Below are 72,089 nucleotides of genomic sequence, written 5' to 3'. Positions count from 1 at the left end.
TGCCATATCCAAGAAATACACATTTCTTTGACTTAGCTTCCAACTTGGTTCTATTTTCAAAATCTATATGAGGAAAAGCTTCACAACCGAAGGTCTTGAGAAAAGAATAACTCACCTTCTTACTAGTCCATGCTTCCTTTGGAATACCACAACCCAAAGGAGTAGAGGGACCTCTATTAATCAAATATATAGTAGTATTGATAGTCTCCACCCACATGTATAAGGGCAACCCATCATGCAACCTCATGCTCCTTGCATGCTCCATTATAGTCTTGTTCATGCATTTAGCCACTCCATTTTCCTGTGGATTCCTTAGAACAATTTTCTATCTATGAACACCATTAGTGGAGCAATAATCTTCAAATTCATGACTACAATACTCACCACCATTATTAGATCTGAGACATTTTAATTTCTTACCAGTCTCATTTTCAACCAAGCATTTCCATTTCTTAAAAGTTTGAAATACATCATATTTCTATCTAAGGAAATAAAATCATACTTTTATAGTTGTGTCATCAATAAATGTAACATAATAATGAGAGCCACCATGGGAAGATACTTGAGCCGGTCCCCATACATTGGTATGCACAAGCTCTAATTTCTACTTTTTGTTTTCCTTCCTAGTCTTCACAAAACTCACTCTCTTTTGTTTTCCATACACACAACTTTCACAAAAATCCATATTAACACATTTTAGACCTAGTAAAACTTTATTTGAGTGAATTACATTCATACCTTTCTCACTCATGTGCCCAAGTTTGTTGTGCCACAGTGTTGTATTAGAATTTACAACAACTATTTGTTCTCCTTGCTCAATTGCAGCAATTGTTCCTGAACATTCATTTTTCTTTGAAATAATTAAAGTAGAAGGAACAATATGACCTATACAAAGATATAAGGTGCCTACTTTCACACCTTTTGCTAGTACAAGGGAACCTTTTGAAACCTTCTAATTTTTATCATTAAAAGTAACTACACAACCCTCATCATCGAGTTGCCCTACTGAAATGAAGTTCCTACTTGACATTGGAACATGTCTTACCTCATGTAGTACCCAATGATTCCCATTATGCAACTTAATCTTAACTTTTCCCTTTCCAACAATCTGACAGGGTTCATTAACTCCCAAGTAAACATGTCTAAAATCCCCTTGGACATAATCAATGAAATAACCTCTGTGAGGTGTAGCATGAAATGGAGCACCAGAATCTATGTAATAACCCTCCTCAAATCTGCTCTCAAAGATGCTGATTGAAGGCTCAAAGAATTTTGTCAAACAATTCACATGCAAGGGACATATGACTGATATAGTATTTCAGCTTGCTTAAAATGACGTTTTTCAATTTGCATCAATGAGAATCTTGTGCTAGAAGACTCAAAATGGACTACACAATGACCTAACATGAGTGTGCTCCTAATTTTGACAATATTCAGTGCATATATATAATCTAAGCATGAGAAAAGAACACCTACAACCAACTGGCATTTTTGCAAACAGTTGGTATGCAAACTATCTAGCTGATAAATAATGAGATTGAATTGCTTAAGTGACACCAGAAACTATTATCTTCTTAATTGCAATCAAATTTCTAATACAATGCTCATGAAATATAGCCAAGACTTTGGCATTTACATGGATTACAAAATGACAATGCTGGTATAATGCACACTTACAGTTGAAACTTATAATACCCTAAAAAAAACAATACTAACAAAGGAACCTGGTTGTAGATGGCTGTAATAATTTTCCTTCAATGCTGCCCCTTCTGCTTTGCTTTTTTCGAACTGCTTTTTCGGCCTACTTTTTCGGTTTCACTTTTTCGGACTGCTTTTTTGTACCCACTTTTTTAGCCTGCTTTTTTGATTCTGCCTTTTTTGGACTGCTTTTTCGTATCTACTTTTTCAGCCTGCTACAATGTTGAATCTCAAGACCATATCTTTCAATGGTGTCAATATTTCCAGCTTGAAGGGATTTCGTCCTTCAAACTATTGAGACATAATCTCTAGAAAATTTTCCAATTTTTTTGATATTTCCAAGCATGCATAAATAAGAGCTATCCTCTTTCTTTTAATCCCTTCCTCACTTGCTCCACGCTTCTGTCTTGCCAATGTGGGATAATACATGAGTTTTAATATTACTTCTTTTTTTCTTTTTAAAAAGTCCATGTATGTACTCAAAGGGGGACTCTTGATTTTTTATAAAGTGACTTTATAAAACATTATAATATTTAATTTAAATAGTCACTTTACCGTTGTAACTTCAAACATTAAAATAATATACCAAATAAACTCGAAATTCCACATATAACAGCTAATCAGAAAGAGCCCAACAAAGCACATTTCATCCTGTCACTGAAAATTGAAGGCACTGCATCCCCTTATTGGCTTACTAAAAATAGTAAGTCTTTCCAAAAACCCAACAAATGAACTCTATTTGGCCTGTAATTAAATTTGACTAGGCCAAATAACCGTAGGATCCCTTTAAGAAGTCCTAGTTAGCCCTCGGGACCATACAAAAATGGGCTAATGACAACATACCTCCAAACTGGCTAAGTGGGGGACATTACAGTCCGCCCCTCTTGAAATTGCTTGTCCCCAAGCAATCTCAACTCAGGATGCTGAATAATCTCCTCTGCCTCCCATGTCGCATCCTCAACTGGTAGGTTCCTCCACTTTACTAGGTACTCCCTGATAGTCCGCCTACGAAGCACCCTCTCCCTGGAGTCAAGTGTAGCCTCGGGAATCAAGATAAGCTTTCCCTCATCATTGAGAGGTGGCAATACTACTGAAGGCATCACATTATGCCCCAATGCCTTCTTAAGGCGTGACACATGGAACACGTTATGCACTTTACTATCTACAAGTAGTTCCAACTCATAAGCTACCTCACCCACTCTCCTGATTACTTTGAATGGTCCATAGTAGTGTGGTTTCAATTTCCCTGCTCCACTCCTCTTGAGAGAGGACTGTCTATACAGCTGTAACATGAGGTACACGATGTCTCCTACCTCGAAAGATCTCTCAACCCTGTGTTGATCAGCATATTGCTTCTGCTGATTTTGTGCCATTTGCAAATTTTCCTTCAAGGATCGCATAATGTCCTAACACTTCTGCAATATATCCTTGGCCTTAGGCACCCTACTATCCCCAAATAACAAATCCAAAAAATTAGGAGCATCATACCCGTACAGTGCCATGAAAGGGGACATTTGAATAGACATATGGAAAGAGGTATTATAGCAGTACTCCCCTAGATGTAGCCACTTCACCCAAGCCTTTTTCTCTCCTGCAATGTAGTTTCGAAGGTACCCCTCAATCCATTTATTCACTATCTCTGTTCGCCCATCAGTTTGGGGGTGGTAACTGGTACTCGAAGTTAGCTCTGTTCCACACAACCTGAACAACTCTTGCCAAAACTAGCTCATAAACCTACTATCCCTTTCGTTGACTATGTTTCGTGACATCCCATGTAATCTAAATACCTCTCAAAAGAATAGCTCTGCTGTCTGTACTACTGAATATGTGGATGAAATTGCAAAGAAATGTGCAAATTTCGTCAATCTGTCTACCACAACAAAAATACAATCCCGACCTTGTACCTTGGGGAGGCCTATGATGAAATCCATGGAAATGCTATCCCACTTCTTCTTTGGTATGGGTAGGGGTTGTAGTAAACCACCTGTAAAGGAATGTTCATGTTTGTTCTGTTGACATACTGGGCACTCCCTAACAAACTGAAGCACCTCTATTTTGAGTCCTTTCCAAGTGAAGTGCTCTCTCACCTATCGATATGTCTTAAAGAATCTGGGATGTCCTGCCAATGGCGAATCATGAAATGCCCTCAAAATCTTCTGCTTCATAGCAGACCAGGGTATTAAATAAATCCTTTCCTTGTAGATGATCAAACCATTTACAACAGTGTATCGACTATCCTGAATAGTTCCTTCAATAACACTAGATGCCCAACTATCCTTGGCATACTCTGCCAAGATCAACTCTCTCCAATCATCCATGACTATCCCAACAGCAAGAAAATGAGGCCTTCTGGATAAAGCATCTGCGACAATATTTTTCTTCCCTTTGATATAAACTATGTCAAAATCATAAGCCTATAACTTACTCACCCATTTTTGTTGCTTGTCATTAAGATCCTTCTGTCCAAGGAAATGTTTCAAGCTGTTATGATCTGTTTTTACTGTGAATCGGCTCCCTGCTAAGTATTGCCTAAACTTAGCTAGTGCATGCATGATTGCTAGCATTTCTTTTTCATAGATGCTATAAGTTCTCTCAACACCTCATAATTTCTTGCTCTCACATGCGATGGGATGTTTTTCTTGCATGAGGACAGCTCGTACGCCCTCTCCTGAGGCATCACATTGCAGCTCAAAAGGCTTGGTGAAATCTGGAATGGCCAAAATAGGGCATGTACTCATCAGCTCCTTGAACCTGTCAAAACAATCCTGAGCCTTCTCTGACCACTTGAAACTATCTCTCCGTAAGTGGTGCTGCTATCTGTGAAAATCCCTTCACAAATTTGCAGTAGAACCCGCAAAGCCCAAGAAATCCCTTGAGTTGTGAAATGTTCCTCGACAGTGGTCAATCTAGAATGGCCCTAATCTTGTCTAGGTCAACCCGAACACTTCCTACACTAATAATATGCCCTAGATAGAGCAACTCTGTCATCCCAAGCTCACATTTACTCATCTTGGCATATAATGACTCCCTCTCTAGAATGTTGAGCACTGCATCAATATGCTTCAAATGTTCCTCCCAAGTATGGTTGTATATCAGTATATCATCAAAAAAGATCAACACAAACTTCCTCAACTGGTCTCTGAATACTCTATTCATACAGGACTGGAAAGTGGCAGGGGCATTAGTCAACCCAAAGGGCATGACTAAGAACTCAAAATGTCCATAGTGGCATCTAAAAGCTGTCTTCTCCACATCCACCTCTCTAACCCATATTTGGTGGTAGCTAGATCTCAAATCAATCTTAGAGAAGAAGCAAGCACTGTGCAATTCATCAATAAGCTCATCGATGCACAGAATAGGGTATCAGTTCTTGATTGTCTTCTTGTTTAGTTTCCTATAATCAATGCACATCCTCATTGTACCATCCTTCTTCTTCACCAATACTACTGAAGAAGCTAAAGGACACTTGCTTGGTTGTATGTGCCCCATGTCAATCAACTCCTTGATTGCCTTTTCTATTTCATCTTTATATCTCTTTGGATGGCGGTAGGGTGTGATGATGACTGGCTTAGCCCCTTCTTCTAACTCAATAACATGCTCAATTCCCCTATCTGGGGGTCTCCCTGGAGGTATCTCACCAAACACCTTAGTATGTTTGGTTATTATTTTTTGTACATTAGGTGGATACTCCTGTTTATGTTGCTTTGTCACCTCAGGCATTACTCTGAACTCTCCTGTCCACTGCACATGGTCGTGTCTGAAGAAACTCTGCATCTACTTGAGTGACACCACTCATAGTCTCCCATCTGACAAACCTCTGAGTACTATCTTCTTACCATTGGCCTCAAACCTCATTTCCATTTTCTGTAGGTTAAATGTAAACTCTTCCAGAGATTTCATCCAATTCATCCCAAGCACCATATCCTGATCACCAATGTTGACAACAAACAAATCTCCCACCATGTCATAATATCCCAAATGAAGTTACAAGTTCGAGATCTTCTTGGTACAGTCAATTTTGAAGCCGTCGAAAACCATCACCTTAAATCCCCTATGCTCTTCTGTATGTAGCCCTCCGCGTGTCATAAACCTTTCATCAATGAAGTTATGTGTTGCCCCTGTATCAATGAGTGCCACAAATCTTTGTCCATCCAAAGTTCCCCTAACTCTGAAAGTGACGACCTCCTGTATACTAGACAACTGAGCTATCATGCTATCATTGTGTGCTTCCTCATGTGAAGAATTATCATCTCCATCTGATTGTAATGACTGCTCTGAATCTCCATCCACTGACTCTTCAGCTGAAAAGTACTCCATCTGCTTAGCTTTTGCTTTCAATGGACACTTATGTGACAAATCCCAAGGCTCCCTGCAATGAAAACAAAGCTTCTTCTTCCTAAGATTATTAAGTGTCTCATTGTCCAACCTCTTACTTTCCTCCTTAGGTGGCTGACCCTCTCTAGGAAAAGGTTTACTATCCTTATCTTTCCTCGAGGGGAAACTCTTTGCTTGGAATTTATTTTTAGAAGCTGAAGAGGAATCCATGTCACGAGCTTTCTTAATGGCTTCTTGCAAAGTGGGATGGTTGAGAGCTTTAATCCACCCTCTCAACGAATTAGCTAACCCATCCATAAATAGAACCAGTATCCTCCGTTCAGATACATCTGTTACTAACACTGCAAGTTTTTGAAATTCTGAAATGTATGTTTCCAATGATCCCCATTGTTTAAGCTGAGCTAACTCCTTGAAATGGAGTTCTGGATCCTTCCTATCAAAACGTTCAATCAGTCTCTCTGCAAACTCCACATATGAGGTAATGTGTGCATGACCCATAGTGACCATACCATGATGCCACCACTTGTGTGCTAACCCATCCAGATGAATTGTTGCATACTTAATAGCTTCTTCTTTAGGCATAGGGTTCAATTGAAAGTATGTATCAAGATTTTGAACCCAAGCTCTTGCTGTAGACTTTCTCGAGCCATCATAATATGGTAACTGAAGTTTTCTTACATTCTTCCGTAGCTCATAGCTCTAGTTTCTGTCATGTCCACGTGGCATATGTTTCATCCGCACATCCATATACTCCCTAAAGGTAATTGCAGCAGTAAAATCCAAACCTTCAGCTTCCCAATCTCTCCTCAACTGGTCCTGTATATCAGTGATCTGGGGCTCTGGTACGGGCTGGTCTGGGGCTCTAGGAGGAAATGTGGAAATCATGGGCCTTGAACTCACTGTCCTAGCTTGCTGGGGAGCATGACTAAAATTGTTCCCAACTTGTTCACCTCCATTATGTGTCCCATCATGATTATTCCCATTCTGGTTGTTACCATTTTGATTATTACCATTCTGATTATTTCCTCCACCCATGTTAGCATTGCACCCCATTTGACAAGCCATCGTTTGCATCATAAGCTCCATTCTCTAATTTTGTTCCTGTGCCCTCTGTTTTGCTAATCGTTGTCCCTATGCCAAGGTCTCTAATAATTGTAAGAATCTTTCCTCTCTAGGATCCCGAGCCTTTCTGTCTCCCATATTGCGATCTTGATCAAAGAATACCTCCTCTATGTTTGTATGACTAGATTCTATGTCCACCTACACGGATGAACTAGACTGTTTTCTCTGCAGGTCTGAAATCTTTCTTTGTCTTGCTCTGGTATTGCGAAAATTATAAGGCCCCTGTCGCATGCTCAAACATAAATGCTTTGATTTTAGTGTTTTGAAATTTCGTCAAACACTTTCCCCTCTATCTGGCTATTCCAAATTCCCTATAAGACCTCCATAGGATGGCAAGACTTATAGCTCTGATACCACTGTAATAACCCTCCTCAAATCTGCTCTCAAAGATGCTAATTGAAGGCTCAAAGAATTTTGTCAAACAATTCACATGTAAGGGACATATGACTGATATAGTATTTTAGCTTGCTTAAAATGATGTTTTTCAATTTGCATCAATCAGAATCTTGTGCTAGAAGACTCAAAATGGACTACACAATGACCTAACATGAGTGTGCTCCTAATTTTGACAATATTCAGTGCATATATATGATCTAAGCATGAGAAAAGAACACCTACAACCAACTGGCATTTTTGCAAACAGTTGGTATGCAAACTATCTAGCTGATAAATAATGAGATTGAATTGCTTAAATGACACCAACAACTATTATCTTCTTAATTTCAATCAAATTTCTAATACAATGCTCATGAAGTGTAGCCAAGCCTTTGGCATTTACATGGATTACAAAATGACAATGCTGGTATAATGCACACTTACAGCTGAAACTTATAATACCCTAAAAAAAAAAATACTAACAAAGGAACCTAGTTGTAGATGGCTATAATAATTTTCCTTCAATGCTACCCCTTCTACTTTGCTTTTTTCAAACTGCTTTTTCGGCCTACTTTTTCGGTTTCGCTTTTTCAGACTGCTTTTTCGTACCCACTTTTTCAGCTTGCTTTTTTGATTTTGCCTTTTTCAGACTGCTTTTTCATATCTACTTTTCAGCCTGCTACAATGTTGAATCTCAAGACCATATCTTTCAATGGCATCAAGATTTCTAGCTTGAAGGGATTTCATCCTTCAAACTATTGAGACATAATCTCCAAAAAAATTTCCAATTTTTTTGATATTTCCAAGCATGCATAAATGAGAGCTATCCTCTTTCTTTTAATCCCTTCCTCACTTGCTCCACGCTTCTGTCTTGCCAAAGTGGGATAATACATGAGTTTTAATATTACTTTTTTTTTCTTTTTACAAAGTCCATGTATGTACTCAAAGGGGGACTCTTGATTTTTTATAAAGTGACTTTATGAAACATTATAATATTTAATTTAAATAGTCACTTTACCATTGTAACTTCAAACATTAAAATAATATACTAAATAAACTCGAAATCCCACATATAATAGCTCATCAGAAAGAGCCCAACAAAGCGCATCTCATCCTGTCACTGAAAATTGAAGGCACTGCATCCCCTTATTAACTTACTAAAAATAGTAAGTCTTTCCAAAAACCCAACAAACAAACTTCATTTGGCTTGCAATTAAATTTGACTAGGCCAAATAACCTTAGGATCCCTTTAGAAGTCCTGGTTAGCCCTCGGGACCATACAAAAATGGGCTAATGACAACATACCTCCAAACTGGTTAAGTGGGGGACATTACAATCTAGAACCCATGAATCATCAACACTTTCTAAAGACAGAAGCAAAGCATCCTCTTTGGATTTGTTACTTACCACATTTTCCTCCTTGTCTCCATCTAGTTTATCTCCAATTCTCTTTCGATTCCAACAATCTTTCTTTTTGTACCTTGGTTTCCCATAGTACTAGCAGTCATTTGGTCCTCTCAATTGAGACATCCTCCCCTTTGACTTTCCTCTTGATTTCCCACGATTTTTAGAATTACTTCCTCTCTCAGTCATTATGCCCCTACTTTGTGCATTTAAAGCACTTCTTGATGTAGATCCACCTAAGGTTTTCCTATGAGTATCCTCACTCAAAACAACACTAATCACATCATCATATTTTAGGGTACTAGATCCAGGAACAAAATTACTCACAGCCATTACCAAGCCATTCTAGCTTTTAGGCAAAGAACACAAAATCAAGAGAGCCCTAATTTCTTCATCAAAATTAATTCACATAGAAGATAATTGACTAATAATAGTATTAAACTCATTTAAATGATCTGCAATAGATCTAGCTTCTGCCATTTTCATATTAAATAAATGCTTCATTAGAAATACCTTATCTGAAATGGAGGGCTTTTCATATAATGTTGCTAGATTTATCATCAACTCTTCTGTCATCTTCACTTTTGTACTATTAAATGCCACTAATGGTATCAAGCATAATCAAAGGCTTCCAAGTGCCTTTCTATCTAAAAGATCCCATTCATCATTTGACATAGATCCCTACTTATTGGCTTTTCCTTCCTACGGCTTCCATAAATCCTTCTAATAAAGATAGTCTTCCATTTGCATCTTCGATAACTGGAAGTTCTACCCATTAAACTTGTCAACCCTCATCTTACCCTCGTCTGTCATTGCTCCCACTCAACTATGAGACTTTCCTGCAGAGGATAATTGAAAAACAACCTTGCTCTAATACTACTTGTTAGGATTAAACCACAGACAAAAATAACAATTACATGCAAATATAACCAATATCAAAAAATAATAGATCACACAAAAAAGAACACAAGATACCAAGATTTAACATGGTTTACCCAATCCATGGGCTATGTCCACCAAATAGAAAGTCTGATATTATTATGATCTAGTAATTACAACCTAGTTACAATCGGCAATCCCTTATAACTCAATACCGCCACAAGAACCAATTTCGCATAACAACTATGAAACAATCCCTAACCATAAGCTCTTTTGCACAAGTATTTTTACCACTTTAGAGTTATAATTAAAAATTACATGTCAGCCCAAAATCTTGATAAAATAGGGCCCAATTTTTTTTCAACCCCCAAAGAATTTATGAAATATGTATAGTACTTTCCTGATCACTCACCACAATCTAACATATTGCATATCAAATTCAAAAGTAACATTGAAATCTACAATGCTAGTTCAATTGAACCCATCGCCCCAAGAACCATTCCTATGAAGGATGTAATTGTTCATGTGAATATGGTTGAAGTGTAGATGTATTAGCAAAATACACTTCAAAAAACTATTTTTGACTAAGAGGCAAATGAAATATATCAAATATCACCCCTTGCCACCAAAAATCATTATTGAACGCCTTAGCATAATATCCTATTGGTATAAAATTTGGTAAGTTGCTTGGTGGTGGAATTGGTCTCAAATACTCTATGAAACAATCTTCTCTGAGTGGTTCCCTATCCCATTCATTATTGATGAAGTGATTGTAATGGACAAAATACTTGGGCCTTTCACTATTTTGAACTACCCCTACTATGGTTCCTTCGAACCTTGCGCCTTGAAAACCATCCTCATCACATGAAGCTTCAACTCTTATTCCAATGTAAACCTCCATTACAAAACCTTATGTATAATCAAGAATGAAAACAAATTCCATTATTTTTTAAAGTAACATTTCATATGATCCCTAAAAACTAAATTGTGAATAAGAAACAAAAAATACTATACAAAAATAATATATAACAAAATAAAAATTTATAATCTATTACTAAATTTTCATAAAGTACAGTCTAATTTAATTGTTACTAACTATATTAGTAACTAAATAATTAAATTCAATAACAAATACTTCTCGAATACTTTCATTTTGACAAAAAAATTCTAAACATTTCTCTTTTCCCAATAAGTGCATATAACTTTACAAATTAAATTCAGTGATGTAAGTGATTTAGATAGTCAATATATCTCTTTCTTTTTAAACCTTTCACTTCTATATGTAAATTGAATATTTACTCTTGAATTTTTTTTGTTGATATCCATCCATGCTAATAATAACAATTGCAAAGAATTTCTATCTTTCTATTCTATGAAGTTATAATGTACTTATTTTTAAAAATAATATTTAGTAATTAATAGCTTAAATGAATTAATGTACAATTAAAAAATAATATAATCTAATATAATTTATTATGAAAATAATAATTCACAATAATGGAAAGCAGTGATTCTTTTATTGTAAAAAGAAATTAAAAAGTAACAACCAAATTGCCTATCACTATTAATTGGGTATTGAAAATGATACCAATCCAATCACAATCGAATCTTTAATGAAGAAAATTTGTGTTTAATAATGACAATTACATTGCCTATGTTTACAGTCTCACAAAAGTTTGCAAACATCTATGTATAAGGGATTTGAATTGCACAATGATTGAATGAGGGAGAAGAATATAAATTTGAAGCCAAGAGAAGATAAAAAAATATGCCCCCTACAGTCTCTGTATAATGTCCATATAGGACACTCTAGAAGAAAGTTAATAGAGAGTGAAAAAATTGAAAACCACAACATACTGGTTGTTCAGACTTACAAGGGAATCACAATTGAATCTCCTGTTTAGCTTCAACGTTGATTTACCAATCAAAATTTATAGTTAAGGATTATAAGGATTATGGTAAGTATTTATCCAACAACATCAACAGAAGTGCACCAGACCGTTTATTCTGAAAGCAAGAACAGAGTGCATACCTCTCTTGACATTGGACCCCTATTTATACTCATCTAAATCTTGGAATCGAAAAACCACTCTATAACTGAAGAAGTGCTCGACTTTCAAAGTTATTAGTACTATGGTAATGGATCTGGAGTGTAACAAAGGATTATATGGATTATGGTAAACATGGAATCGATCATGGATCACATATAAAAATAGGTACATTAATATAAAATAATATTAAGGTTGTGAAAATACACATATAAATCCATATGAGTCACAATGGCTCTGTCACTGCTCAAATGATCTCCATATTAGACATTACAAGTGTGTAAATCCACATCTAAAATACTGATATTATTCATATAAGTGACACATTTGACTCTCTTGCATTTATTGTAAGACCAGATTGCAAAAATACATTTAAAGAAAGGTTGAATAATAACTTAATAAATAATAAAAAATAGATTATTGGAGAAGCCCAATAATACAATAACACAACGAAGCACAGTTATGAATTAATCACATAAACATAGACTCCATTATCGAAAGTATTAACAATCACATTGGCAACCTTGGTCTAATAAAATTTGGACATATAAAATGGTATTATTTTGTGCATGGAGAACATTCATATATTAGTGTTTTATGGTGATGCTAGCCACCTAAGAAAAGAAAAATTTCCATACGTTTAAACAAACTCTTTTCCTGTTGTCTACAATTTTTTCCTCCTACTTATGATGATAAGTATCAATGCCTCATATGTAAACTACAATGTAGGATATGTTGTTCATGATGATAAATAATAGTGCCTCTCCTTCCACTATAATTTGGGATTTCAAGAAAATGAAATAAGGTTATTTGTAGTAGAGTATAATTTTAGAAAATCACATTGAAAGAAGAAGATGAAGATGAAGGATTTGAGCAATACAAATCCACAAAGCCCAAAAAATACATGCATGTAAAAACCTGTCATAGAGAAGAAAAAGATAGGAAGAGGCAAGGGTTTTCTCCGAAAATATACAAATTGTATTCTCAGAAATGAAAAAGATATAAGATAATTACAAACGATCTATGCTTATAGAAGGAGATTGAAACCCAAAAAGGTTAACCTAAAAGGTAAATGCTATTTAATAATTACTAATTAATTATTGAATGAGAATGCAAAAGGTGCATAAAGAGAAATCTTAAGAAGGGAGAAAATGTAATTTAATAAATGAAATGAAATTAACCTTTTTCTCTAACACACCACCTTAAGATGAGCAACAATGTAGCTACAAAAAATGCAAGGAAACTACAATGTTGAAATAAAACTTGAGTCCCAGTAACAAGGCCTAATGAGGTACACGATCACAACCAAATCTCTATGAAATGGAGAAATAGAGAAAACCTAGTGAGAAAAACTTTGCTCCAAAAAGAGATAGAAAAAGGATGCACAAATGAAACATCTCAAGAGAATCTCTCAAGACCATAAGTACAATGAAAGCCTCTATGATAGAAGCTTGAGACTCCATAGCCCCCCTCCCCCCTAGAATGGAAAAATTCCTATGTCAATGAACATACCAATGTAGCTCCAATATGAAAGAAACAAAGACATTGGAAAAGGATGATAAAACCCATGTATGTAAGGTGTAGTTGGAAGTCCTAGTTGATGCTCAAAGGAGAAAGCATGAGAATCTTGAAATATAATCTCCAATGGAGGTGGAATAACAAGTGTGTTGAATCTATCATCTAAGAGGAGATGTGTGTCCTCTAATATATCCTCAACAACAAGAGTAGGTGGCTTGATGACTAAAGCTGCAATAGTAGGCAATACTGAAGAGTAATCTTGTGCAAGAGATGGAATCTAAACAAGAGGTGGAGGTGTAGAAGTCACAACACTAGTCTTAGAAATAACACATAAGTTAAAGTGACATGACTTTACCTTAGTAGACTCTCGTAAAAAAAGAGAATGAGTCTTCAATAGTGGAGATGGTGGACCCAAATATGAGAAGGAATATAGGCAGGAAGCATGATCAACAATCTCTATAGCAATAATATTTCATGTCTCACTATCTCTGATATGCACTAAATCCTGTGCAAACTCAATTGTCTTCCCTATCCCACTATATGTAATTTGATAAATAGAGAGAAGGTTAGAGGAAAAAGATGGAACACAAAGTGCATCATGAAATGTACCATTATCAATATCAACAGAACCTTTCCCACATACAATCATAATAGTGTTGTTCCCCATCAAAATGTGTGGAGTAGGAGAAACCTCAAAAGAAGAGAACAAACCCTGAGAAGATGCCATATGATGTGAAGCACCTAAATCTAGTAACCATCTAGAAGAATGAGGAAGGGTAGTTTCACATAGTTCATGACCCTTTCCTATATCTTTACCATCTAACTGAAATGATGATGATGAAGAAGGTCTGTGAGAAGTAGAAGAAATATCAATGTTTCTCTTTTTGAGGAGAGATGTCAAATTTGAAATTTGTTTGGCATAGCCATCTAACTTCTTCTCATAGAAATGTAGCTCATCATGATTAGGTTTATTATAATAAGCACACTTTAGTTTTTCTCACTTTGATTTACCCCCCTTAGGAGGAGGTGGCCCTGATGAACTATGAGTGATAGAATCAATCCAAGACTCTATAGAATGAGATTTCTGAGTCTTCTCCTTCATCCCTGAAGATGATTGAGCTACCAATGCATGAGTCTATGAGCTTCTGAGAGAATCAAACTAAGAGAGCTTAGCTTTCTCTCAAGTCAAATGATCACAAAAAACCTCAAAGGATGGCATTGAAGATCTATTACCCAAAGCATCTTTGGTGGAGTAGAAGGTAGAAGAAAAAAATTGAAAGTTTCCACCAAGCTTAGAAAGAATTAGGTAGATTCATTGAGTATCAATCTTTGTCTTTCCACAACCCTACAATAAAGATCTATGTTGATTGAACTTCATCGAGAAGTCCTCAATGGAAGGAAAATAATTTGATACAAGAGAGATAAGCTCTATCTCAATCTAAAGTAACCCAAACTCATTCATTGTATGGAAAAATCCTTCAAGCTTGGTCCACATAGCTATAGGGGTATTTGACCCATCAAAATGGAATTGTAGACTATCGAAGACCTATAAGGTAATAAATCCTATTGCCTCATCCATCTTGTTCCTATGTTGCATGACCTCAAAAGACCACTGCAAAATTGGTTGTACTACATCTAAACAAGACAAAAACCCTTTTGACCAGAGAAGCCATATCATCAAGGTCTTCCATGTGTGATAATTATGAGGGGTTGGAAGTTCTAGAAAAGAAGAGGTCTTGGCCATTGGCAAAAAATGACCAAATTATTAAAGTAATATGTCCACTCAATATTACTCCAAACTGATACTAGATCTAGAAAGTAGACAAAAAATTATGCATTTAAAAAAAAATAGCACCTAAATATGTGTCCATATGAGCTTGAGCAAAGCCTTTGAAGTTGAAAAAATTGGGAATTGCAATTTTCAAAAAAATTCAAGAAAATGGACTACAAATAACTTGTAGCAATGTGTAGATCACTAAATTCTACCCCAAAACAAAAATAATTGCTTGGAAAAAGGAGTCCCTACGAGTGAGATATTGTTGTTTGAAAATCACCTCTATAATTATTATTTTTGAATCGCCTCTGATGCACCTCGAAAAATCAAAGAAAAATGCTTGAAAAATGTTAGATTTTTTTTGTCAAACCCTTTTTCTCCCTTTTCTCCAAATACTAAACAAGCTATAACAGATCTAGCTCTTATACCATGAAAGATTTGAGCAATACAAATCCACAAAGCTAGAAGAATACCTACGTGTAAAAACCTCAAAAAGAAGAAAGGATAAGAAGAGGTAAGGGTTTTCTATGAAAATATGCAAATTATATTCTCAGAAATGAAAGAGATATAAGATAATTACAAATGATCTATCCTTATAGAAGGAGATCAAAACCCGAAAAGGGTAACCTAAAAGGTAAATGTTATTTAATAATTACTAATTTATTTTTAAATGAGAATACAAAAGGTGCATAAAGAGAAATCTTAAGAAGGGAGAAAAGGTAATTAAATAAATGAAAAGAAATTAACCTTTTTCTCTAACAGAAGAAAGCTTACAACTACTCTAATATTTACCTATGAACTTTGCAAAAGTATCGAACCTTGTCACAAATGCTATGAGAAATTGTACTTTATAGAAAAGGTTTGATATGTCCTTTTTTGTAATGCATTACACATTAATGATGTCCATTTCATATTCATCTGTTGTAACAGAACTAATTTATAATTATTATTTGCATTCCACTTGAGAAGGTGAAGCAACATGCATTTTGTTTATATTTCCCAATAAATGACAAAAATTTCTCACCTCCAATGGTTAGCGGTCTGAATTATTTTGAATGTACATCAGCTAGTAACACACATAATCTCATTTTAATATTTATGGATTATTTTTAATATTTGGAAATACGAAGAGTTGGTTGCTCAGATAAGGCTAAGGCTTATGATGTGGCAATATTTATAATATATGTATTTATTAACTCAAATATTAATTTATTAAAACCATATATAGTCAATGCAAGTTGTAAGTGCCAAGTCATTAAATATAATGATCTCTAGCTAGGAAAAGGAGCAAGTGTTACAATGGTTTCTTTAATTCTATTAAATATAACACAATTATTGTTTATATTCTCTATTGCATTCTAATGTAATAAAATTTATGGCATAACAATTGGCATTCATTTCTAAAATTCTTTCGAATGACTATCACTTTTTTTAAATGTCAAATTGTTTACAACCATAAACACTCCCATTGTAGAAGCCTCTTGGCTTAATAATGGGCTAGGAGACGTTTCAAGCTATGGTGATAATATTAATAATGGGCAAATTAAGTATTTGTTAGTGTAAATAATAATTATTTACACTTTACTTAAGTTTACTTAAGTTAAATGCATTATTTAATTATTTATTAGTTAGACACCTAGGAGTATGCATACTCATATGAGTTGTCATGTTGACAACAAAAGAGTTAGCAACTCTAATTTAGCACATGGTGTCTACAACACTGGAGTTTGCATAATCAATTGAGTTGTCATGTAGACAACACAATTGTTTGCACTCTAATTAAGCACATGATGACTACAACATCAATTATCAATTATTTGAATTATCTAATATCCAAAGTAATGAATTATTCATTCTCATATTGTTATGATCATACATTGTTTGGTCCATAGTGTGCTACTCTTGTGCTTCTTGATCTTGGCATCATTTTTCCCTAAGGCAAATTCTTTCATGGTATCATAGCTATACCAAATTCTTACACTATCAAGATATTACTTTTTATAATTTTTATTTAAATAATTATATTTGTAGAAATATATATTAATTTATTTAATTATTCTATATTAGAAATTGTCTACTATAAATATTAAATATATTTTTAATATATGAAATTGATAATCTTTTTAAGTGGATTATAGAAGTTTATAGATATTTTGAGACCTATCTCACCATGTCAAATGGATGAAAGGGTGAGAGTGAATATTTACCAATTGGCAAATAATTATTGAATGCCCTTTTCCCTAATTTAATTGTTCTCTTAGTGAAGCCTAATTTATATCAATAAACTAAGTCCTACTTTGGCCACTTGCTTAATTTCATATTATATTCCTCTAAATATTGTGCATTTTAAAAAAAGGATTATAGCACCTTCTTCATGAAATGAGACTACTCTCCACAAAATAACACTCTTGTTCATTTCCATACAAACAATCATGTTTGTATACTACAACAAATTTTTGCACTATATCCATTACAAAATTTTTTTGCACTATATCCATTGGTTTGATCCTTACAACCCACCACCATAATACTATAAAAATTCAAAAAATAGATATCTATCTTGTAATACCTCTCTATCTAGATCACTCTCATGCTCCTCCCCCACTAGGCCCCCTCTATCTCCTCTGTCTCCCTCCCTCCCTCTTATTCACTCCATATCACTAACCATGTACATGTGTGAGTAGGTGTGTGTGTGTGTGTGTGTATTTGTGTATATATGTGTATATTCATATGTGTATGTGTATTGGTATGCATATGCATATGCATTTGTGTATTTGTATGTGTATGTGTATGTGTATGCATTTTTCTTTCTATTTGTGAAGTAATCAAGAAAAATGAGTTATTAGGGAATGTATATGGATGTCTTTAATGTCGAATTGATGTTGTTATCATCTATTGTTGATTTGTATATTCATTGTTGAGGTATGTTGAGAATTTGTTGATGAGAATTAGGCATTGTGTTGAAAACTCTTTGGGAATATCTAGTTCAAGTCTTTGTACTTGGGAAGTTGCCACAATGGTTTTGACAATTGTCCATGTTTAGATGTGATTGATTGTAGTTTTTTCATGATATGCATGTTGGAAATGTAGTAAAGACTAGGTGATTGGGGGAGGGGGTGATGGGGTGATGGGGTGGGGAGGAGGGTGAATCAGGAACCAATAAAATGTATGCTCTAATTCACCAATTAGACATTCACCATGTAATATGATCTAATTGCATGTATGAAAGAATGAAAAAAAAAATCATTAATAACACTTTGACACAATATTTGGTAACCCATAAACCTTCCAAATAGAAAGTAAAATTGGGGTGGGGATGATACCCACAAACTTTATTACTGTAGTATAAAGTTAGCCTTTTAAATCTTACAATTGATAACTTTTGATGATCTTCCATGTTAGGAGAAATAAGCATTGTTAGGTCCACCTTGTGAAAGGATTTACAACATACAATGAATTATGCACTTTGTTAGGAGATTTGAAATGAGACTGTTAAGTACACCTTGTTAAAGGATTTGACTGATGCACCTATTAGGATGAATCTATTGGAATTACAATAGGGAAAGTAAACTCTAGGAGGGGGTGGGGTGGAGGGGGTAGGTGGGTCGGTCAATCAGCTCTTCAAAAATTTAACCCATAAAAACATTCACCATACATCCATCTCACAATTTGTATGTAAACTGAAATACCAAATTAAGTATATACATTCATAGCATGAAAACAATAAGCATTCAACACATATATGACACATGATATTTGGTTACCCAGAAACCCTCCAATGAGAAGGTAAAACTAGGGTGGGGATGACACCCACAAATCTTCACTACTTTGGTAATAAAGTGTATCTAATGAAGGCTACAATGTTTGATCATAAACTATGATCTACCTGGTGAAAGGTCTGCCCTGTTAAAGGCTTACAAGATTATTAGATCTTACCCTATAAAAAGATTTCAACACCCTATTAGAAGTGTGTCTAATTTAAAGGACTTAAACTTAAAATGAAGTAAGGACTCTATTAAAGGATTTACAATAGCCTATTATGATTACTCTGTTAAGAGATTTAACTGATTCACTTGTTAGAATGTCTCAACAATGATCCTGTGCTTAGCACTCTACTACTAGATAACATATCACCTTTTAAAATATATCCTTGATCCTCTCTGATCAAATGCATCAATTATGTCCTCTAATCTCTTTCCTCTGTTATATTCTAACTAATTTTTCAATATATTTCAACTCACAACTCCTTAGCCACCATGAATAATTTTTTTGTGCATGCAAATTTCACTCTTCGCTCCTTCCACACTTATAATCTTCTAGGGTTTGTCCTCCTTAAGAAGACTTAGGTGACTTAGGGTTAGGTATGAACCAACTATTGTGATTCACTCATTTTCCCAATTAAAACATCCCTTTAAATGATTGGTTGCATGCATTGCATAGGGATTCTCAATTTTCCTTTGAAAACATCTTCTAGAATCGTAAAATAATCCTAAAGTCAGCTTAAAAATGGTTTACATAGCAGTTTGCACCATTATAAACAACTATGTCCAAAACTGTTTGCTCGGTGTAGACACCCAAAATTTGAAAAAGAACTAAAACAACACAAATTTCAATCAAGCGACACAAATTAAGGATAAAATTAAGAGAAAAATAGACTTTCAAATCAAGGATTGCATTAGGTCATTAATTAATCGAATCATCTATGACTTAAATCAACTTTAAAAAGAGGAGAAAAACAATTCAAAATCATAAAATGAAATAAAAAAGGAAAAAAGAAAAAGATAAAAGTTGAAAATAAATGAAACGTTTATTAAATCAATAAAGCTATTTATCCTCACAAAAGTGAAAATCCTCCTTTTACATTGAAAAGAATTAGAAAAATCCTCATTTGTCCTCACAAACTAAGTCTGTTGAACTCTTCCTCTTGGTATCTTATGAGATATTTACAGTTTCACCATTACCCATAGTCAAGAGTGAGATCCTGATTCTTACCCCAACCCTTTCTAAAACCCTATAAATAGGAGGAGAATTCAAGAGAAAAAAGACCCAATTTTGATGCATTTGCACTATAGGCATATTTAGAGTTGCCATATTAGCATGTTAGAATTGTTATTATAGAGAATTCATGCCATTCTAGTGTCATTTTAACATTGTTATGTTGTTCATTTGATATCATTTAACACTTTTTTAGTCTACTAGATGCATATATCATAGAATTCTAGGGTTATTATGCTCTTATAAGTTTCATTCTCACATAGATATTGCATAGACATTTGTAGATCTACATTCATAACATATTCTCATTCTAGAACTATCACTGAGATGTAGTTTGAGAGATATCTTAGCGGTTGTAGTTAGGGAAAAATGGGATGTTCGTAGAATCTCTATTTGATAATGATTTCTTAGGTTTAGATTAGTTTGTTGTCATTCTATTTTCATTTTGCTATAAGGTCTCATGAATACACAATTTCACCATGTATAAATTGGCACCAATCGTGGGGATTCATCTTAAAGCCTCTTTGTTCATCAAGTTTTCTTGCTAATCTTTTCTTTTTCTTTTAGATCTGCATTTTTCTCTTGTTTTTGGTGCAAATCTAACTCATTACAGGTTCTATAGCTTTTGGGAAGCTTTGTAACAAGATCAATAAACTTTCAAAGACATTCCTGAGCTCACAAAGACCAAATCTACAATTTTCCTGACGCTGCAGTGCTTTTAAATACTATTTTAATGCTTCTGAGTAGTCTTTTAATGCATTTGAAGTGTTCTGTAATGTTTTTGAAGATTTTTGTAGCATATTTTCTTTATCTTATAATACATTTACAATATTTTGTAGCACTTTTGCATTATTAAATAGTGCATTTGATTATTCTTGTAGCACATTTACATCTCTCTATGATGCATATGTTGTTTTTTATAATACATCTGATCTGGGTTATTAATCATTGCATCTAACATTTAGATTTGATTGCTAGTTGTTTACATGCCTCTTCTAAGCTAACAGGAACTCTCAAGTTGCTAAAACCATGAGGCAAGAATGAAGAACCTCAAAAATACACCTAGCTTTTGCTAGCTTTGAATCAGGTAAGTATACCTAGACCCTTGTCAATTATATTGTGGCATTTCTAAATCTATAACCTAGTTTAAGTAGGAAGTTTTATCTTGCTGATCTAATCAGAAGTAGGCCTACGCTCTCAACTCATAAGAGTTGATCAGAATGACAAACCTTTTGTGAGGGTAAGTAACAATCAAATAGGGAATGAACAAACACATAGCTTAATTAGAAGCCCCTTTATCTTCTATAGTTAAGGGCCCGAAATTGAACAAACCTTGTCTATCATGTTTGGGAGATCAAAGTAGTAGGGATGTGCTCTCACTCTTCTAGAGTGATCAAACTCCCAAACCTACTTTTGATTTTTGATTTTTGTGCCTTTAACTAGCTAAGTTATTAATCCATAAAAGGGCTACCTCTCAAGATTTGCCTTAGCAGGGTTAGTGAGAGGGAATGCCTTCCAATCTTGCAGTCTTAATCAAATGCAAGCCAACTATGTTCAAAATATAGCCTTCCTCTAGTAGTCTTTTAAGAGATTATGCCAAACCTCCTTAGCATTGGTGAGAAGCTCTCTATTATAGAGAGGTAAATTTGAACATCGTTGGTCAAACACTAAAACCTAGTAGTCACTATCCTTAGACAACCTTGTTATAAAGTCATTTCTTTCATTTTCTAGGTTTATGCATGCTTAATTAATTATCATTTATATTGTAATTATGTTTGGATGTGCTTGTTGTAATACATAATAATTTCAAATTTTCAGACCACAATCCTTCCAATAAGATGCAACAACAAATTGATATGAAACAAAGCACAAAAACTATTGAATAACTTGAAAGAGCACATCCAATTCCTTAAATAGTACATTGACCTTTTTTGTAATGCATCTACATCCTATAATAGTGCATTTGATTACAACAACAACACATTTGAAGAACTGAATAGCGTATATACCCTACAGAACTGTGCCAAGTGAACTATAAAATAGTGCATATAACCTTTGCAATAGCACATTTAAGACTTTCTATAGTGCATTTGAGGAAAATCCTAAAATAGAGGCTACCTACATGTGTGATTTTCACAAATAAATAATAGATTTGGATACCCTTCTTCCTTGATGACATTTGGAAAAATTGAGAAATTCTAAAATTGACCGTCACCATTTTATTTTAAACAAGAAATATTGTAACTCCAACAAGAATTCTTGTTACTTTAGCCTCACATATTAAGTTAGAAATGAACTGGAAACACACATATGTTTCCTACCTAACTTTACGAGATTGAATTGTGTCATTATCAACATTGTCAAACATCCTTTTCAAAATAGAGTTTTTTTCTTAACCAACTACAATCTAAAAGAAACCCTCATATTGTCAAAATACAAAAGAACTAAAGGAATCCCATCTACATCTCATGCCACTATGTAAAACTAGTGTAGCCACAAAACCAAAATGATCACTTGTATAGGTGAGTGCAAGAATAATGAAGAAAACCATCAAATACACACAATCTTTAAACCTCAGTGAGCCTGTCACACCTACCAACTATTCTCCAAATACAACTACCCATGAATCACCCTTGTTCAATCAAAATTTGGAGCCCTTTACCAAAATGGGGTCATCTAACACATGGGATAAAAAGAGCATTGAAACCAAAATTGAAGATTTTTAGCAAAATTCTGAGCTTTCTTATATCATTGACAAAATACTTGAAAGAGACAAAGAATGTTACCTGTTAGCATTAGAACAACAAGGTGAAAAACTACTGTCTTACTATGATGTTACAACTCTTAAACTATATGAAGAAGAATCACCATTAGATTTTGTTACACAAAAAATTCAAGACTTACAACTAGAAATGGAAAGGATGAAAAGAGGGAAGATCTAGCCCATAGAATTTAGCCTTGAGAAGGTGTGTCCCCTCCCATTTGACAAGAGTATCACATTTACACCTTTCTTTTAGAATGTGCAACTACCAATATATGATAACTATTTTGGTACATCTAATCCTCAAGATCACCTTAGACAATTCCATACTCTAAGTATGGAATTTTTTCACAACACAACTTACCTAATGCAATTGTTTCCTAGAAGCCTAGGAGGGCAAGCCATGGAGTGGTTCTCCAAGCTACTTTCAAGAATTAAGTCCTTTGACCAATTGGCCTCAGTATTCATAGCACAATATTCACATAATATCAAAAGGGAAGTTACCATGATTGATTTGTGCAATACCAAACAACTCCTCAGAGAGTCATTCAAAGTTTTCTTGCAAGGGTAGGGACAGACTTTTTCCAAGTACCACAGAGACATCCTAGACAAATAGAAGACAAACATCTTCGTTAATAGTCTTTCAAAACTTTTGAATTACTAGCTCCAATTCCAAGTGCCCAAAGACTTTAAGACGATTTTAGAAAATGCTACTAAAGTAGAAGAAACCCTAATAAACAATGACATCATTATGCTATTGAAAGATGACAAAGGGTTCTCAAAAAAATCCTCCCAAATGCACAATACATTTGATCGGTCAACCGATAAGAAAAAGTCATGGTGGAGAAATAATAACAAAAATATAGTCAATGATAGAGTGGTCGAGGCTAATCATGTTAAACTACAAGCTCAATCCCATCCAAACCAACAATATCCTACCATTAATAACACTAATGTAAATACAAGACAAAACCTACTTAGAAAAGATAATGCTTGTCCATCTTATCGATGCAATGTGGCTACTCCCTTAACTTCTAATCAACAAGTAGCTTATAATCATGTTCCTCCCCTAAGAGGATATCAATCTTTTGACATACCCAAGGAGTATACACTTATTGGGGTATCTTATGAGAGTGCATTGCAAACACTCTTTACTGATGAACTCATTGTACTTCTTGAAGCCAAACCATATGAACCACAAGTTTAACTAAAGTGGTGGAGTGACAAGCACTTTTGTGCCTACCACTGAAATAGGGGGCACTTAACCAACAACTATTATGCCCTTAAAGGGGCTATACAAAAATTAATCAACAATGGAACTATTAAAGTGAATAACCTTTGTAACAATGAAGACCATGAGGCCTTCAAAAACCCTTTCATGAGTGATGAAAATGGTGAATCCTCTAGAGAAAACCAAAACACACCTTCCCATGACAAGTTTAATTATGCTCATCATTATGATAATACCATCAACATTTTGGATTTGATGACATCATAAATGTTAACATAATTAAAGATAAAAAGAAGAAATAATTTTCAAACATTGTTACCCAAGGTCAAGCCTCCAAAGTCATTCTACTAGGGCCCATAACTATTTTAAACCATGCAAATACAAGTTCCATTGTACCCAAATATAGTCAACCAATTATTTAAAACTCCTACCCACATTTCAATCTTTGAACTGCTACAAATATCGTCTAAACATAAGGAGATCCTTACTAAAGATTTAGTGCCAAATGACCTAGATGTTAATAGACTCCAAAACATAGTAAGTAACCTTTTTTCCCCTCATGGCATGTTTTTTTCATCCCAAGAAGATATGTTGATCATTCATCCACAAAACTCTTCATTGTACATTGAAGTATTTATCCATAAAAATAGAGTCAAAAGAGCCTTGGTTGACAGTGGGGCAAGCCTAAACATTTTCACATTGAATTTGGTAAAAACCCTAGGTTATATAGAGGATCTTGTTGACCCCAAAAGGAAAATCATAATTAAGGCATACAATGATGAGGAGAGATCCTCCAAAGGCATGGTCATTCTACCAATACGGGTCAGCCCTGTTGTAAAGGAAACTATTTGCCAAGTCCTAGACTTGAAATTGACCTACAACATCTTGTTAGGCAAGCCATGGATCTATGACATGCAAGCTATCCCATTCACCTACCATCAATGTTTAAAATTTCCTTATATGGGTCAAGAGGTGACCATACTAGGGGATCAAAGCTATGCTTAGTATTGTAGCACTCTTGTCCCTCACAACAGGGAAGAGGTGAACATTCCAACATGTATTGCTAGACAAACCACATCAGCGAACACCTCCACATTCATAAGACAAGACAAAAACCACTTATCTACATAAACTAAGGGTAAAGAGAAAGTTGGTTGTTCTAGTTCTTCCATTCCTTCACCATCATCATCAAAAGACTCTAAACAGTCACATTATGAGGAAATGGATAGGCTAATGAAAGAGTTTGATAGGAAGTGAAAACTACAATGCAAAGGGGCGGTGAGTACTCAATCTCATTATTTGATCCTCCACTCTCTCCAAGATCTCACGGAAAATCATCACCAACCACTAGGCCTTATCATGCACATTTTGTCAAAGAAAGTGGTGTACCTTCAAGTTCCATAGAAAAAATTAGTGAAAAAATAAAAAATATTGTCATTTCCTCTCACCTATGTGGAAAAGGTTTTGATTTAATGAAAAAGATGGGATATAGGGCAATGGTCCTTTAAGGAAAGGGAAATGCATCATCAAACCCCTAGCAGCACAGTTCAAGTCTAATGGATCAAAAATAGGGGTAGGGTACTTTGAACAAGATAATGCATAGATCACTTCCAAGTATCATTCCAAACACAATGATTCCTCCTCTTCCACCTTGGTGCAACTGCCCAAAGAAAGAGATTGTAATAACTCGAAAACAACTGTCACCAAGAATGTAAATCTATCCTTCCTAGATTTACATCATTCAAGAGAACCATCCATAAACACACCTAATAATGAAGACAATGAAGATTCCACCAAGTGGGAATTTGAATCATTATTTGAAGATTAAATTCATGACAAAGAAGGTGATTTTGTTCACAATTCCGCATCCAATAGTTCCATTGCACAAGGGTCAACCTCTCATTTAGACCTTACTTAACCAAGAGCCAACACACATTAAAACAACTTAGAGGCTGATATAGAATAGACATGTCACATCACATCATATGAGGATGATGAACCTATTGATGGGTTTTAGTTTCAAATTTTTTTTCCTAATTTCTTTCTAGTAAAAATCAAAGATAAGTACTATGAGCCACTCACCAGCTCTATTTTTTCCTAATACTTTAGAGGAAGCACATGTTATAGACCTAACTAATACAATGTATGAACCATCAAACAAGGTCATTTATTTAAACCCTACCAAATACAACCCATATTATGATCACTCTCCTTAGTGCATCCTGAGCTCATCAAATGGGACCTCAACTGAACCTCACAACTTCCCAAAATTTGACAATGGCCAAGATATTTTTGTATACCTTAATGTGGTTGAACCATCTCATTTACAATGAATAGGAGAAAACATATGGATGGGTTTGATATCAATCATCTTAGTCATACTAGAAGAGGCCAAGCATATCAAAGCATTAAAGACCAATACCATGTTGTAGATGATCTTGAGAAAAAAATCAAAATAAATAGAAATGACACATCCAATAGTGAAAACTTAATTGTGGCACCCACAGATGAGATGATTGATATATTTCATAAATATTTAGAGGAAAGGTCATCTATTTTGATTGAACCTAAGGAAAATGTCAACATTGGAACAGAGAAAGATCCTGAGATAATTCATTTGGCATAGTCTTTAACCACAAAGGAAAGAGGTGAATTCATTTGCTTCTTCAAAGAAAGAAAAATAAACTTTGCATGGTATTATGCAGACATGCTAGGATTAGATCCAACTTTAATCCTTCATCACCTCAACATTTCTCTAGAGGCTAAGTTAGTTAAGAAAAAACTAAGGAAAATGCATCCCCACATAGCCTTGCCAGTCAAAATAGAACTCAAGAAATTGCTCAGCACAAACTTCATCTAGCCCTTAGCTTATGCATCATGGATATCAAATATTATTCATATCTCAAAGAAAGATGGTAGCATATGCATTTGTATTGATTTATGGGATATCAATAAAGAATGTCCTAAAGATGATTTCCTCCTTCCCAACATCAACACAATTATAGATTTGATAGTGAGGCATTCCATACTTCTACTCATGGATGGATTTTTAGGGTACAACCAAAATAGGATAGTGCTAGAGGATCAAGAGAAAATAAATTTTACTTGTCATGGGGCACATTCTATTAGACTATCATGCCTTTTGGCTTTAAGAATGCAAGGGCCACCTATCAACAGGCCATGACCACTATCTTTCATGACACGATGCACACTTTTATGGAAGATTATGTTGATGACCTCCTTGCAAAATCTCATACTTGAGAAGATCATCTTCTTATCGTAGACAAGATATTTACATGCCTAAAAGCATTCAAAGTTAGGCTAAACCCTAGAAAAAACATTCAAAGTTAGGCTAAACCCTAGAAAATACACTTTTGGCATAAAATCTAGAAAACTCTTAGGGTACATTTTTTTAGCCAAAGGGATTGAGGTTGATCCCAAAAAGGTACAAGCTATAATCAACATGAAACATCCAAAGAACTTGATTCAGTTGTGTTCTCTCTAGGGAAGACTTCAATCGGTTCATCACTTCATCTCTTAATTAGCAAAAAAGTGTGTGCTTTTCACCCACCTTCTCCACAAGGACATAGTTTTTAAATGGGATAGTTAGTGTCAATTAGCCTTCAATCTTCTCAAAAACTACTTGAGGAACCCACTTGTGTTAGTACCTCTGGTGTTGCACAAACCTTTCTTGCTCTACATCTCTTTGATAGGAAAATCAATAGGAGCCCTCTTGGCACAAGATAATGACTAGGGAAAAGAAAGAGCTATTTATTACATTAGTTGCACCCTGGTTAATTATGAGCTCAATTACGCCTTTATTGAATTTTTTTTTTTGGTCGTAGTTTTTTCTTCACAAAAGCTACGTCATTATCTTCTTACACACAAGGGTAAGCTCATATCCAATATTGACCCCCTCAAGTATCTACTTAGCAAAACAACATTAACAGGAAGATTGGCCAAATGGGTAATGATCCTGAGTGAGTCTGATATTGAGTATATCTAGGAAAGCTATAAAAGGACAAGCCATTTTTGACAAGTTGGTAGGTACACCCATAGAGAGCTCAAATCCTATCTAGTAGTTATCCAATGAGTCGCCATATTTACAACTCTTCAATTAAATTTTTGCTCACCCAAATCTTGAAGTTTTTTACTTCATTGCCCCACCTATTTGCCATCTCTTGAAGTGTTGTCCAAAGTCCTTGACACTCCATGTCATGGTTTCTTCTTTTGAACCACTTCGAATTTTGGTTCAAAGTAGTTTAGAGTAGTTCAACCAAATATTTTTGTGCTAATGATTTTTTTGTAGGAAACAGGCACCAAGGCTGCGAGGTGTTCTTTTGAATTAATTTGAACCACTTTGAACCTCAGTTCAAAGTAGTTCAAAGTTGTTCAACGATAGAGGTTCCTTGGTGAAGATGGATTATGATGTACAATGTGTCATCATTTTGTGAGGCATTGATTGTTGTGTTAGAGGGTAATAATTAAAAGAACATTTTTATTCACAATGAAAAAGATCATCATTATGAGGAAAAGTGGAAAATCATTGGCCAGAAAGGGGGATTGGATGTTGCAATAAAGCTAATCATTATTGATATAGCTGAAAAGGGGAATTATTAATGAAATGGTTATATCACAAGGCTTTCAAATGTGTGAACATTAACAAGGAGTGATTTGTCATTAATGCCTTATAATGAGCACTTCTACATGTAAGTGCTTTTCCCTCTTAAAATGAGCTTGACTTTCTTTTTTTGTTTATCATGCAAAGAGTTGAAAGTTTGGAGAAGAAATTGTTAAGGAAGGAAGGGAAAATAATTCTTTTTCAGTGAATCACAGGTGAGAAACATAGAAATTCTTTTTTTTTTTATGCAATCTTTGTGTTTTCCAAGAAAATCAGTTTGAAGCCTTGCTATTTTGATTAAGGATGAAGTCCGTTTTACATTTCTTTGGCAATGTTTCAAGTCTAGAATGTAAAAAGCTTATCATAAGTGATACACACTTAGAGGGTGTCAAGATAGAGAATTTGCAAAAAAATTTCCTTGATTATGCTGATAAATCGAAAGGGTGCATGGAAGTTCTAACTAGTGGACTAATTAAAGTTGTAGCTTTTCATCCATCTCTTTTGAGTCTTGAGTTGCTTCAACTATGTATTGACCATTATGATGTTAGGAGAAAATGTATCGTAAACGAAGATGGTGAAATGATGATCTCAATTTTGAGAGAAACTATTGCCTCTATATTGCGTCTGCCAGAGGGTACTTTTGTCACATTCCCCCCAATTCAAGCCCAGGCTAAATGTCAAGAAACTCCAAACCAATTCCACAATACCCTGGCTAGGAAATAGACTAAGACCATGTATGGTGGAGGTTCTAGGTTACCCAAAGTTATCACTAAAGATCACCTTAAACCTCATATTCATGACCTCATGGTGTTATTGCATAGAGTTAAAGGTTCTATTGATGTTTTTCTCTTTGAGGAATGGATGTACAGATATATAGAAATCATTTTGAAGGGAGAACAATGGATGGACTGATCACAGATTATCACTAGTTCACTAAGGACACAACTTAAGCATGCCAGAGAGTCAAGGGAAAATTTCTATATGGCCTCATACTTGACTTATTATATTGCCTGTGTTTGTGACCTTAGCCCTCTTCCTCATGGAGTCTGGAATGAAGAAATAATGGTGTACCAATATTGCCCTCTATTGCCAAAAAAAAAGTGCTAGAGAGCTTTAGGAAGGTTCATGATGTCTTAATTGAAAATGTCCATATAGCCTTGAAGAAAGCACCAATTCCTAGGTTGTCTTCCAAAGCTCAAAGGTTCATTCAAAAATATGAAAGTTATTTCATACAGTTTCCCAAGTTCACTTACTCAAGAATAGGTGGATCCAAAGAGGAACTTGTAAAACTCCCCCGATATGCTTTAGATTGCTTTGTTTAGGCTAAGATTTGCAGGCAACTATTCTCTGTTTTAAGGATAATTTACCATAGGAGGATTGGGAGACAAATTTTTCCAATTAAATTGGGTCCTCTAGTCTGTAATAGTATGATTAATGCTTCTATTTTTGGAAGCAATTTGCTTGGATTCAATTTTGGTTCTTATCATAGCAGAAGAAATTTTGATAGTAAAGGATATGCAGTTTAGATTCTCGTTCTTGTAGGCCACCCATCAGAAACTCCACAGTTAGAGGATCTATGGCAAGATTGTAAAGATGAGGAGGAGGTTTTGAGAAGAGACCATTCAAGGTTAACATTATAGAAAATCCATTCCCTTAAGTTGAAGTTCAAAACAGAAGGGGTGATTAAGGATGGCTTAAATATGGTTGAACTAGGTTGGGAAGAATCCCATGAATCAAAGCTGCTAGTAGTAGATTGGAACTAGGATGAAGAAGAAGACATAAATCTAAGAGCTAGATTTATATTTACTTACATAGATGACTAGCTAAATAAGTAGAACAAGGAAGTTGTCAATTAAACCTCTTTAGGGCTGGTTTCCTTTTCTGAACCATCATCTTCTGACATCCCACTTTCATCTCCTATTGTAGGTGGTGAGTTGGCTCAAGGTAAATAGAAGAGGATGCCCACCCATACACAAAATATGGCTCCTAGAACCATATCTCAAGCTAAATCCGAGGCCCTTAAGCAATACAAGATTCAAATAGCGAGGATTTCAACTCAGAGGCAAGATTAAACTGATGGTCTGAATTTCTCAGATGGCATTGATGGTGATGTATAGTTCATTGAGGCTCCTAAGGTGGATCAACCAAGGTTTATGACTCCCACCAGCGATCATCAGGCAGTTTTTGTAGGTCTTTCTATTCCTGCTTGGTTATCCAATACAATCAATAAGAAAAGAAGCCTTCAACTGGTTATGTCACCTATGAAGGACACTGTGACTAAATATGCTACAAGGGGTTTGAAGGTCAAGAAGTTGAAAAAGAATGCCCACCTAACCAAGGACCCAGTGATTGGGAAGATAACTATTGAAATAGCCACATATAAATAGAAAATAGAATCCAGAGACATTGATGATGAAGGTTTCAAAGTTACCTCGGTTGAATTAGGGACCATTAATAGAAGCATTGGTAATAAATTTTTCAAATTCTCTACCGACCACATGTTAACTCAATTCGAGAAGGATAGCAAAGAGAAAAAGGAACTTAAGGGCATGGTGATGACTATGGTGGCATATATCAATTCCTTGATGAATCTTGGTGCTTTACCAATTGTTCAAGCCCCCCAAGCCTTCGACCTAGACTTTATAGGAAGCTAATAGTTAGTGAAGAAAATGCAAAGGGGGAAGCTACTAGAAAATGCTATGAAGGATTGGGTGAATGCCATCATTAAAGAAGGTAAAAAGTTTATTTTGGAATTCACTAATGTATATGCTGAAGGGGAATCAATGTTGGGAGAAATATAAACTTTAATTCTAGGATGGGAAATAGAGAAAAACTGGTGTCAAGTAGTTGTATTTCAAGTAACTAAAGTTGAGAAATTTAGGGTGCTTAAGTTCCTGAATGAGAATCCAATGAAGAATGTAGATCCCTGCATGTTGTTCATCATGAAAAACAACATGGGTTGGAAGGAGTCAGTCTATAAGGAGGCAATTAAAGAAGTGTAGGGCATCAAGAACAAAATTATTGGAATGCATGAAGAACTCTTTAAAGATATGAAGATAGTAAATCCTACAGGGATTCTGTAGTTTGAAAATTGGAATATTGATTTAGAGATATTGACCAAGAGTTTTAATGAAGCCATTGAGAAAATTAGAGATAAAGAATTGTCGAGCACCAATGACTTCACTACATTGGAAAATATTGAATCGATGTTATGTCTCAACAAGAACCTCATGACACATCAAAACCTGAAGAAAAAGGAGTTCAAATGGAAAAAGGACGTATGTCAGGCTAGGTTGCTGAGTCTGAAGAATCCACATTCCCATGCAATGCAAGAGTTCATGAACACTTTCGGGAGCTGGAAGTTGGTGCATCAAACCATGGGCGAGGAAGAGAAGACTGGCATCGAGACTTGAATAAGATAGTTATTTTTAGTTACATTTTGACACCTATTTTATAACTACTTTCTTGTTCATAACTATTTCTTGTTTAACTAAAATGGCTGGGTTTTGATGGAGGCCTTTTAGATTCTATAATGGAACTATAAATGTTGGGGCATTGAACCTATTAAGGGTTAAAAATAGATAGTTAAAAAATCTAATAAGTAGATACTTTGAAATAGTAATCGAAAGATAGCATATGGATGTTTTGCTTTTTGAATGACTGTATGCATGAAGAAGGTTATATATATATATATATATATATATATATATATCTAGAATTTAGCTTGGAAACTTGGTGTTCAAATCATTTAGATCACTGTTACTTTGCGAACTATGGTTTATTGGTTCAAGATATTTGATTGCTATTTTTACTATACATTCATTTCAATTAAGGTACTTGAATGATTAATATCAACTTATGGTGTTATTCATTCCTTTGAAATAGATATTTTGTCAAACTATGGTTTGATGAATGTTTATTTTTTTGTTTGAATTGGTTCTTACCTCACTATCGAGGAGTAAGTGAGAGATCCTTATGCGCTTTTTGGTAAAAGTGCAAAGATAATTTGAATTCATTGCAAATTTCATGAGGAAGTTGTACCTTTAAAATACCAAGAGAAAATCAAATAACATGAGATTTTCTCAATTGTTGTGATCATTTTGTGCTTTCCATACCTTGGGCATAGATTGAATTTGTTAAATAGTCGAAAGGAAAATCTGTTCACCAATAGATTTTTGGCGACTCTACTAGGGAGAGTCCCTTTTGAAGAGAACCTAGTCTTTGAAAAACTATAAATAACAATGGTTCTCCCTCATAATGAGGTTTTCCCTATATTACAACCTAATCTCAGATTTGAGGATACCCAGGAAGATATAATCTCATACTTGAATTCAACTGCCTAGGCATTATGTCAAAGTAACCAACAATATCAACAAGTATTGATTGTTTTAGAAAGAGAAGTAGAAAGGGCTGAGTTATTAAGAGGGGGACCAAAAGTTCAAGAAGAAGGGGTTTTTAACAAACTTTCTCAAGCACCTACAAGACCTTGAACTTAAAACTAAGAAATAGGGCTGGCTACTCATAGATATACAAGGGGGGAAAGAGAAAAGGGAATCCTTGATGAGAACATTGAGCCACTAAAGAATCTGAAGTTTTTGCCAAATTTTAACAACCCTAAAAAGAAGAAGATCAAATCTAAAAGTAGACCTAGTTCACCACCAAAACAATCTCCTCTTTCACCATTAGTGCAATCATTTCTTACATTAAATTCTCTTGTCCTAACTTATATAACCATTCAACCTTTGCAAGTTGTACCACATAACATGGATGCCAATCAACCTTGGGGGCAAAACATAGGGCCATTGAATCTAGAAGTTAACCTTGTAGCATTACCCAAAGGAGCTACTAAAATTTTACCTAAATTTAGTGGGGATGGTAAATTTTCAATAGATGATCATTTAAGTGCCTTTCATTCAACTTGTGCTATTATAAGTGTCCCTACCCAAGAAGTTGCTATAAGATTGTTTGTCCAAATATTAACTGATACCGCTGCTAATTGGTTCAATCACCTACCCCATCATTCCATCACTAGCTGGGATGATATGAAAAATGCATTCCAAGGTAGATTCAAGGCTCCTAAAAATGATTATTCTTTATTTTCTCAACTTAGTCAGATGAAAAAGGAGATGCATGAACCTATGAAAGAGTTCATTGCTAAATTTAATAGATTAATTCAAAGAATTCTTGCAAAATTTAGACCTGTGTAGAAAACCAGAATTCATTCTTTATTAATGTTGTTCTACAAGATATAAGTTTTCATCTCATTAAAGATGCCTATGCTAATTTGGTTGTTGCTTAAAGGTTAGCTATTCAATTAGAAGATGCATTTATCAATGCTTGCAAATGGAAAAGATAAGTACAAACACTTGGAACCGCTCCATCTTCTACCCCTACAGACTCTATTTTGTAGAAATTGATGAATGATGTAGCAATGATGAAGAGGCAAAAAAATAAAATACATGGCCCTTATCAGACTCCTTACCAAGACATTCATAGGTGGCATCAGTCTCAAAATTTTGGCAAAGCTCCCCTATTGACTACTCCTCAAACAAGGTTACAAATTGAAGAAGCTCCTAAGGAAGTAATGTGTTCTTTTCATATGACTTTAGACCATGATGAATGAGATTGTCTTGATTGGATCAATTGTGTTAAATTAGTGAAAAATGCTCTTGTAGCATAACAAATGCTTGAAAATGAGAATGTAGAAGGTGAAGATTTAGGTACTTATTTTCTTGAGTACGAATCTGATTCAAAAAGAGGGGGTAACATTTTTATAACACTTCAAGACCTTGCTTGCAAAGTGATGACTAGAGGTCAAAGAAATCAAACTTATCCAGTAGCTAGCCCAAATATGTCAACTTATAAAGGAAAGGAACATACACATGCTGATCTGACAAAAACTACAGAGCTGAAAATTCTATCCAGAAAGGAATCAATAGCCAATACATTGGCATTTGATATTGTGGAATTTTGTAAATCCTCTTCTATATCAATTTCTCTAGCTAAGTATCTGAGACTTAATCCTAAGGAGCTGGAAAAGTTAGTTCAATATGTAAAGGGAAGCTCTACCACTAATGCACATTTTGCCGATGATATCTCTGAGAACCCAAAGACTACAGATGAACCTATTTTTGTGTCTAAAAGGTGCACAAAAGATGCCTCTTACCATGAGCCAGCTACTAACTCTATTTAGAGGGAAATAGAAGAGAAAAAGCCCAATCCATTTTATATATCTTTGTTGTTAAATGGTGAGAAACTCAGTAATTGCATCATTGATTCTGGAGCATTAGATAATATTATGCCCTAGCCTATCTCAAAGGCTCTTGGTTTGGAGCTCACAAAAACCTTTAGATGTTTCTATTCTATGGGTGGAAAACAAGTACCCCTTGTTGGTCAAGTGAAAGATGTACAAGCTATCCTTTATGCTTGTTCAAAAAAAAGATTGAAGCTTACCATTCTTGTAGTTGATATACTAGCCAGCTATGGAATGCTACTCAGTAGAAGTTTTTGTAAAGATATGGATGGGGAAATTAAAATGGATTGGTTTGAAGCCTATATTCTAATAGGGAAGAAGAGAATAAAGTTAGAGCTTTAGCCAAAGAATAAATATATAGTAGTGCCTTTAGATAATCCCAAAGCATAAATATTGTATGAGGAATGTCAGTTTGGAAACTATATTATATTGCCTAAAGAACAATGCAAAGGAGAAGAGATAGTAAGTTGCAAAGAAGACCTATGGACCCTAGAATTCAATGGAAGCTATTTAAATTCAGGTTCATGCATAGGCATTGTTCTCATTTTGCCTTCAAGGGACATTTTTCCCTTCTCTTTTAAATTAGACTTCCATAATACCAATAACACTGTGGAATATAAAGCATTGCTTCTAGGTCTACAAGAAGCCAAAGCGAAAGGAGTGAAGTAGTTAAAGGTGAAGGGTGATGCTGAACTTATTGTGAAATAGATAAGAAAGCAATTTTTTGTTAAAAATGATAGGCTGAAGCATTGTAGAAACTTGGTTTGGGATGAAATTGAGTCCTTCTATTGAATTCATACCTTGTTCCCAAAACACTAAAGCTGATTCTTTAGTTGTTTCAGCATCATTGTTGTTACTACATCTAGAATTTAAAAATGATACCTACAGGATTGAGATTATTTATAGGCCTAGAGTTCCAGACAATGTTAATCATTGGCAGGTTTTTAATGATGACACACAATTGAAAGAGTTCATTGAATGTGCTAGAAATTTTGCTGATACCTTCTTTGAAGTATCTGATCATGATGGTTAATCAATTGGAGAGGACCTTTTTGAATTTGGGGAAATTATTCAACACAAGGGTAATCAAATTCCCAAGGGATTGATTTCTCTAGAACACCTATTTGGAAGAAAAGATGATAGTGCCCTAAAAAGGAATGTTGATTCTAATAAAAATGCAGAAGAACAAGAAAAAATTAATATCAAGAATGAGAAAAATCCCAGATGGATTTCTATTGGTAAGACCTATTTTGAGAGGGAGAAAGATAGGCTAACGAAGCTTCTGACTAAGTATCAGGACATTTTTGCTTGGGAGTATGAAGATTTAAATAACTTTAGAAATGGTGAGTTTGTCCATCATATACCTTTGAAACCAAAGGCAACCACTTTCAGGCAAAATCTTAGAAATCATAATCGTAAAGTATCTAAAGCTATTTTTAGAGAGGTTGAGAAAATGTTAAAGGCACACATAATATACCCAATTCATCATTCAACGTGAGTAGCGAACATTGTTCCTATGAGAAAGAAAAGTGGTGAAATAAGGATTTGTGTAGATTTTAGGAACCTGAACCAAGCAAATCTCAAAGAAAACTATGTGCTTCCCACTATGGATCATATTTTACATACAGTTACTAGATCTGAGGTCATATCAATGCTGGATGGCTATTTAGAATACAACCAAATCAACATTGCACCAGAAGATCAACATAAAATGGCCTTCATTACTCCATGGGGCACCTTTACTTATAATTGGATGCCATTCAGTTTGATTAATATAGGAGCAATCTTTCAAAGAGAAATGAATTCATCCTTTAAGGATTTGAGGGATAGAATAATTGTGATATACATTGATGATTTGACTATTTACTCTAAGAGAAGAAAACACCATTTAAGGGACCTAGAAAAGGTGCTTGATAGATGCAAACAACATTGTATATCTCTAAATCCTAAAAAATATGTGTTCTTTGTGGAGGAAGGCAAATTGCTCAAACATATTGTCTCAAGGGATGACATAAAGATTAATCTAGAAAGAGTGAAGGCAATAAAAAAATTGACTTTACCCACCAATAGGAGTGATTTGAAGTCCTTTTTTAGTCAAATCAACTTTTTAAGAAGTTCTGTTCCTGAGTTCTCCAAAAAGGTGAGACATATGTTAGATATGATGAGTGAGAAACATCCATTTAGATGGAAACAAGAAGGTAAGAAGGCTTTTGAAGACATTAAAGAAACTATTTCAAATGCTCCCATGCTAGTGAGATGAGATTTTGAAAAATATTTCATCATTTACTGCTATGCTTCAGAGCATTCCTTATCTGGTATTTTCACTCAAAAGGATGATCAGGATAATGAAGCCCCAATTTCCTTCATGAGTGTCCCATTAAAGAAGAATGAGTTAAATTATAATCAAATAGAGAAACATACATTTTCTATGGTGAAAGCATTAAATTAATTCAGGTATTACATTTTGCACTTCCATTCAGTTGTATATGTGCTAGAGACAGTAGTCAAAAGTATGCTAACTTAGCAAGAAGTTGGGATGAATAAAAGAGTTATATGGGTGACTAAAGTTTAGGAATTTGACTTAACCATTAGTCCTACTTCCTTGGTGAGAGGGTGTGGTTTATGCAAATTGATAGCTAAGAGTAAAGATCCATCTTTTGATGATGCTAGAAAAACACCTACTATTCTATTGGTTAGTCTTACAGATCCTTGGTTCTCCAATATCGCATACCTTCTAACATATGGTGAATGTCCCTCAAATATGAGCTACAAGAAAGGTAGAACCTTAGATTGAAGGCCATCAAATATGTGATTTCAAATGGTATTCTATATAAAAGGGGAATTGATGGAACCTTTTAAAGGTGCGCAGATGCAGAAAAACAAGAGAAGTTGCTAAAAGCATATCATTTAGATATATGTGGGGGACACTTCTCATCTACAATAACTACTTTCAAAATCCTTAGGAATTGCTTCCACTGGCTTGATATGTTTAAAGATGCTTACAAATTTGTTAAGAATTGTGAGAAATGTCAACTTTTCACTGGTCGTCCTCAGTTAACAACCTTACCTCTTAGGCCAGTATTTATTGATGAACCTTTCCACTAGTGGGGTGTTGATTTTATTGGACCCTTAAATCCTCCATCAAGTGTCGGACATACATACATATACATATGCATATGCATATACATATACATATACATATACATATACATATACATATACATATACATATACATATATAATTGGCTATTGATTACTTCACCAAATAGGTGGAAGCTATCCCAACCAAAAAGGCCAACTCTCAAGTGGTGTGTGATTTCTTAATGGAACATATATTTGTCAGGTTTGGAATTCCCTAAAAGATAGTCTCAGACAATGCAACTTACTTTTCATTTGAAGAAATCTCTCTCTTCTACTATGAACATGGCATATCACTAGCCCATTCCTTAGATTGTTTTCCATAAGGGAATGGACAGGAAGAGTCGAGCAATAAGAATTTGGTAGCTATCATTTAAAAATTAGTGTTTGATAATTCCTGAGATTGGCACAAGAAGCTATATGAAGCATTATGGGCTGACCGGATTACCCCTAAGAGAGGTATAGGTATGGCTCCATTTGAATTGGTGTATCGAATTAGAGCTCAAGTGTCATTATCTTTGGAGCTATGTGCTACTAAATTACAATCAATAATTGAAGATTGATTCTTTAAAGATTCTTTAGAGAAAAGGATAATGTACCTACACAAGTTGGAAGATGAAAGGAACAAGTTGGTTGATCACATCATTGAGCATCAAATGAGTTTAAAGTGAATCTTTGACAAGAGTGCTAGACCATGCAGTTTCCTTAAAAATGATGAAGTGCTTCTCTGGGAAAAAAAGAGAATACCAAAGGGGGTACATAGAAAATTTGAGTCTCTTTGGAAAGGTCCACTTATCATTTTAGAAGTCATTGGACCAAATGCTTTTGCCTGACTTATCCAGATGGTACAGTTTTGCCCTTTATCTACAATGGGTAGGACTTGAAGTTAGTCAAATTCTGAGTTTTGTAAGTCCCTAGTCATGTACATATCTTTTTGGTTTTTTTTTCGTTTCTTGCTTTCCCTTTCCTATTGTCTTTATTTTTGTTAGGTTAAGTTAGTTCCTATTTTTAGCTTTCTGAGTTCTTTATGTACTCCATGTACCCAGTCCCCAGTCAGAGCCCTTGTTAGTTGTCCAATGAGTCACCATGTTTACAACGCTTCAATTAAATTTTTTCTCACCCAGCTCTTGAAGTTTTTTCCTTCATCGCCCTATGTGTTCACCATATCTCAAAGTGTTTTCCAAAGTCCCTAACACTCTGTGTCACGATTTCTTCTTTTGAACCACTTTGAACCACTTTGAACTCCCATTCAAAGCAATTTAAAGTAGTTCAACCAAAGGTTTTTGCACTAACAATTTTTCTATAGGAAAAATGTGCCAAGGCTGTGAGGTGTTCTTTTGAATTACTTTGAACCTCAATTTGAAGTAGTTCAAAGTCATTCAACGATAGAGGTTCCTTGGTGAAGATGGATTATGATGTACAATACACTGTCATTTTGTGAGGCATTGATTGCTGTGTCAGAGGGTAATAATTAAAAGTACATTTTTATTACCAATGTGAAAGATCATCATTATGAGGAAAAGTGGAAAATCTTTGGCCAAAAAGGAGGATTGGATGTTGCAATAAAGCTAATCATTATTGATATAGCCAAAAAGGGGAATTATTAAATGAAATGGTTATATGACAAGGCTTTCAAACATGTGAACTTTAACAAGGAGTGATTTGTCATCAATGACTTATAATGAGCCTGTACTTCTACATGTAAGTACTTTTCCTTCTTAAAATGAGCTAGACTTTTTTTTTTTGTTTATCGTGCGAAGAGTTGAAAGTTTGGAGAAGAAACTGTTAAGGAAGGAAGGGAAAGTCATTTTTTTTCGATGAATCATAGGTGAGAAAAATAGAAATTCTTGTTTTTGTTTTGCAATCTCTATGTTTTCCAAGAAAATTAGTTTGAAGCCTCACTATTTTGATTAAGGATGAAGTTTGTTTTACATTTCTTTGGAAATGTTTCAAGTCTGGAATGTGAAAAGCCTATCATAAGTGATACAAACTTAGAGGGTGTCAAGATAGAGAATTTGCAAGAAAATTTCCTTGATTATGCTGATAAATCGAAAGGGTGCATGGAAGTTCTAACTAGTGGACTAATTGAGGTTGTAGCTTTTCCTCCATCTCTTCTGAGTCTTGAGTTTCTTCAAATGTGTTTTGACCATTATGATGTTAGGAGAAAATGTATTATAAAAATATATGGTGAAACGATGATCTCAATTTTGAGAGAAACTATTGCCTCCATATTGCATCTACCAGAGGGCACTTTTTTTGCATTCTCCCTAGTTCAAGCCTAGGCTAAATATCAAGAAACTTCAAACCAATTCTGCAATACCTTGGCTAGGAAATGGATTGACACCATGTATGATGGAGGTTCTAGGTTACCCAAAGTTATCACTAAATATCACCTTAAACCTCATATTCTTGACCTTGTGGTGTTATTGCATAGAGTCAAAGGTTCTATTGATGTTTTTCTCTTTGAGGAATGGATGTACATATATATAGAAATCATTTTCAAGGGAGAAAAATGGATGGACTATGTAGAGATTATCACTAGTTCACTACGGATGCAACTTAAGCATGCCAAAGATTCTAGGGAAAATTTCTATATGGCTTCCTACTTGACTTATTGTATTGCCTTTGTTTGTGACCTTATCCCTCTTCCTCACAGAGTCCAGAATGAAGAAATAATGGTGTAACAATATTGCCCTCTACTGTAAAAAGATAAAGTGTTGGAGAGATTTAGGAAGGTTCATGATGTGTTAATTGAAAATGTGCATACAGCCTTGAAGAAAGCACCAATGCCTATGTTTTCTTCTGAAGCTCAAACGTTGATTCAACAATACGAAAGTTATTTCATGTAGTTTCCCAAGTTCACTTACTTGAGAATAGGTGGATTCAAAGTGGAACCTATAAAAATCCCACGATATGCTTTGGATTGCTTTGTTTTAGCCAAGATTTGTAGGCAACTATTTTTTGTTGTTAAGGATAATTTACCACAGGAGGATTGGGAGATAGATTTTCTGATTAAATTGGGTCCTCTAGTTCGTAACAATATGATTAATGCTTCTATTATTGGAAGCAATTTTCTTAGATTCAATTTTGGTTCTTATCATAGTAGAAGAAATTTTGATAGTAAAGGATATGCAATTTAGATTCTCAGTCTTGTAGGCCACCCATCAGCAACTCCACAATTAGAGGATCTATGGCAAGATTGTAAAGATGAGGAGGAGGTTTTGAGAAGAGACCATTCAAGGTTAACATTATAGAAAATCCATTCCCTTAAGTTGAAGTTCAAAATAGAAGGTGATTAAGGATGGCTTAAATATGATTGAACTAGGCTGAGAAGAATCCCATGAATCGAAGCCACTAGTAGTAGATTGGAACTAGGATGAAGAAGAAGATATAAATCTAAGAGCTAGATTTATATTTACTTACACAGACAACTGGCTAAAGAAGTAGAACAAGGAAGTTATCAATTAACCCTCTTTAGGGTTGGTTTCCTTTTTTGAACCATCATCTTCTGACATCCCACTTTTGTCTCCTATTGTAGGTAGTGAGTTGGCTCAAGTTAAATGGAAGAGGATGCCCATCCATACACAAAATATGACTCCTAGAACTAGACCTCAAGCTAAATCTGAGGCCCTTAAGCAACACAAGATTCAAATAGAGAGGATGTCAACCTAGGGGCAAGATTCAACCGATGGTCTCAATTTCTTGGTTGGTGTTGATGGTGATGTATAGTTCATCGAGGCTCCTAAGGTGGATCAACCAAGGTTTATGACTCCCACTAGAGATCCTCAAGCAGTTTCTATAGGTTCTGCTATTCGTGCTTGGTTATCCAATACAATCAACAAGAAAAGAAGCCTGCAACTAGTTACATCACCTATGAAGGACTTTTAGACTAAATATGCTACACAGGGTTTGAAGATCAAGAAGTTGAAAACAAATACCCACCTAACCAAGGACCCAATGACTAGGAAGATAATTTCTGAAATAGTCACATACAAATAGAAAATAGAGTTCAAAGACATTGATGATGAAGGTTTCAAAGTTACCTCAGTTGAATTAAGGACCATTAATAGAAGCATTGGTAATAACTTTTTCAAATTCTTAGAAGAATTGACGAAAACCCTAGTGACACTGTATGAAAAGCCCTCTACTTCAAATAAGGTATTTCTCATGAAGTGTTTATTTAATATGAAAATGGTAGAAGGTGGATCTATTACAGATCATTTAAATGAGTTTAATACTATTACTAGTTAGTTACTTGTGGGTATCAATTTTGAAGAAGTAATTAGGGCTTTCTTGATTTTGTGTTCTTTGCCTGAAAGCTACAATGACTTGGTAATGGCTATGAGTAATTTTGTTCCCGGATCTAGTACCCTAAAATATGATGATGTGATCGGTGTTATTTTGAGTGAGGAAGCTCGTAGGAAAACCTCAGGTGGATCTACATTAGGAAGTGCTTTGAATGCACAAAGCAAGAGTAGAATGATTGAGAGAGGAAGTAATTCTGAAAATTGTGGGAAATCAAGAGGAAATTCAAAGGGGAGGAGGTCTCAATCGAGAGGACTAAATGATTGCTGGTACTATGGGAAACTAGGGCACAAAAAGAAAGATTGTTGGAATCGAAAGAAAAATGAAGGAGATAAATCATATGGAGATAAGGAGGCAAATGTGGTAAGTAACAAATCTAAAGAGGATGCTTTGCTTCTATCTTTAGAAAGTGTTGATGATTCATGGGTTTTAGATTTTGGTGCTTCATTTCATGCTACACCTCATAGAGGTTATTTCATTGATTATGTCTGAAGGAATTTTGGGCTTGTTTATTTGGGCAATAATGAACCCTGTCAGATTGTTGGAAAGGGCAAGATTAAGATTAAGTTGCAAAATGGGAATCATTGGCTACTACATGAGGTAAGACATGTTCCAAGGCTAGGAAGGAATTTAATTTCAGTAGGGCAACTCAGTGATGAGGGTTGTGTAATTACTTTTAATGATAAAAATTGGAAGGTTTCAAAAGGTTCCCTTGTAGTAGCAAAAGGTGTGAAATTAGGCACCTTATATTTTTGTACAGGTCATATTGTCCCTTCTACTTTAATTCTTTCAGAGAAAAATAAATTTTTAGGAACAATTACTGCAGTTGAGTAGGGAGAACAAATAGGTACTATAGATTTTAATACAACACTATGGCACAACAGACTTGGGCACATGAGTGAGAAAGGTATGAAAGTAATTCTTTCAAAGAAATTTTTACTAGGTCTGAAATTTGTTAATATGGATTTATTTGAAAGTAGTGTGTATGGAAAACAAAAGAGAGTGAGTTTTGCAAAGACTAGGAAGGAAAATAAAAGGGAGAAATTAGAGCTTGTGCATACCAATGTAGGGGGACTGGCTCAGGTATCTTCTCTTGGTGGCTCTCATTACTATGTTACATTTATTGATGATGCAACTAGAAAAGTATGGGTTTATTTCCTTCGAAAGAAATCTGATGTATTTCAAACTTTTAAGAAATGGAAATATTTTATTGAAAATGAGACTAGTAAAAATAAAAATGTCTCAGAGTTGACAATGGTGGTGAGTATTGCAATCATGAATTTGAAGATTTTTGCACCACTAATGGTATTCATAGATAGAAAACTATTCCAAGGACTCTACAGGAAAATGAAGTGGCTGAACACATGAATAGGACTATAATGGAACGTGCAAGGAGCATGAGGTTGCATGTTGGGTTTCCTTTACACATGTGGGTGGAGGCTCTCAATACTACTATATATTTGATTAATATAGGTCCCTCTACTCCTTTGGGCTGTGGTATTCCAAAGGAAGCATGGACTAGTAAGAAGGTGAGTTATTCTTTTCTCAAAACCTTCGGTTGTGAAGGTTTTGCTCACATAGATTTTGAAAATAGAACCAAGCTAGAAGCTAAGTTAAAGAAATGTGTATTTTTTGGATATGCAATTAATGAGTTTGGTTATAGGCTTTTGGATTTTGAAAATCATAAAATTGTAAGAAGCAGGGATGTCATATTCAATGAGAAAGTGTTGTACAACAATCTGTTGCAACAACATGAGAAGAAAGAAGATGATTATGTAGTGTTGGCTAATACTCCAAAAGCTAATGTTCTAGCCATTCCTCATGATGTGCAACAACTGCAACAACAAATAACACACACACTAGTGAATGTTAGATAGTCAACAAGGCAAATTAGACCTCCACAAAAATTTTCTCCCTCTTTGTATTCTATTTTACTTATTGATGTTGGTGAACCTGAAAGTTATGATGAAGCTATATAGGTGGATACTAAGATTCAGTGGGAGTCTACAATGAAAGATGAATTGGAATCTTTACTAAAGAATACGACATGGGATTTGTGCAAGTTACTTGCAGGAAAAAAGGCTTTACATGATATGTCCAAGGTACCCTATGCTTCAGCTGTAGGAAGCTTGATGTATGCTATGGTATGTAGTAGGCCAGATATTGCACATGTAGTGGGAGTTTTTAGTAGGTATATGAGTCATCTAAGAATTGAGCATTGGAATGTAGTCAAATGGATTCTCTAAGTGTCTACACGTGAGGGACTCTACTACTGATTTACAAGGCTATGTTGACTCATATTTGGTAGGGGATATTGATACCAGGTGGATTACTACAAGTTACATCTTTATTGTTGGTGGGGCAGCCGTGAGCTAGGTTTCTAGGTTACAAAAGGTTAATGCTTTATCCACTACAAAGGTAGGGTATGTAGCTTCTACAGAGGCAACCAAGGAGATGATATGGCTTTAGTTCTTCTTGCAAGAATTAGGACATCCTTAGAAGGATAATTATTTGTTCATAGATAGTTAGAGTGCCATTCATCTTGCAAAGAATTCAACTTTGCATTCAAAGACCAAACACATATAGTTGTAGTACCATTTCATTTAGTTAGTTTTGGAGGATGGACAGTTAAAGCTGGAGAAGATACATACCAATGACAATCCAGCAGACATGTTGACAAAGGTAGTAATAAGGGAGAAGCTAAACTCCTCTTCAACTTTGGTTGGTCTTCTAGACTAAATATGAATAAAAGAAAAATAGAGTCCAGGGTGATTTGATCTAGTGGGAGCCCCATGTGTTAGCAGTATTGCTACAAGATCAGTCTCCAAGTGGGAGATTATTTTTTAATGTGGAGCTTGACTAGTCTCCAAGTGGGAGATTGTTAGATTGTGGTGACTGATCAAGAAAATACTATACATATTAGATTGTAGATTTTTTTTTGGGCACTATTTTATCAAGATTTTGGGATGACGTGCAATTATTAATTATAACCTTAAAGCGGTTAAAATACTTGTATAAAAAGTCTTAGGGTTAGGGATTGTTTCATAAGGTGTGATGCAAAATTGGTTCTTGCAACGGTATTGAGCTGTAAGGGATTACAAATTATAATAAGGTTGTAATCATTAGATCATAAAAATATTGCACTTGTTGTTTGGTGGATGTAGCCTAGAGATTGGGTGAACCATGTTAAATCTTGGTGCCTTGTGTTCTTGTCTATGTGATCTATTATTTTCTATTATTGGTTATATTTGCATGTAATTATTATTTCTATCCATGGTTTGATCCTAACAAGCGGTATCAGAGCTTAGTTTTTTTTAGTTGTCCTCTGTAGGAAAGCTTCATAGTTGAGTAGGAGTCTCACGATTGAGTGGGAGCAATGGCAGATGAGGGTAAGCTGAGGTTTGATAGATTTAATGGCAGAACATCCAATTATGGAAGATGCAAATGGAAGACTATCTATATCAAAATGATTTATGGAAGCTGTTGGAAGGCAAAGCTAAGAATTAGGGATCTATGTCAAATGATGAATGTGATCTTTTGGATAGAAAGGAATTTGGAAGCATTCGATTATGCCTAGCACTATCGGTGAAATTTAATATTACAAAAGCAAAGGTGATAGAAGAATCGATGAAAACCCTAGTGACACTGTATGAAAAGCCCTCCACTTCAAACAAGGTATTTCTCATGAAGTATTTATTTAATATGAGAATAGCAAAAGGTGGATCTGTTACAAATCATTTAAATGAGTTTAATACTATTACTGGTTAGTTATCTTCTATGGGTATCAATTTTGAAGAAGAATTTAGGGCTCTCTTGATTTTGTGTTCTTTGCCTGAAAGCTGGAATGGTTGTGAGTGATTTTATTCCTAGATCTAGTACCCACAAATATGATGATGTGATTGATGTTATTTTGAGTGAGGAAACTTGTAATAAAACATTAGGTAGATCTACATTAGGAAGTTCTTTGAATGCATAAAGTAGGGCCAGAACAACTAAGAGAGGAAGTAATTCTAAAAATTGTGGGAAATCAAGAGGAAATTCAAAGGGGAGGAGGTCTTAATCGAGAGGAATGAATGACTATTGGTACTGTGGGAAAATAGGGCACAAAAACAAAGATTGCTAGAATCAAAAGAAAAATGAAGGAGATAAATCAGATGGAGATAAGGAGGCAAATGTGGTAAGTAACAAATTCGAAGAGGATTCATGGGTTTTAGATTCCAATGATTATGTCCAAGGGGATTTTGGGCTTGTTTATTTGGGGGATAATGAACTCTGTCAAATTTTTGGAAAGGGAAAGATTAAGATTAAGTTGCAGAATGGGAAACATTGGCTACTACATGAGGTAAGACATGTTCCAAGGCTGAGTAGGAATTTAATTTCAGCAGGGCAACTCAGTGACGAGGGTTGTGTAGTTACTTTTAATGATAAAAATTGGAAAGTTTCAAAAGGTTCCCTTGTAGTAGTAGAAGGTGTGAAGGCAGGCACCTTATATCTTTGTACAAGTCATATTGTTCCTTCTACTTTAATTGTTTTAAAGAAAAATGAATGTTTAGGAACAATTGCTATAGTTGAGCAAGAAGAACAAATAGTTGTTGTAGATTCTAATACAATGTTGTGGCACAATAGACTTGGGCACATGAGAGAGAAAGGTATGAAAGTACTTCATTCAAAGAAAGTTTTACCAGGTCTTAAATGTGTCAAATTGAATTTTTGTAAAAGTTGTGTGTATGGAAAATAAAATAGAGTGAGTTTTGTAAAGACCGGGAAGGAAAATAAAAGGGAAAAATTAGAGCTTGTGCATACCGATGTATGGGGACCAGCTTAGGTATCTTTCCTTGGTGGCTCTCATTACTATGTTACATTTATTAATGACACAACTAGAAAAGTATGGGTGGCAGTTAGTATGCTATGATATGTACTAGGCCAAATATTGCACATGTAGTGGAAGTGGTTAGTAGGTATATGAGTCATCCAAGAATTGAGGATTAGAATGCAATCAAATGGATTCTCAGATATTTGAGAGGAACATCCAATAAGTGTATACACTTTGGGGGCTCTACTACTAATTTACAGGGCTATGTTGACTCATATTTGGCAGGGGATATTGATACTAGGCAGAGTACTATAGGTTATGTCTTTATTGTTGGTGAGGCAACTGTGAGCTAGGTTACAAAATGTTAATGTTGTATCCACTATAGAGGCAGAGTATGTAGTTGCTATAGAGGCAACCAAGGAGATGATATGGCTTCAGTTCTTCTTGCAAGAATCAGGAAATCCTCAGAAGGATACTTATTTGTTCACAGATAATCAGAGTGCCATTCATCTTGCAAAGAATTCAGCTCTACATTCAAAGACCAAACACATATAGTTGTAGTACCATTTCACTCGGTCAGTTTTGGAGGATGGATAGTTAAAGCTGGAGAAGATACATACCAATGAAAATCCAACAGATATGTTGACAAAGGTAGTAACAAGGGAGAAGCTGAACTCCTCTTCAACTTTGATTAGTCTTCTCGATTGAATATGAATAAAAGAACAGTAGAGTCTAGGGTGATTTGATCCAGTGGGAGCCCCATGTGGTAGTGGTATTGCTACAGGATCAGTCTCCAAATGGGAGATTGTTGTTTAGTGTGGAGCCTAATTAGTTTCCAAGTGGGAGATTATTAGATTGTGGTGACTGATTAGGAAAGTATTATACATGTTAGATTGTAGATTTTTTTTTGAGCCCTATTTTATCAAGATTTTGGGCTGACATGTAATTATTAATTATAACCCTAAAGTAGTTAAAATACTTTTATAAAAGGGCTTAGGGTTAGGGATTGTTTCATAAGGTGTGATGCAAAATTAGTTCTTGCGACGGTATTGAGCTAGAAGGGATTACAGATTGTAATCAAGTTGTAATCACCGGATCATAAAAATATTGGACTTGTTGTTTGGTGGATGTAGCCCAGGGATTGGGTGAACCACATCAAATCTTGGTGCCTTGTGGTCTTTTCTATGTGATCTACTATTTTCTATTATTGGTTATATATGCATGTAATTTTTATTTTTGTTCGTGGTTTAATCCTAACATTGAGCTACTACATTATTGAAAAATCAAAGATTTGACAAATCTGAGCTGACATAGTTGTTACCTAGAAATTTTTGAAATAGTTGGAGGATAAGGATGATGGGATGATGGCACAAAATTCTATGTAAATTGTTTTGAAGCAAATTCAAGAGGATTCTTCATGATGTTTCTAGAAGAAACATAATATGGGTTAGATACAATGAATCCTATCTAATCCATACAAATTGAAACTAAAGAATAGAAGAATCAAGCAGGAAAAGGAATACCAAACTTCTATTTAAGAAGTCACATACCAAGAAGTAAGAGCTGTTGGAGTGCCAAATTGTGAAGTGGTTAGAAGGGTGTCAAGGAGAAGACATCTAGGAGAAGGAAGAACAAAGCATATAGACTCTGCTTCTACAAGTGGTGAAGAAGAGATGATTGCACTAGTACATTGAGCATGGAGACTCAAGGAGACTAAGCTTGAAAGTAGGGAAAGCTGTCAAGAATTGTAGAGACTAAATGCTAGGCAGATGGAGAAGATCTGAGATCTAAAAGTTGAGTTGTATTCTATAATTGGGTCAAAATCCCTAATTGTTACTCTCTAGCAATTGTATCAGTTAGGATAGAAGGAAAATATTATAGACTGAGATTGGCCTAACAGCCATTTGTAAATCCCTTAATAGGGTGGCATTCCAAGTGAATGTTCTAAAGTCCTCTAACTAGGCCCACTTTTATTGTGTGTTGTAGCCTTTAATAGGGCAAGCCTTTTGTAGGACATCACTTTAGAAGAGTAAGAATTGAGTAGCATATTATGGGTGGTTTTTCCCAAATTGGGTTTCCACATAAATCACTGTGTTATGTGTTGATCTTTTGTGTGTTATGCCTACATATTGATTTATAATAACTTGTTGAATATGAATATTAAAGCTTAGATGAATGTATGGTTGAATGGGCTCACTAGACTTAGTGAAATAGTTTAAATTGGGCATGTTGGACCTTGAATAACTGATTCACCCCCCCCCCCCCCCCCCCCCCCCCCCCCCCCCACCTCGCCTCACCCCTACCCCTTACATTTATTCTAAAGAATTTCTAACAATTAGTATCAGAGCCATCTGCTGATTTAGTTTCAAGGTATTAGAAGCAGGAAGATCAAGATGTCCAAGAGAGAAGTTCCCAAGCTTAACAAAGACAATTTTGTTGCATGGTAGAGTTTGATGAAATTGCACCTTAGATCAATAGGTGATTATGTAAAAAACTCAATTGGAATAGAACATGTAGACCCAGTTGGACCTCATACTGCAGACTATTTGAGCAAAAGGAATGAGCACAATCAAGAAATGTTGGAGATTGCCTCTGCACTCAGCTATGCTAAATATGATGACATCAAAGGATGTGATATTGCATTAAAGATGTGGAAAGCTCTAATAAATATCTAGGAAGGAGATCAGAATGTCCAGAGAGCAAAGAGAGAAAGCCTCATAGGAAAGTTTGATGACATGAAAATAGATGAAGTAGAAAATGCTGCTCAATATGCTACTAGAATGAAAGAAGTAGTAAGTGCAATAAGAAGTCTAGGTGGTCAATTGGAAGAAGAAACTATCAACAAAAAATACTTAAGAACTCTACTCCCTATCTATGCTATTAGATTTTCAGCTATTCAAGAGCTAAGGTGTGTACAAGGAAAACACTAACTTTTGAAGGAGGAGTGGGAAGACTTACTACATTTGAATTGTCCAATTTTGAAAACTACAAACCTAAGAACCTTGAATCTACTTTCAAGGCCAAGATGAAAATAAAAGACACTGAGGAGGAGACATCAAGCAAGAAGAGAAGAAAAGAAAAACATGCATCCAGTGATAGTAGCATAGATGAGGAAGATGTGGAACAATTGGAAGCACTACTGGCTAAGAAATTCCATAGAGGCAAAGGTAAATTCTCTATCATTTGCTTCAATTGTAATGAAGTGTGTCATATTGCTGCAAGGTGTACACAGAAGAAGAACTCCAAAGAAGGAAACAAGTACAAGAACAAGAGAGAAGATAATAGCAGAGACAAAGGCAAAATATGCTACATTTTTGAAGAAGATTATGATGAAAATGATGATGAAGTAGTCTATGTGGCCATGAAGGATGAATCAAATAAAGATGAAAATAAAGCAATAGCACTGGTAACCTATGTGAACAAGAATGACAAGTGGATCATAGATAGTGGATGCTCACATCACATGATAGGAGATAAAAGTAAGTCCATTACCTTTACTTAGTATGAAGCAAATAGTGTTAAATTTGGAAATTATGCTCCATGTCAAATCAAAGGAAAAGAATCAATTAAACTTACTGAGAAAATTTCATGTGATAATGCATACTATGTTGAAGGACTGAACTACAACTTGTTGAGTGTATCCTAGTTAGGCAATGTAGGTTGCAAAGTAGAATTTGGAAACAAAATCGCCAAGATCTATGACACTGATAGAAATTCAATAGGAAAATGTGAACAAACCAGGAGTAATTTGTTTTACCTAGATATGGAAGATGCAACCTGTCTTTCTATTAGACTTGATGATGTGTGATTATGGCATAAAAGATTGTGTCATGTTAATTTTGACAATCTGATTAGCATCAACAAAAAGAAGAAGGTTAGAGGGTTGCCAAAATTGAAGAAACCTGAAAACACAATGTGTAAACAATGTCAATTAGGGAAGATGATTGAGTCTAGTTTCAAAATAAAAACATACACTTCCAAAGAATTACTAGAGTTAGTCCATACAAACTTATGTGGTCCAATAGAGCTACAAAGTTACCTAGGAGACAGATACATAATGCTATTTGTAGATGACTATTCTAGGATGATGACTTCTATGTTCTTGAAGCAAAAATTTGATGCATTTCAAATGTTCAAGTGGTATTTGGCTAGAGTTGAGAAAGAAATAGGAAAGAGTCTGAAATGCCTAAAATTAGACAGAGGAGGTGAGTTTACATCAAAAGAATTTAAAGTATTCTACAATGAAAAAGGTATCAAGAGGCAAACATTAGCACCAAGAACTCCTCCATAGAATGGAATTGTTGAAAGAAGGAATATATCAGTGATAGACTATGCTAGGACCTTGATGATGGAGAAAAATGTTGCTCTAAAATACTGGAGAGAAGCTATAAGTACTGTTGTTTACACCCTGAATAGAGTCCAAGTCAAGAAAGGTACAAATGCAACACATTTTGAATTATGGTATTGCCATTCACCTAATGTAAAATATTTAAAAGTATTTGGTTGTAAATGCTATGTTCTTAAAGATACTAGAAATGGAAAGTTTGATGCAAAAAGTGATGAAGGTGTATTCCTTGGATAGTCCACTAGAAGTAAGGCATATAAGTGTTTGAACACTAACACTAACAAGATTGTGGAGAGTGAAAATGTAAATTTTGATGAGCATGTAGAAGTTCAAGTTGATGGAACTAAACAATCATAAGATTATAAATATTTTGTATACTTCTATGAAGGAATGACTATTGAAGACAATGTTGCCAATCAAGCTGGGAATCAGTAAAAAAATTTAGTATCAGCCAAGTCATAGCTAGTGAATGTCAAGATGCATTTAGAAGCTGAGTTGTAGAATGTAGAAAATGCACACTTTGATTTTAAGAATAGTACACATGAAAGAAATGATGAAATACTAGATGAAGAAGAGAAAAATGACTTTGAAGCTGAAGGATCAAACATGGAAAGAAGAACATAACCAAGATTAGCCAAGTATATAAGAAGACATCACCTTATAGATCAAATCATTGGTGACAAGGATACTAGACCAATGACAAGGAATAGACTAAGGAATGGATTATTTTTGCTGAGCAAGGTTGTGCCCAAAATAGTGAAGGATGAACTACAAGATGATGACTAGTATAAAGCTATGAAAGAAGAGATAGACTAGATTAAGAAGAACAAAACATGGACCTTAGTTCCTAGACCAATTAATAAGAATGTAATTGGTACCAAATGGGTTTTGTTGTCACTTACATTTGCACCCTTGTCCAGAGCCTATGCATGAGGACAACCTAGTGAAACATGGAAACAACCTCCAAGTTGTGGGACTTGAACTGTGAGGTTGAGTCTCTGGAGAAGGCCAACTTCCTCTTACTATCAGGATGCACCTAACTACTCTTGGAGAGGAAAAAGGAGAAGGAGAGCATGAAAGTGAATCTACCTAATCTAATTTAAAGAGGTGATGCACCAAAATAGAGTGTTCAGACCAATCTTTGCCCATATATGCACTAGTGAAGCAGAATGAAACTAAGGATATACACATTCAAACTTTCTTTAATCTAATAATCACATGTAGATTGGAAGACCAAGATGAATGACAAAAGGAAAGAGAAGATTCACTTATATATCATTTACAAGCCAGAAGAGATATAGTCATGAAAATTATAGACTTTCACAAAAAAATGGTGAAGGCAAAGAGTTCTTGCACTTTCATACCAATGGATGAAGGAGATAAAGTAGAGAATCATACAGTTCAGAGGCATAGGGGAATTTACACTGAGAATTGTAGAGCAACAGTAGAGAACAATAGAGAATGATTGACCTGAACAAAATCTACAAAAATTGCTTTTATAGTTTAGGCATAATTGATATTTTCCCTCTAAAACTATCCTCCAACCACCGCCATTAAGTCCCTACCAAGAAAAATCATGGGGATTTGAGGAAATCTGGTCTAAGTATAGCCTTTTGGTACCATAAAATCTGATTTTTAACTAAAATAGGGCCTTGAGAAGACATAACCGATGCCATAAAATAGTTCTGGCTGGGTAGATGGATAAGATCAGAGATGGAGAGTTCATCTTCATTCAACATTCATTCTTGGTGGTTGGGATCGATCATGAAGATCAGATCGAGCAAAAAAACCTAATTTCTTATTATTTCCTGGTGCATAAATCAGCAGGATCAACAAGTCAACCTATCTTAGCACCAAGATGAGCCATGTGGACCAAAAGTCTTTTATCTTTCTACCATCCCGTAAAGTCTCCCTGAGTTGACCATGTCTAACCGTGCCACCTTACAAACTCCAACTGCGATGACCTCAAGAAATTGTGACCTTAACTGCAAACCTTTCATTAATACCTTGGCCGGGCCCACTGGGGCACATGTCACTAAATCACTATCTTGCTATACATAACCTTCGAGCTCCTTTCCATAGTGAGATAGCAATGGCTATTGATTTTGCTTTGATCCTGTGGATGACATTTGATACAACCTAATGAGAACAATGGTGGGTCCCTCACTCACTAACTCATTATACATATCTTTCGCACATCTTTCCATAGTGAGTTAGCGAGTATCGTCGATCTACCACCATTTGATGGTGAACATAACTCATGTGTTGAAACTTGACGAAGACCTTGCATGATGTCATTCTATCCACACGTGTCAATAAGGTGCTTCCCCACATTGTCAGAAGCTCTGACAAAACTCAGAATGCAGGGAAGCAAGCACCAAACGATCTGCCAGCTCAGCCACCACCTATTCACCCTATGGCCCATAGAACTCTGAGGACACATGGAAAATCCTTGTTATGTTGCTATAGCTAAAGATCAAGCATTTTTTCATAACGACATAGTGAGAAACATTGATCTTACACCATCCGATGGCCCTAAAGATACACCCAATCTGTCAGTGTGCTGACCAATAGAAACCTGGCCTTTTTTCCAACTTGTCCAATAAGTTCTTGCTTTTGTGGCCTACCAAGGGAAATAGGACCCACAATTGCTTGATGTTGCCAAGTCGCTAACTCACTATACCTAAATGATGTGAATCTTCCCATAGCAAGTTAGCAAGGACCATAGATCCATGCTGATCTGACGATAGTGAAAGACTCATTGAAGGGGCTAGCCCACATTTTGCACTGTCATCACCCTAGCCAATGAGAAATCAACCAACTACCAATGTGTCATTCATCTGTACACTCATTCCTAATGCATCATTGGTTCAAGGTCTGCCCTGTGGCTTATGGAAAAAACCTAGCCCCACAAAGACACGCGGCATCGAATCGCTATCTCACTATACATATCCTTCAAGCAACTTCCCATAGTGAGATAGTGAAAGCCATTAATCCGAGGTCAATACAAGGGTGAAGAACTGCATTAGGCATTCTAAAGATTCATGGGTCCCATACTTGCTATGTCTCTATGAGTAAAAAACTTGCAACTTTCCATAGTGAGTTAGCAAGGACTATTGATTTTGCATTGATCAAATAGTTAGAATACCTCCTGTGTTTTACAGAAGGGGCATGAGTCCAGGTATTAATGGCATCAAAAAATTTGCATAGCTAGAAAAACAAAACCCCACTTAAGCATTGTCACCCTCCCACATCGCATGAGGTCCCACCAAACACTCATTTCATGGTGACTCGCTATGTCACTAACAGTGAGATGCTTGAGTTTTCTGATAATGAGATAGCGAGTGTCGGGGGCTTTATCAAAACTTGGCACTAGAGAAACAAAAACACCACCATTGCCAAACTCGGCCTACTAATCCACATGGAAAACACTCACTATGTCACATTTTTCATAGCGACATGGCAAGGACTGTAGATCCTAAGGAGATCCAACAGCAGGAGAGTTGTGGGTCCGCAGAAATGTTAAAGCGCAGTCACTTAGGAAATAAAGAAATAACCTAAAATTTTGATCATTGATTTTTTGGTATTTCTAGGGGATTAAAAAATATTAAACTGGAAGTGGCCATTAGATAGGATGGGCATACAAATTTGAATTTCTACTGGGGGGGGGGGGGGGGGGGGGGGGGGCAAAAATGCGTAACATTTATGGTGACTCATAGGGGATGCGAGCTTGCTATGCATTGACTAGTGGCCTAAAGAATCTATTGGGTTACAAAGTCATAAAAAAACATGTAGATTCTGAGCACTATGAAACCCTAACCCTACCTCTGAGATAACAAAACATTGAAAAACCTTGTCTCTGCAAATGGAACCAAAGACAAAACCTCCTTTTGCAACCACAAAAATTCAAAACTTGCTGTCTCATAGAGACAAATCCTGTGCTCGTGCACTTCTTGGAAAAGTAGGGAACAAAAAAGAAAACAAAACTAAGCTAACTATAGACATGGAATCTTGAACCCTCAAAAACATGGCTTGAGATGGATCCCATTGACTGGGATGGGAAAATTTTTGCCACTAGGTCTGCTTAACTAGAAAGCATTGGCCTACTTGCAACCGAAAATCAGATATGGACCACTCCATAGTGCATCAAACTCTGAGTGTCTTCCTGGTTTTTCCCTATTTGCATCCCATTTCAGAACCAAGTTTCCCTCTCTGAAGATTCTGACCCTGGCTTTCCTGTCAAAGCTCTTTTTTACATGCTGTTGGTGTGTCTCTAGGGTCTGCATGGCCTAATTTCTTTTCTCTTCCAGCTCCATCAATTCTGCCATCCTCATTGTCATGGAATCATCTTCAATCAACTCTAGCTGATGAGCTAGTTCTATGGATGGGAATTCCAATGAAATTGGAGGCTTTGTTTCTCTACCATAGACTAACATGAATGGCGAGTTCCCTATTGACCTTTTAGGCATTATTCTGTCAGCCCATAGTGTAGTCTTCAGATTTTTATCCCAACACCTCTGGTTATCTTCTATTGTCCTTTTCATGATCCTGATTAGGTTCTTATTAGAGGACTTAGCCAAACCATTACCCTAAGGATACTAGTTTGAGGATGTGCTCAAATAGATATTATGATCCACTACCCATACACAAATCTGAGCTCCAACAAAAGAATTTGCATTATTTGAAATAATGGTTGAAGGGGCACCAAACCTGGTCACAATTCCATCAAGGAACTCAAAAACTGAAGATTTAGTGGCATCCTTCAATGCAACTACCTCTGTCCATCTAGTGAAGTAATCTGTAGTAGCTAGAATCCACTTGTGACCAGAACTGGAAGAAGGATTGATAGGGCCTATGAAATCCAATCCCTACTGAGAAAAAGGCTGGTCCACCTAAATAGGATGAAGGGGAAGAGTTGCAAGTCTTTGCTTGCTAGAGAAGAAGGCACATTTTTCACACTTCCTTACATACCTATGACAGTCATGGAATAGAGATGGCCAGTAATAACCAGCCCTCATGATCTTCATTGCAGTTGTCCTTGCTGAGAAGTGGCCACCATCAAGACCATCATGAAAGTTCTTTAATCATTCTTTCAACCTAGTCTGTATCAAGGCATATTAATAGGGCTCCATTAAAATCTTTTCTGAAAAGGATATCATCAACTATGACATAAGGGATTGACTATGATCTATACTGTCTCCTTTTATCTTTATCTAATCCTTGAGGGTATCCATTTCCTAGCAAGAAAGTCTTCATATCATCCATCCAACTCCTTGGGTCACCATTTCTTGCCTCTTGTTGCTCTGTCAGTATCATAGTAGCCTCCTCATCAGGTTCCTGAGATGATAACATCTATTTACATAACCCCCTCCCCCTTACCAGCTTGGTAATCTGAATGTCAACATCATATTCCATTACTTTAGTAATCCAGCCAGCTCTTTTCTCACTAACATCTTTGTTCAAAAGGAAATCCTTCACACTGACATGGGGTACTAACAAATGAATCTTATTATAAGACAAGAGGTGTCTAAATTTCTTTAAAGCTCTGATGATTGCAAGGGCTTTCTTCTCTACATAGCTATATTTATCTTCATACTCCTTAAGCCCTTTGCTAAAGAAGGCTATGGGATGCTCTTCATTTTTTTCATTTGTTTGAGTCAAGACAACAGAGATACTTGACTCACCACCTGAGGTGTAAAGAATGAAATCCTTCTCAAAATTTGGATTGATGAGAGTAGGGGCTGAGGCTATGGCTATCTTGATCTCTTCAAAACTTTCCTTCCCTTACTTGGTCCATGCAAAGACCATACCTTTATTGAGCATAGCTATAAGAAGTTTCACCATGGTAGCAAGATTTGGAATAAATCTTCTCACAAAATTTATCCTGCCTAGGAAACTTTGCAGCCCTTTCTTGTGTTTAGGAAGAGGGAGAGCAAGTATTGCTTTTGTTCTCTCTAGATCAATGGTTAAGCCATCCTTAGATACAATATGTCCTAATAATTTTCCTTGTTTAGTAGTAAAGACACACTTACTTGGGTTAAGGGAAACCCCAAACTCTCTACATCTTAAGAATACCTGTCTTAAATGATCTAAATGATCCTCTACATCCTTTGAATACATAGTGATATCATCAAGGTAAACTAAGACAAACTTGTCAATCAATATTTTGAAGGCCATCTCCATTGCCTTCTAAAATGTAGCACTTGCATTGGTTAGCCCAAATGACATTTTACAATAAGCATAGGTACCCCCATTTAGTGGTAAATGCAGTCTTGTACCTATCAAACTCTTTAACCAGCACTTGATTGTAGCCAAAAAATCCATCAAGAAATGAAAGTCTCTTTGAACCACTGACCTTGGAAAAATTTGCTCCATAGAAGGGAGAGGGTGGTGATCTTTAAGGGAAGCTTGGTTAAGGTCCCTAAAGTCCACACACAATCTAATTTCTCTGTTCTTCTTCCTAACAGGGACAAGTTTTGCTACCCATGATGAGTGCTTGATAGGGAAAATTATGTGGGCCTCAATCAACTTGGATAGCTCTTTTCTCATTAAGGGTTCAATCTTGGAATTCACCGATCTCTATCTTTGTCTTACTAGTTTTACATCATCAATCAAATCTATGGTATGCTGAAACAACCTTGGGTCAAAGCCCTTTAAGTCATCATATGTCCAAGAAAAAATATCAGTAAATTCTTGACATAGATGAATAAAATTTTCTTGTTCAATTTCAAAACATACCTTCCCCATGTTTAAGGATTTTCCATCAGCAACCATGACTAGAGTATGATCATCTTCATCAATAGCTAGGTTCATGCCTCTGCCTCTTGTTTGGTCATCAGGATTAAAAACACTCTCTAGAGTAATGAGACCTTTAGGTAGCTTGTTGGAACTGAGATTAATAATCTGATCACCATTTTGATCCTACAATCTCAACTGATTTCTCTATGAAAACTCTACCTCATTCTGCAAGAAGCTCACAATTTTCTCATCAGATTCAAACACTTGCCAATGAGTGTTATTATTAGGGATGGCAGGCCTTACTACTGCCCTGATTTGTTACTTCTTCTCCTCTTCAAGATTCCTTGGTACATCATAAGATGCACCTATTGCTACAAGTCTATCAACTTGTCTATTTTCTTTTCTAGGGATGCTTTGAATATTAAATGCATTGAAACCTTCAAGAAAATCCCATACCCTATTTTTATAAGACTTGAGCAAACCAGTTTTGGTGATATTCTAATTTCTCACTTCGTTGACCACCAACTCACTATCTCTATACACTCTTAAGGCTTGGATTCCTCTTTTTAAAGCAAGTACGAGACCTTGAATCAAGGATTCATACTCAGCTACATTATTAGTGCAGCTGAACTGGAGCCTAAAGAAGAAGTAGTACTTTACTTGTGCAGGAGAAATTAACATCACACCAGCCCTTGATCCATTCTTATTTCTTGAGCCATCAAAGTACATACTCCATACCCCACTTATATCTTCTTTAGTACCCAAAAGATTGGGAACTAGAGCATCTTTCTCCAATATACAATATGTACTAAGACTTGTCTCAAGGGTTTCTAACATAGGGTCAAATTGATAGGCATTAGCCCACTCATCCAAGAAAAAATCAGGTATCTCTGCTAGGGAAGTGGTGAACTCATTCACTATGTCATTCTCATCCATCTCTAGGATAGGGCAATTCATGTTGATGGGATAAGGGGTGTACAATTTAGTATGATGGAGGGCTTGAGGCTCTGCTCTTATTGAAGCATTGGCTCCATATCTCATCTTGAAAAACATATATGACCAATACAAAGATATGAAACCACCTATTTGGGTAGTAAAGTCTCTTGACAGATAGATGTCGAAATATGGCTTGACCTCAACAACAGAGATATCTTGGGTTACAATACAACCAAGGCATGCATGTAAGGCCATCTCTACATTCCTAAGAATCCTTAAAGTCTTGACAATACTACCATCCAACTGTAATACATCCCTAACAATGGGCTCATATTTCATTCCCAAAGCATCAGCAACACACCTAGGCATTACTGAACTACTAGCCCTTGAATCAATCATGCAATTATGGACTAGTTTTCCCCCTATAATTAGAGAAACATAGAATGGAAGAGGTCTAACCTTTTTACTTGTTTCTACCTCCCTTGATGGTTGTACTAGGCTTGTGGCACTTTCCATGCTAAGTGTCTGATCCTTTGGTTCAATTCTTTCCAATTCTTGCTGCAACAACCTCTTTTGCATGGGTATAGTACAATAGTGTCCCACATGGAGATATTCACATTTGTATTCTTAATTTGCTCTACCACACTAAATGGCATAGCAGGTGTTTTGGTAGAAGCTTTGGGAGCTACAATTATATGAGGTTGAGATGGAATAACTTGAGGATCACTTGCATCCTTTCTGCCATGATTTTGCCTTTGCTACTAAAAGGTACTTGATTGATTATGTTTTGCTTGCTCATGAGATATTGTATTTGAAGTTGAGGCCTGATTGGGGGGAGGAGGGACATCTTCCATAGCTCTTCTTTTTCTTCTAGTGTTATGAGCAATGGAATCCTGGTTTACATTGCAATGCTCCTCCATTTGATGATTCATAAAAGAGCAATCAGCCTGTCTTTGAATATTTGAGGCATCTTTAAATTGGTCCTCCTTGTATAATGGTTTTGTTGTAGGCTTTTGGACTGTCAAATCCATAAAATATTCAGCCTTTTGACACATACAATAGGTGTAGGAGTAGTTATAGGAGGGACAAAAATCTTGATCTTGAGCCATATTGTTTTGAGGGACTATGACCCTACTTTGGTTTACATTTGAGGTTGAAGCATGGCCACCCTGCTACTCTGATCAAAAGAACTATTCCAATGACTAGGATTTGGAGGCCTGCCACTACTTGGAGTTTTCTATTGCAATTGATGAGGCTTACTACCTTGATCTTGCTATCTTTCTAAAGTCACCACCTTGTTGCTCACTTTTTGCATCATAGAGAAATTATCCTCTAGCCTCTTTCCTTGATCTTCTAACTTCTTCCCTTGATCTTGCAATCTTTTATGAAGGTTCTTGTCTCTTTTGTCCATGTCTTGCATTAGAGATTGCATCATCTCCTTGATCTCATCTATCCCATTTGAGGATGTGGAAGCTTGAGGGACTAGAGTAAGGGATTGTGATGTAGAAGTTGTGGGAAGGGGAACCATTGGTTGTTGATGATTTGGAACATCAGGAAAGAAAGGCATAGGAGGCCTTGGAGCTAGTTTACCTCCCTATATTAGGATGTTCTCTAATTTTATTGCTATTTCATAAGCATTAGGCAAGGTATCTCCTCCCATAGTTTGGATTGTAGTGGCAATATCACTGTTAAAAGCTCTAAGGTAATGCAAGAAGGCATTACCAGGGGTAGGTTTCACTGAAGTAGATATTCTATCCCATGTCTTTTGAAATCTGTAATTAAAATCAATCATACATTCATGGGGGGCTCTTTTTATGGTAGTCAACTTCTCTAAGAGTGACAAATAGTCACTTTTATCCTCAAAATGTTTGCACAATCCTGCTCCTAATCCATCCCAATCTGTTATAGAACCATGAGCTAAACCTCTATACCATTGTAGTGCTTTTACTTTCAAGGATGAGGCTAGGAGCCTAACTGCAACATCATCTTCTATAACATCATGGATATTACAGACATTTGTAACTTCTTGAATGTGTTCTGAGGGAGAGATAGAAGTTTCACCAATAAACTCTGGTATACTCTTGAGGGTAGCTACTGGTATGTCATGTCTTTGGGCTAATAAGAGAGGGCTCCCACCATTAAAGGTGGTAAAAGTATGAGCTCTAGGAAATGCCATATAGACAATTGATCTATTGATATGTATTGATGGTAGTCTAGGCTAAGATCTAATAGTAGGAGGAGTAGAGATAGATCTTTTAGGTGTATTTGTTACTACTATACTCCTAACTAGTGATAAAGATATTCTAGTCTTCCTTCTTCTAGGGTTTGAAAATGGAAGCTCTTGATACTAAAAATTACCTCTAGAAGATGCCCTTGTTTTAGCTCTGGGCATGATTCACTGCAACTTTGGCTTGGAACTAGATATGTATTTGAAGCTTAGAGTAGCCAAGTACTTTGAAGAATGAACCTCTCGAAGGATTGAACACCAAAGCCAGTACTATCTCCTCAATATTGATCTTGAAATCTTCCCTTTTGACACTAGTAGGCTTGAAATTTTCTGAGATTTTGTACAATCGGACATGCCAAAAACTATTGTCACTTAGGTTTGCACCCTTGTCCAGAGCCTATGCATGAGGACAACCTAGTGAAACATGGAAACAACCTCCAAGTTGTGGGACTTGAATTGTGAGGTTGAGTCTTCAGAGAAGGCCAGCTTCCTCTTACTATCAGGATGCACCTAACTACTCTTGGAGAGAAAAAGGGAGAAAGAGAGCATGAAAGAAAATCTACCTAATCAAATCTAAAGAGGTGATGCACCAAAATAGAGTGTTCAGACCAATCTCTGCCAATATATGCACTATTGAACTAGAATGAAACTAAAGATATACACATTTAGACTTGCTTTAATCTAATAATCACATGCAGATCAGAAGACCAAGATGAATGACACAAGGAAAGAGAAGACTCACTTATATATCATTCACAGGCCAGAAGAGATACAGTCATGCAGATTATAGACTTCCACAAAAAAATGGTGAAGGCAAAGAGTTCTTGCACTTTCATACCAATGGTTGAAGGAGATAAAGTAGAGAATCATACAGTTTAGAGGCATAGGGGAATTTACACTAATAATTGTAGAGCAATAGCAAAGAACAATAGAGAATGATTGACCTAAACAAAATCTACAAAAATTGCCTTTATAGTTCAAGCATAATTGAGATTTTCCCTCTAAAACTATCCCGCAACCACTGCCATTAAGTCCTTGCCAAGAACAATCATGGGGAGTTGAGGAAATTTGGTCTAAGTATAGCCTTTTGGTACCATAAAATCTGATTTTTAACTAAAACAGGGCCTTGAGAAGATAGAAGCGGCACCATAAAATGGTTCTAACCAGGTAGATGGATAGGATAAGAGATGGAGAGTTCCTCTTCATTCAAAATTCATTTTTGGTGGTTGGGATTGATCATGAAGATTAGATTGCACAACAAAACCTGATTTCTTATCATTTCTTGGTGCATGAATTAGCAGGATCAGCAAGTCAACCTATCTCGGAACTGGGATTAGCCACATGGACCAACAGTCTTTTATCTTTTTGTCACCCCGCAAAGTCTCCCCAAGTTGACCATGTTTAACCATGCCACCTCACAAACTCCAATTGTGACGCCCTCATGAAACTGTGACCTTAACTATGAACCTTTTGTTAATACCTTAGTCGGGCCCATTGGGACACATGTCACTGAATTGCTATCTTGCTATACATAACCTTCAAGCTCCTTTCCATAGCAAGATAGTGATGGCCATTGATTTTGCTTTGATCCTATGGATGAAATTTGATACAACCTAATGAGAACAATGGTGGGTCCCTCACTCGCTACCTTGTTATACATATCTTTCGCACATCTTTCCATAGCGAGTTAGCGAGTATCATCAATCTGCCACCATCTGATGGTGAACATAACTCATGTGTTGAAACCTAATGAAGAACCTGCATGATGTCATTTTGTCCACATGTGTCAACAAGGTGCTTCCCTACATTTTCAAAAGGTCTGACAAAACTCAGAATGTGGGGAAGCAGGCACCAAATGATTTGCTAGCTCAGCCACCACCTATTCACCCTGTGGCCCACAGAACTCTGAGGACACGTGGAAAATCCTCGCTAAGTTGCTATAGCTAAAGATCGATCATTTTTTCATAATGATATAGCGAGAAACATCGATCTTCCACCATCCGACGACCCTGAAGATACACCCAATCTGTCAGTGTGCTGACTAATAGAAACTTGGCCTTTTTTCCAGCTTTTCTAGCAAGTTCTTGCTTTTGCGGCCCACCAAGGGAAACTGGGCCCATAATCACCTGATGTCGCCAGGTCACTAACTCACTATACATAAACGACATGCATCTTCCCATAGCGAGTTATCGAGGACCATAGATCCATGCTGATCTGACAATAGTGAAAGACTAGCTGAAGGGGCTAGCCCACATTTTGCACTGTCATCACCCTAGCCAATGAGAAATCAACTAACTACCAATGTGTCATTCATTTGTACACTCATTCCTAATATATCACTAGTTTGGGGTCCGCCCTGTGGCTTATGGAATAAACTTGGCCCCACAAAGACAAGCAATAATGAATCACTATCTCACTATACATATCCTTCAAGAAACTTCCCATAGCGAGATAGCAAAAGCCATTGATATGAGGTCAATCCAAGGGTGAAGAACTACATAAGGAATTCTGAAGATTGGTGGGTCCCATACTCACTATGTCGCTATGCGTAAACAACTTGCAACTTTCCACAGCGAGTTAGCAAGGACTATTGATTTTGCATTGATCCAATAGTTAGAATCCCTCCTATGTTTTATAGAAGGGGCATGGATCAAGGTATTGATGGCATCAAAAAACTCCAAAACTAGCAAAAAAAAACCCCACTTATTCATTGTGACCCTTCCACGTCACATGAGGTCCCACCAAACACTCATTTTATGGTGACTTGCTATGTCACTACTGGCAAGATGCTTGAGTTTTCTGATAGTGAGATAGCGAGTGTCGGGGGCTTTATCAAAACTTGGTGCTAGAGAAACAAAAACACCACCACTACCAAATTGGGCTTGCTGATCCACGTGGTAAACACTCACTATGTCACTATGGCTAAATTTCGAGCATTTTTTCATAGTGACATGGCAAGGGCCATAGATCCTGAGGAGATCCAATGGCAAGAGAGTTGTGGGTCAACAGAATTGTTAAAGCGCAGTCACTTAAGAAATAAAGAAATAACCTAAATTTTTGATCGTTGATTTTTTGGTATTTCTAGGGGATTTAATAATATTAAATTGGAAGTGGCCATTGGATATGCTGGGCATATAAATTTGAATTTCTAGCGGGGTGGACAAAAATGGGTAATAGGTGTTTAGGAACAAACTTGATGAGAATGGTGAGATAGCTAGAAACAAAGCTAGACTAGTTTGCAAAGGCTATGCACAAGAAGAATGACTAGATTATGGGGGAACATTTGCCCCTATTACAAGGATGGAAGGAGTAAGAACATTACTTGCATATGCTTCTTATGAAGGTTTCAAAGTCTACCAGATGGATGTAAAGTCTACTTTTCTAAATGGTATACTAGAAGAAGAAGTCTACATAGAAAAACTAGAGGGATTTGTTGATGACAAGAAAAAAGATATGGTTTGCAAACTACATAAGGAACTTTATGGTTTAAAGCAAGCACCAAGAGTATGGTATGAGAGACTGCACAAATATCTTGTGAAGATAGGATTTGAGAGAATAGATGACAACAACAACTTGTATATCAAGGTAGAAAAAGATAAAAACATTTTGATATTAGAAATCTTTGTTGATGATATACTATTTGGAGGAAAAGATTTTCTATGCGAAGATTTTCCTAATCAGATGAAGCATGAGTTTGAAATGTCAATGTTTGAAGAAATCAAATTCTTTGTTGGATTGCAAGTACATCAATTGAAGCACGACATATTTGTGACCCAATCAAAATACATCAAGGAGATATTCAAAACATTTGGATTAGAAGACTCAAAACTATTTGGCATACCAATGACAATAAGACATAAGCTATCCAAGAATGACGAGTCTGCTAAAGTGAATCAGACATTGTATAGATCAATGATTGGAAAGTTGCAATATGTTGTACATAGTAGACTAGACATTAGATTGGCTATTGAAATAGTGACAAGATTTTTTACAAATCCAAGAGAAAATCATCTGATGATAGTGAAGAGAATAATGAGGTATCTAAACAGAACTGATGACTTTGGTTCATATTACAAGAGGAGTGAAAATTTTGAGTTAAGAGCCTACACTAGTGTAGATTGGGGAGGAAATATTGATGATAGAAAAAGCACCAATGGAGGAGAACTTTTCTTGGAAAAAAGATTGATTACATGGACCAGTAAAAAGCAAAGTTGTACCTCACAGTCCACTACAAAAGTTGAATATGTTGCAGCTAGCATCAATTGCACCAATATTGTATGGATTAGACATTTGTTGCAAGGTATGAAGGAAGAAGTAAATGAGCTTGTGATACTTAATTGTGATAATAAAAGTGCTATCAACATATCAAAGAATCTTGTAATGCATGTTAAAACTAAGCACATTGCAATCAAGTATCACTATGTAAGAGAATTGGTGGAAGACAAACAAGTGAAGATGGAATATGTAAGCTCAAAGGAACAGATTGTTGACATCATCACAAAAGCACTACCTAAAGATGCTTTTGAGTATCTTAGAGGTAAGTTAGGGGTGATACCCCTAGCCAAGGCTACTTGAAGCAAAAGCAAGACTGCCCTACATCAAATGAGTTGATTGTTGAGATATCACACATTGATGCAAAGGATACCTACTTTAGGATTATTCCTAAGGTAATTGAGGTGATGAAGTTCCAACTCAGTCACAAGCAAGGTGATAGAGGGAGAAATTGAAAAGAACCTACAAATGATACACTTACATGTTTAGATGCTAAGAACATATGTCTTTGGCATTTTTGTCAATGTTGGAAATGATTGAATCAGTGTTTTGTCATTGATGTCAAACTTGCTACTTGCAGGAATGACAATTGCTTAAGTGATCCAAATACTATCAATTGGTTGATTGATAAGGAGGAGGCAATCAATAAGATGTAACTAGATTACCTAGAGAAAGGTTGAAGTTATGATGTTGTAATGAAGTATAAGGATCAGCTAAGCCATTGATGAAATAGTGTATTGATGACACACTCTAAGAGAATGGACACACTAAGACACAACAAAGATGTAAGGCTTAACTAAGTCATTTGTAAAGCCTAACTAAGTTCATTCGAGAGAGCCGAGAAAGCTAGTTAGAGCTGAACTAATTCTTAGTTGAAGCTGAGCAAGTTCAACTTCAGTGTGTGCCGAGTAACACAAAATCCTTCAAGTGCCAAGTAACACAAAATCCTTCAGGTGCCAATTAACACAGAATCCTTTAGGTGCTGAGTAACACAGAATCCTTTAGGTGTAAAGTAATTGTTCAAGTGCTGAGTAACTCAGGAAAAGACTTCAGGTGCCAAGCATCAGTAAAAATAGTAGAAGCTGAGTAACACAGAAGGAGTCGAGCATCAGTAAACCAATGATGCCAAGTTGTTGCATTATTTGTTAAGTCAAAGATTTGCCAGATCAGTAGCGATAAGTTTGTTACATCAAATTTTGTGAATTAGTTAGATGATAAGGATGATGAGTAGATGTCCTAGAATTTTATGTAAACCATGCAAACCAATTCAAGGCGAATGCTGATGGATTTATCATGAAGTTTCTAGAAGAAACAACTTGGAGGGAAAACAATATCATTTTCTTAGATCAAATTGAGATTTGAGTAGGAAATGAAGAACATAACTTCTATATAAGGAGTTACAGGTTAGAGATCAAGTGTACATGTGTGAGAGGGAGTTGATCATAAGAGCGATCGTGTGAAGAAGCCAAGAGAAGGCTAGTGTGGAGTGTTAAGAAGAGGACATAGTGAGGAGTAAGAACAAAGCATCAAGACTCTGAGTTGATCAAGTGATCATGGAGTGCATTGGCATAACAAGTGGAAGAACTCAAGGAGATAGATCTTGAAGGGTGAACAAGCTGTCAGCACTGCAAGGGAGAAAAGCCAAGCAAAGAAAATAACTAAAGAGTGATCTAAAATCTACATAGTTAGGGTTGCAATATTTATCAGGTCAAAACCCTTCTAATACTCTCTTACCATTGTATTAGATAATGAAATCCTACATTCCTAGGTTAGCTTAACAGCGAGGTGGATAAGCCTCAGGAAAAGGATAGAAGATCCCTAAGGGAAGCATAGGAGATCCTTAGGAGAAGGCTAAGAGATCCTCAAGAGAAGGATAGGAGATCCTTAGAGAGGGATAAAAGATTCTTTTGAGAAGGTGACTGTAAATCGCATGGACTTGGGTGAGCCTAATAGCTCTATGTAAATCCTTTAATAGGGTGACATTCTAAGTTGAATGTTCTTAAGTCCTCTAACAAGGCACACTCCTAACAGGATGTAGAAATCCTTTAATAGGGTCACATCTAATAGTGTGTAAAGCCTTTAATAGGGCAGGCCTTTAATAGGGAAAACCATCATAAGTGGTTGAAATCAATTGCATAGTTATTTTCTGGGTATCATCCCCACCCTAGTTTTACCTTCTTATTCCTGGAGGGTTTTTGAGTCACTAAAATCCTTAGTGTTATGGTGTGATGCATGTTTTCCTTTCATGGTTGTTTAATGTTTAATTGCAGGCATGATAATTTCAATTATGTACCATTAAGGATTAGAAGAAAAAGTTGTATTGGATATTATTGGACCTTGAATAACTGATTCACCCCCCCTCTCAGTTATTCTAAAGAATTCTAACAGTCAAAGAGGGAGAAATGTCAAGAAATTGATCAACAACTATTGAGTAGATCAAAAATGAAGATAGAGGGAGAAGTAGACAAAAATGATCAATAGTTGAAAGAAAAGATGAAGAAGTTGACCATAATAGAGGGAGAGAAGAAAAGAAATGATATAAAGCTAAGAGGAAGAAGCAAAAATGAAGCAATTAGGATAGTAGAGGGAGATGTGAAAACTGATGGTAACACAATTACTTTTTGGCATTTGACTTACTATTCTAACCTAGTTTGCATTTGGTTAAATAGTTTAGTCTGATGGTTGATTAGTTTGGTTTTGCATCAATGCCAAAGAGGGAGATTGTTCTTAAAAGAATGTTTTCAATCATTGTTTTTTCATTGATGTCAAACCTACTATTTTTAGGAATGACATTTTCTTATATGATCCAAGTACTATCACTTAGTTGATTGATGAAGAGGATTTGATCAATAGGATGTAACAGAAGCACCTAAGGGAAAGGTTGAGTTATGATGTTGTAATAAAGTGCAAGGATTAGTTAAGACAATGGTTAAATGATGTATTGATAACATACTCAAAGATATAGAGGTTGGTCACACTTAGAAACATTAGAAAAATAAGTTGTAACAAGGTTGACTACAAAGCTTAAACTAAGTTTATTAGTGGGTGCCGAGCAAGCTAGTTGAAGCTGAGAGAATTTTCAGTTTGAGCCAAGCAAAAGGAAAATCTAGTGTGTGCCAAGTGATCTTTAGGTGCCAAATGAAGTTCAAGTGCTAAGCAAAGTATAATGTACCTAGCATTAGAAAATCTTAGTTGGTGCCAAGTGAACTTCAGGTGCTAAGCATCAGTAAAAATGTAGTTGATGTCGAGTAACACAGTATGTGCCAAGCATCAAGATTTCAATAGTGCCAAGCTACTACATTATTGAAAAATTGAAGATTTGACAAATTTGAGCTGACATAGTTGTTACCTATAATTTTGTGAAATAGTTAGAGGATAAGGATGATGAGCTAATGACATAGAATTCTATGTAAACCATTTCAGAGTGAATTCAAGAGGATTCTTCATGATGTTTCTAGAAGAAACATAATATGGGTTAGATACAATGAATCCTACCTAATCCATACAAATTAAAACTAAACGAGGGAAGAATCAAGTAGGAAATGGAATTCTAGACTTCTATTTAAGAATTCATAAAACAAGAAGCAAGCATTGCTGGAGTGCCAAATTTGGAAGTGGTTAGAAGGGTGTCAAGGTGAAGACATCTAGGAGAAGGAAGAACAGAGCACAAAGACTCTATTTCTACAAGTGGTCAAGAAGAGATGATTGCACTGTTACATTGAGCATGGAGAATCAAGGAAACTAAGTTTGAAAGGAGGCAAGTTGTCAAGAGTTCCAGAGACTGAATGCCAAGCAAATGAATAAGAGCTGAGAAGTGATCTAAGATTTGCAAGTTGAGTTGTATTCTGTAATCTGGTCGAAATCCCTAATTGTTACTCTCTAGCAATTTTATCAATTAGGATAGAAGAAAAATCCTATGGACTTAGGTTGGTCTAATAGTCATTTGTAAATCCTTTAACAAGGTGGCATTCTAAGTGAATGTTCTAAAGTCCTCTAACCAAGGCCACTTCTAATAAGGTGGTTAGATCCTTTAACTAGGTCACATTTAATAGTGTGTTGTAGCCTTTAATAGGGCATGCCTTTCAGAAGGCATCACTTTAGAAGAGTGAGAATTGAGTAGCATGCTACTAGTGGTTTTTCTCAAATTGGGTTTCCACATAAATCACTATGTTATGTGGTGATATTTTATGTGTTATGCTTGCATGTTGATTTACCATAACTTGTTAAATAGGAATATTAAAGCTTGGATGAATAAATGGTTGAATGGGCTCACCACACTTAATGAAAAAGTTTGAATTGAACATGTTGGACCTTGAATAACTGATTCACCCCATGCGCCCCCCCCCCCCCCCCCCCCCCCCCCAAGTTATTCTAAAGCATTTATAAAATTGGTTATAGGTCTCAAGCTAGCCTTAGAATGGAAATTAATTGCACTAGAAGTTTATGGGGATTCTCAACTAGTCATTAATCAAGTCAAAAACATGTATCAAACCAAAGATGAAAAGTTGTTACCTTACAAGCACATGGTTGATACACTTAAGGCATGGTTTGCTCACATCGCTTTTGAAAAAATTCATAGAGACAAGAAAAAAAAAGAAGATGCTATGGAAACCTTGGCCTCCTTGCTTCAGTTACTAGATTAGCACAAGTAATATGAGTTTTTAGTAGAAAAGGTGGTTCAACCCAAGTTTACTCAACCTAAATCCCTAATTATTTTCCATTTAGACACTCCTAATTCCTCTTGGTATAACTCCATCACGACCTACCTCTATGATAACACCATTTCCTCTAACCTCTAACAAAACCAAAGGCCACATGAGTGCCACTCCCTTCTCCTTGGTTTATGGTTGCGAAGCCATTCTTTCACTAGAGCTTGAGATCCTATCTTTGAGAGTTACCCTTTGTGATATTCTATCAAATGAAGACTATAGGGTGGCTTGTCTAGAGTAGCTAGAACTCTTAGAAGAACATCAACATACAATGCATGAGCATCTCAAAGTGTATCAAAATAGGTTGTCTAAACACTACAACAAAAAGGTCAAACCCCATGTATTTTAGATTGTAGACTTAGTTCTCTGGGAAAACCCTAAGAATTAGGTAGCTAGAGAGAAGAAAGGAAAATGGGAGGCCAATTGGATTGGTCCTTACATCATCAGAGAATCCTTTGGGACTAGTACCTATAGACTTTTAGATTGTGATGGTGAAGAATCAGATGAACCCATCAACAACATCCACCTCAAGTGGTTCTATATTTAAAGATTTGAGGAAGCACCTCATTGCTAAAAATATCCATAAATAAATAGAAATGCCAAAAAACATCCCCCAAAAAAAATTGGTATAAAAGGATTGAGATATACTACTTGTGTGTTATAAAAAGAGTAAGAGATAACACCTTTGGGCTTCCCTAAACAACACAAGTCCTTCAATGCAAAAATACAACAAGGCATGGCTCAAGCAACTATTTCTGAGACAAATTTTGTTTGTTTGTGGTCTTCCCACTTCATCTCACCATACTACCTAGCAAAATTGTGTCAATTTTACAGATACCTAATTGAGAAACACTTGTGGGTTATAGTTCAATGGTTTTTTGACATTAGCAATAGTTTACAATAGAGCAACCAAAAAAACAACAATACAAGGGGCAAAAAGGCAAACTAGAGGAAACATGGAGTTAGATTATGTGTTGAGATACCATTGACATAAATTGTAGGGAAATCAATGCACATCTCACATATCTGTCGTATCCTACCTTTTTCCAATGTCCATTTCAACCTCCATAAATCCTATTTAAAGTCCTAAAAATATTTTTGACTCCATTATCCCACATGTAACTTCATGTGCTCCCCTTTTGGCCTTCATAGCCCCCCCCCCCCCCCCCCCTTCAGTTTCCTTGACCCCTTATGTATTCCAATCAACCTGTGTGGTCCCTATTATTCCAACAAATCTCACTCACATCCTCGTTTCACTATATGCAATTCAAAAAATGTCAAAAATATTCAAAAATTGTTAACAATTGTCAACAACATTCAAAATTTGTTAACAATTATCAAAATCATTCAAAAATTGTCAAAAACATTCAAAAACAGTTTTAAATTACCAAAACATTAAAAAATTGTTAAAAATTGCCAAAAACTTTCAAAATTTGTTAAAATTTCCCAAAATAGTCAAAAATTGTTAAAACTTAACAAAACATTCAATAATCATTAACATTAGCTGAAAAATCCCAAAAAATAAAAAACAACCCTAGATTCAAGTCTAATGTGTTGGTTTGATTTTCCACTTACCCAGGATTTTGAAAATT

Source organism: Cupressus sempervirens, chromosome 9 (genome assembly GCF_028749045.1).
Source record: "Cupressus sempervirens isolate cs-2001-9-10 chromosome 9, ASM2874904v1, whole genome shotgun sequence".
Lineage (NCBI taxonomy): Eukaryota > Viridiplantae > Streptophyta > Pinopsida > Cupressales > Cupressaceae > Cupressus > Cupressus sempervirens.
Note: the sequence above shows the minus strand (reverse complement) of the source record.